This window comes from Mixophyes fleayi, chromosome 4 (genome assembly GCF_038048845.1).
Source record: "Mixophyes fleayi isolate aMixFle1 chromosome 4, aMixFle1.hap1, whole genome shotgun sequence".
NCBI classification, from domain to species: Eukaryota; Metazoa; Chordata; class Amphibia; order Anura; family Limnodynastidae; genus Mixophyes; species Mixophyes fleayi.
Window position 1 is genome coordinate 313713408 of NC_134405.1, and position 70003 is coordinate 313783410.

General features: G+C 41.7%; 2 protein-coding genes across 2 annotated transcripts in view; one reads left to right on the forward strand and one right to left on the reverse strand.

Moving 5' to 3' along the window:
• Nucleotides 1-62, forward strand: part of LOC142150183 (platelet-derived growth factor receptor-like protein) — a 14393-nt gene extending 14331 nt beyond the window's left edge. The window contains exon 6 of the mRNA XM_075205387.1: nt 1-62. This exon is cut by the window's left edge and continues 683 nt beyond it. The gene's annotated coding sequence lies outside the window, so the exon portion shown is untranslated.
• Nucleotides 63-8729: 8667 nt separating this feature from the next.
• On the reverse strand, nt 8730-47747 carry CCDC69 (coiled-coil domain containing 69). Its single transcript, XM_075210090.1, has 9 exons — nt 47520-47747; nt 33441-33498; nt 30566-30714; nt 26284-26371; nt 19764-19837; nt 17905-18006; nt 14880-14999; nt 11883-11980; nt 8730-10064 (listed from the first exon to the last, which is right to left on the reverse strand). The coding sequence occupies exons 1-9, from the start codon at nt 47565-47567 to the stop codon at nt 9890-9892; spliced, it is 912 nt and encodes a 303-aa protein (XP_075066191.1). The 5' UTR covers nt 47568-47747; the 3' UTR covers nt 8730-9889.
• Between the last annotated feature and the right edge of the window lie 22256 nt (nt 47748-70003).

Sequence of the window (70003 nt, forward strand, 5' to 3'; positions counted from 1 at the left end):
TAGTTTTGAGGGGAGGGTTAAAAGTTCTAAAGTATATTAGAAGTGATGTTGATATATGTATAAACACCTGTAAATATCTATATAAATGGTAATTTCTTATATCATCACGTATAATCACTGAGAGTTCTTATGTCATCACGTATAACCACTGAGTTCTTATGTCACCACGTATAACCACTGAGGTCTTATGTCATCACGTATACCCACTGAGGTCTTATGTCATCACCGAGAAACACTGAGTTCTTATGTCACCACGTATAACCACTGAGTTCTTATGTCATCACGTATAACCACTGAGTTCTTATGTCATCAGGTATAGCCACTGAGTTCTTGTGTCATCACGTATAACCACTGAGTTCTTGTGTCATCACGTATAACCACTGAGTTCTTGTGTCATCACGTATAACCACTGAGTTCTTATGTCATCAAGTATAACCACTGAGTTCTTGTGTCATCACGTATAACCACTGAGTTCTTGTGTCATCACGTATAACCACTGAGTTCTTGTGTCATCATGTATAACCACTGAGTTCTTGTGTCATCACGTATAACCACTGAGTTCTTGTGTCATCAAGTATAACCAATGAGTTCTTGTGTCATCACGTATAACCACTGAGTTCTTATGTCATCAAGTATAACCACTGAGTTCTTGTGTCATCACGTATAACCACTGAGTTCTTGTGTCATCACGTATAACCACTGAGTTCATATGTCATCACGTATAACCACTGAGTTCTTATGTCATCACGTATAACCACTGAGTTCTTATGGCATCAGGTATAACCACTGAGTTCTTATGTCATCAGGTATAACCACTGAGTTCTTATGTCATCACATAGAAACACTGAGTTCTTATGGCATCACGTATAACCGCTGAGTCATTATGTCATCAGGATTAACCACTGAGTTCTTTTGTCATCAGGTATAACCACTGAGTTTTTATGTCATCAGGTATAACCATTGAGTTCTTATGTCATCACTTAGAAACACTGAGTTCTTATGTCATCAGAATTAACCACTGAGTTCTTATGGCATCAGAATTAACCACTGAGTTCTTATGGCATCACGTATAACCACTGAGTTCTTATGTCATCAGAATTAACCACTGAGTTCTTATGGCATCACATAGAAACACTGAGTTCTTATGGCATCACGTATAACCACTGAGTTCTTATGGCATCAGAATTAACCACTGAGTTCTTATGGCATCAGCTATAACCACTGAGTTCTTATGTCATCAGATATAACCACTGAGTACTTATGTCATCAGGTATAACCACTGAGTTCTTATGTCATCAGGTATAACCACTGAGTTCTTTTGGCATCAGGTATATCCACTGAGTTCTTATGTCATCAGAATTAACCACTGAGTTCTTATGGCATCAGAATTAACTACTGAGTTCTTATGGCATCAGGTATAACCACTGAGTTCTTATGGCATCAGGTATAACCACTGAGTTCTTTTGGCATCAGGTATAACCACTGAGTTCTTATGTCATCACGTATAACCACTGAGTTCTTTTGGCATCAGGTATAACCACTGAGTTCTTATGTCATCAGAATTAACTACTGAGTTCTTTTGGCATCAGGTATAACCACTGAGTTCTTATGTCATCACGTATAACCACTGAGTTCTTTTGGCATCAGGTATAACCACTGAGTTCTTATGGCATCAGAATTAACTACTGAGTTCTTATGGCATCAGGTATAACCACTGAGTTCTTATGGCATCAGGTATAACCACTGAGTTCTTTTGGCATCAGGTATAACCACTGAGTTCTTATGTCATCACGTATAACCACTGAGTTCTTATGTCATCAGAATTAACCACTGAGTTCTTATGGCGTCAGACTTAACCACTGAGTTCTTATGGCATCAGGTATAACCACTGAGTTCTTTGGGCATCAGGTATAACCACTGAGTTCTTTGGGCATCAGGTATAACCACTGAGTTCTTATGTCATCACGTATAACCACTGAGTTCTTATGTCATCAGAATTAACCACTGAGTTCTTATGGCATCAGAATTAACCACTGAGTTCTTATGGCATCAGGTATAACCACTGAGTTCTTATGTCATCAGGTATAACCACTGAGTTCTTATTTCATCACGTATAACCACTGAGTTCTTATGTCATCAGGTATAACCACTGAGTTCTTATGTCATCAGGTATAACCACTGAGTTCTTATGTCATCAGGTATAACCACTGAGTTCTTATGTCATCAGGTATAACCACTGAGTTTTAATGTCATCACTTCAGTGTCCATCAGGACAATGTATGTATTATAAGGAATAATAATACATATCAAGCTGCTTACTTACTACAATACTCAGAAATAAAGAATGACTTCAAAATTGTATACTAATAACGACTTATATATGAAATAATGCACTCCCTACTGTAAATTATTATGGATATTAGAAGTCACCTCTGATTTCTGTGATCTGTATAAGAAAACTACAGTTTTGTGCTTTTATATGGTGACAGAGTTCCTTGGGGACCTACAATATCCATATAATTTACAGTAGGGGGTTCATTATTCCATATATAAGTAGTTTATATAATACAAGTTTGAATTCATTCTTTATTTCTGCCATTGTAGTAATTAAGCAGCTTGTTTCGTAAGGCAGACTCCTCTTATTATTACAGTGTGTCAGGAATGTGTAGGTGGTAAAGATGTCCATATTTTGTAGGGTGGCTGTGTAGCTTGTATGGTAGCACTGAATGGGAGTAAGGACTGTGTCAGGTGTTAGTACGTGAAGTTCAGTGATGGGAAACATGATAAAGTACTGGGGCCGCATTGCAGGGTGCTGCCCTCTAACCTTCAAAAAAAGGGCCCACACATCACCCTTAATGTCAGTACCAAGTTAAAACAATACATTTAATCAAAGAAAGAGACACCTATCTGAAGGCTTGTTAAGCAAGTGTTACAAGCTACGACAAAGAGATCTGACAATAAAGCAGGAAGGAGCCGAGGGCCGTCTGTTGCCCATCACTGGTGTAGATAATAAGCAGCATAATGTATGGTGGCAGTATTAGGAAGGGTGGCAGTGTAGTGAAGGTGCCCAATGATCATTAACTGGTTTGAGTCTAAAACGGGGTGGACTTATATATTAAATTCCACTACAAAAGAATACACTACAAGACATCATTTAATATCTAGAATTGATCTCATATTAGGTAAAACTGCCTCATGTCCACCAAACATCATCCATATGGTGCAGATGTAACTCGTTTTTTGCTCTCCATTTTTTTTTTTTTTAATGTTTATTGTCAGCAGGTAAATAATGCGTACAGTATACAAAATGTTCATAGTACAGGAGTAGATGTCTCAACAGCAAGAGGGATATTCCATTGAGCGTTACTGATCTCTAGATTTTAGATCTAGGGGGATGGGAGCAAAGTTATTTAGGAGGAGATGTAGCAGACCTCTAGGGGAAGGAGGGGGGGATGCTAGAGGACTTGTGAGGAAAACGCACACCGGGCCATCACACCGCGCCGTCATCCAGAAACTGGAGATGAGCATCAATGTATCAGCCCAAGGTTCCCAAATGTTGGTGAATAATTCAGAGAAATTGTGCAGAACCAAGGGCTGATTATCCAATAGGCTGACTAGGCTGCATCCTAGGGTGCTTGGCTTTCGGGGGGCGGGTGAAAAATTGTGACAGGGAGAGGTATACATTGAAATGAATTTGAGAATATCTGTTCTTTAAAGAAAAAAAATACATTAAAGAAAAATGTAGTAGTTTAAATCTTGATGTCTGCGCATGGTAAAGACTGAAGACAGGGAGTCATCCTTGGTGCGGGCACTTTAGTAGCAAGCAAGACAAGAATGGCAACAGACACAGCCCTTCCCCCATCACATCTTCACCCTCAACAGCGCTCATTCATATCTCCATTCTGCTATACAGTTCTGATTTTAATAAAATCGAAATGAGTGCCAAAGATTACAGAGACCCTTTATAAGGACATGTGGATCGGCGTTTCAAAAACACTGGAAAATAAACATTGGTAGGGGGGGAGGTGGTGAAGAAATTCATATTTGAAAGTAAGGATGGGTTCATTTTTACCTACCGCATATTGGCATATGGTGGCCTCAATAGCCTACATCAGATTCTATTAATAATGGATGTCTCACTTAAGCTGTGGGAAACTTCCACAGTACATGTGGCATTTGCTCCAAGCCATAAAGGGGCCCATTTATTTGAATGGAGTTCAATGAGTTAATAGAATTTAACGGGGAAAAAAAATTGTACTTGAAATGGATGTGCCATTTTCCATATACATCTGGGTTCTCGATGACTGTAATGGTCTCACCCTGCAGTTATTTCTCCTCTCACCACTCAGCCTATTTGAAACAGGCCAGAGAGGGCATTGATTTCCTTCCTCCTGGAATTTCCCATTCATGCAGATGGTACAACGGGGAGAGGCATTGACTCCCACCCTGCTTCAAACAGGCTGAGTGATAAGATGTGAGAGAAGAACCTTTTTGGATTGTTACAGACCTTGGCGACCGATCTAATGAATGACACAATCACAGTACTATAGTAATACCAAATGTGTGTGCTTTGTACAACGCCCAACAAAATTGTAGTGTCCGAAAAGACAATAAATGGGGATAGGGCTGGTTGTGGGTAAACAAAAGCTATGGAAATGTCATCTTTACTTATGGAATTGGCACAGATGCAATCTACATGACATTCATGTCTTCCAGATTCCTGTCCCCTCTACATCTGTGCAGATATAGATGAATAGTAATAGTGATGCAACACTAGCTGACATTTCATGTTATCTAACAATGCAGAATTGCCAGGTAAGAACTAGATCAGCTTTCCCAAGGCTGGAGGAAGTCCCAGTAATGACCCAATGACGTGACATTGGTTCCCGCATTGGGATACTGAGTGTTCATATTAAACTCTCTGTATGCAGTGATCAGGACCCAAATTAAACAGGTCCTGGAAAACAGACATTATCTAGTTACACAAGCATATTAGGAAACATCATCATCACCATTTATTTATATAGCGCCACTAATTCTGCAGCGCTGTACAGAGAACTCATTCACATCAGTCCCTGCCCCATTGGAGCTTACAGTCTAAATTCCCTAATACACACACACACACACAGATAGAGAGATTAGGGTCAATTTTGATAGCAGCCAATTAACCTACCAGTATGTTTTTGGAGTGTGGGTGGAAACCGGACCACCCGGAGGAAACCCACGCAAACACGGGGAGAACATACAAACTCCTCACAGACAAGGCCATGGTCGGGAATTGAACTCATGACCCCAGTGCTGTAAGGCAGAAGTGCCAACCACTTTATACATTTTGTTTGAGTTAAGAACACAGTCCATATACTGTCCCGAAACTGGTGATAAAACCCCACAAATATCTCTGAATGTTTCCCATGCTCTAAGTAATATCCTCTGTGTATGTCATCGGCCTCAGTGAATGGATAGTGTATGAATAAAGAAGTGACCAGCAAGAGCTCATCACCATATAACACAGCTGCAGAAGTTATAGGTGAGGCCACAATCTATTTTTAGGGTTCATTGATTGTCAGGTACATATAATATTTCAGGAACAGTGCTCAGTACAATAACACAGGATGAGCATCACCGAGCTATAATATTGTACTATTATTTCTGCAGGAAAAGCCAGAAAAATAAAGACTAGGGGCTAGATTTACTAAGCTGCGGGTTTGAAAAAGTGGGGATGTTGCCTATAGCAACCAATCAGATTCTAGCTGTCATTTATTTAGTACTTTCTACAAAATGAGAGCTAGAATCTGATTGGTTGCTATAGGCAACATCCCCACTTTTTCAAACCCGCAGCTTAGTAAATCTAGCCCTAGATATCTGCCAAAAACCACTTTTAGATTAGAAAGATCAGTAATATATACAGTACAATATAATATAATATATATATGAAGTTTAGAGTCAGAAAACACACAGGCAGTAAGTGATAGGCATCTGCCTGCATTCATTGTAACTTTTCCCTAATTACTCTCTTTCTCTTTACAGAGCAACATAACATAATATGTGTGATAATATGGTATCACTTAGGTGTCTTCAAGACCACACAGTAACCCAGACAAAATACAAGATTATTCTGGGTTTTATTTGTAATTGCAGAGCCGGATTTATTATAGGCCCATAAAGATCAGTGCAAAATATATAGATTATACATATTTGTTGCTGTTTAGCTTATGGAGCCTTCTTCTGCATCAATATTATACTTATAGCTGCCAGCCTTCATTACACAGAGGTAACCCCAGCTCCCTGACTGGCCCAGCCCTGTCACATGAGGGGAGGAGTCTAGTCCAGGGCTGGTGGTTGCTCCGCCCCCTTCCCCAAACTGCCTGTTGGCTGCTTCCTCATGTTTCATTGCAGACTCTCCTCACCTCCCATTGGCTGCCTCCTTCCTTCTCCTTGTTGGCTATCTCCACTGCCCCATAATGGCTGCCTCCTTCCTCCTCCTTGGTGGCTATCTCCACTGCTCCATAATGGCTGTCTCCTTCCTTCTCCTTGGTGGCTATCTCCACTGCTCCATAATGGCTGCCTCCTTCCTCCTCCTTGTTGGCTATCTCCACTGCTTCATAATGGCTGCCTCCTCCTTGTTGGCTATCTCCGCTCCTCCATAATGGCTGCCTCCTCCTTGTTGGCTATCTCCGCTCCTCCATAATGGCTGCCTCCTCCTTGTTGGCCATCTCCGCTCCTCCATAATGGCTGCCTCCTTCCTCCTCCTTGTTGGCCATCTCCGCTCCTCCATAATGGCTGCCTCCTTCCTCCTCCTTGTTGGCTATCTCAGCCAAAATTGGGGGGGAATTTTTCTCTCGCCCAGGGCTCTAAATGGTCTAATTACGGCTCTGCGTCACACACATCTTGTAGCCACTCACTGAGAAACGCACCCTTTTCACTTTCTTTCTATCTATATTTGTATGATTATTGCACAGCAATTTGGATAAACATATAGAAGAATGGGAGCCTGGGACCAGTTAAAACAAAATAATCTTGACTCTATCGGTTTATATTCAGATATTATCACTGAGACGTGAGGTGGAAGTTTCAGCATCACGGGGTTCCCTTTCTTGTCAGCAGAATTGATGCAATGCCAGATTAATACAAACAAACATATACACAGCTTTACAACATGAGCAGGTTACATACAAATATCAGCTGACATTGGTATGTGGTTTCTCCGTGAGGTCCACTCGTATGCTCTGATTGGCCAAATAAGCACTCTCTTCCTCTTGATGCTGGATGCTGCTATTCAGAGATTGGCGACAGATTTGGCAGAGATATACCTCAGACACTGAAAAAATGGAGAGACATGGAGAAATGTTCCTCAGACACAGATGTAACTTAGACACAGAGAAAGAGGGGCTGACTACGAAGGGGGGCATCTGCAAAAGTTTTCCTTTAAAATATTCTTAATTGGCTGTTGAGCCAAGTCTCACTCCTAAAGGCTAAAATTTGCCAACCAGCCCTGCTGAGAAATATACCTCAGACATGAAGGGATATACCTCAGACACAGTGACACAGAAGGGATATACCTCAGACACCGAAGGGTTATACCTCAGACACCGAAGGGATATACCTCAGACACCGAGACACAGAAGGGATATACCTCAGACACCGAGACACAGAAGGGATATACCTCAGACACTGATAGACAGAAGTCATATACCGCAGAGGAGAGGGGGAATGTAATGTATGCGGCCCAATATGGAGTTGGAAGAGTCTGCATCCTAGCTTAGCTCTACATCAGTGTACAAATAAAGATGCACAGTACTTGTGCTGCTTGTAATAGTATACAGTATTTGCCAATAGTTTGGATAGTCCCAATTTTAGAGATCTGTCCTGCTCAGCCAGGAACGCGAGGAACAGTTGGGAGGTTTTTGCCACTCTCCTTAATTGCTGCACAAGCCAGTAAGTGGTAGTTGCCTCATAGAACAGAGAGGTGGATAAAGGTGCTACCCATGCCCTCCATGACGCTGGCCACCTCACCTCCGTCGGCACGGTGCTATTCACAATAGGCTGTCCATAATGTTCAACTCCAGGCCCATGTGGATCTTAATCTGGGCCTGTGTTTCTTGTTATCTTACATTTAGGGGGGTATTCAATTGACGGCGGGATCGCCGAAAATCCCGCGCTCAAAGAATATTACCGTTAATACAGTAATTACTCGCTGAATTTCAGCTCGCAGCTGAGCTGCGAGCTGAAATCCAGCGAGTAAATTACCGCATTAACGCGCAGGATTACCGTATTAACAGTAATATTCTTTGAGCACGGAATTTTCGGCGATCCCGCCGTCAAATGAATACCCCCCCTTAGAATGTTCTGTTTTGCAGAACATTTCTCCCTCTGCTTCCAAACTCCCCTTTATAAATTCCCAGAATACAGTGGGTTTCTTCAAATGTATCTGTCACCCACACACAGTAAATGAAGCCACTGTGTAGGAAGATACCAACAAGACCTATCATTCTGTGTGCTTCAGAGATGTCACTGTTCCTAATGGATGCATAGGCTGCATTCTGTGGAATATTCGATCAGGCCACAAAATGGCTGCCCCCACTCTCGTGTAGTTGACATGTATAGGTTAACATATTTACATCTATGTCAGAAATTGCTGGGTTAATAGAAATACAATATGGGGAACGGTGGTGTGAGTAAAATCATGTTGGAAATCACAATGAACAACAAAAATATAAGAACCATTGAGATTGTTTGAGGATAAAAGTCATTTATTATCGGTACTTAAGAAACCGAGTTGAAACTGTACATTAGAAGAGCAGAAGTCAAAGTGGCGCTGTAAAATCTATATATAGCAAGGATATTTCTGATAAAAAAACAAGGTTACACAGATTGCCAAGAAAGTATTGCAAATAAAAAAAAAATTATGTCAGTAGGTACTGCACCCCATCAAAGAAAACGCTTGCAGTTTCACTAAAGGGATCTCCCACCTTCACGTGATTTTAATTTGTTTGTTTCTACATACTGCCCTGCAACTTTTACTAAATACTTTGATTTATCTTGCTGACTTCCTTCTGTGCTTTTTAGCCATGTATATAAATCAGATCAGATATACGCTGCTCTCTGAATACAACTGTATCAAAAGCAGAAAGAACAGGACTGTATCATAAGTCAATAAATTAAATAAATTAAATATCTGAAAGGTGGAAAACCCCACTAATACTAATTAAAGTAATTTCCATTGTACCACTAATCAGTTTACTAAAATGCTGTCAGTTTATGCCAATTACAATATCTACAGGTTCATATTATTGTACATGCATATTAATGTCTGTGATCACGGTTTCCATTGAAGAGACTTATACCCTGCATAAAGTCGGATCAGTAAGGTTCATGCTTAACTAGGGGTCAGAGGCTCAAAGAGCATGCTGGGAGTTGTAGTTCAGTGGTGACACAAGAAGCAATAGATGTTTTAGACTGCAATACAGGAAAAACTTCACCATACAGAAATCTGGTGTTCCTAATATAGCGAAAATATAAATATATACATATGTGAGTTTTAGACAATTGCGTGTTGTTGAAAATATAACTATATACATATGTGAATTATAGACAGTTTTTGTGACGTTTTTTTTCCAGTGAATAGTTAACATTTAAAATGTATAACTCCGTGTGGAGAAAGTGATTCACTGTTGTCAGTCATTGATACCGGTGACAAGAAACAGATATACTGGCTTAATAATTAAAGATAATAAATAGAATGCAGCTTCAGGTTGTTTCCATGAGAGGAAGTCTTTTACTCTCTTGTTATATTCTGACAGTATTGTTTATTTCCTCAGTATAAAATGGTATCTGAATCAATTGTCCATAATGAGGTCCTCAGAATAAAGCAGGATTAAAATCCTTTGGCCTAGGTTACCATTATGGACACTTCCTGATTGGCAATGGGCAGTGAGAATGGCGGAGGTCCATCTCCATTCACTGCCCGGTACAAATGCTGCTCCTTGTCATGTTGAAGCTGTTCCCTGAGCTGTTTCTCCTTCTCTAGAGCAACTTGTGTGCTCAGCAGTTCCTCCGTCAAACGGCTACAACAAAATGGAAGGAGAGTTTAATATGAATACATACAGTATGTATGTATATACATACCCACACATTTACTTACACAATCATACCTCCCAACTGTCCCGATTTCAGCGGGACAGTCCCAATTTTAGGGCTCCGTCCTGCTGTCCCACCCGGGGACATATTTGCTCCCTGGGTCGGAATGTAGGGGGAAGTGAGGTATGTAATGGGCAGCCTCGCTATACAGTGATAGGCAGCCCTCTGGGGGTGTGGTCATCTGACCACGCCCCCATTCGATGATGACCACACCCCCTACCCCAATGGTGTGGACAGATATGTGGGGAGGAATGCAAAATACATAATCAGAAAAAAGTCAGTTACTTTCTAAACATATTTACTCCAGTATAAAAAGAAGCTAAGCAAATAAATCACTTACTGAGTAATCAGATCTGTTCTGCCAAACACAAGTTATGACGGTGTTGTTGTCTCTCCACAAATAAACAACATCCAGGAATTTAAATTTAATTCCATTTAAAAAGATCAACATTGGCATGGAATCCATGTTAAAGAGACGGAGACCTCAAAACTCTGCATACTTAGTGGCATCTGTTAGAAATAGTTTTATGTGATCTCTCTATGCAGACTATGTGCCAACTCAGGAGGTTGTTTCTGACAATTTTTTGTCATGTTTTCGGTTATTTCCCAACCCACATCTCATGATCAAAGCTGTTGTAGTGGGAGATTATTACACCTCTATAAAACTGACACAATAGGTTTGAGAGCAGATAAAAGGACTATGGGGAAGAGAAGAGAAGCAATGGTATCTTTACCGAATGTTGAGCTCTACAAGTTTCTACTGGCACAATCATACAAACTATGTAAAGCTGTGTAATAGGAACATTTTATATATTCATCCCTTAATATTTACATTAGAGGAAGTATAAGGATACAGCTATGGGACATTTTATCCCGAAACCTGTAAATCAAGAAAGTTGAGAAAACTAGAAAGAAATAAAAGTAATTGCTGATGCTCTGTGATGTCACACACAAGATCTAATCATAAAATACCTGTTCTTATAGTCACTGTGAGGAGCACTGCTACACAAGGTAATGAGGCAAATGTGTGGAAAGACAATATGTACTTTAAGTGTCATTTAGTACATTTTAGGCATAGTGCTCCAAATTACATCAAAACCACTGAAAACCTTTAGGCCAAAGCAGTATAGATCTCACACCTACACCTGGGTTAGGGTCCTTTTAATGATATATAAACAACTTGTTTCTGTAAGGCATACTTATAAACGTACCTATAGATAATATTTTGTCGCAATCCTACCTATATGATGACTTATTAGTTAGTGGGGCTCATACCATATGACCATAACTATTTAAAGCAGCAATCCCACATATAACATTTATTTTGCTTTATTTAAATAGCAAGTTAAGCAACTTTTAAGCATGCAGAATTTTTCTGAGCTATTACTTAATCATTCAAAAGCTCTCTGGCTGGCAAACAAAAATGGCTGCCAAACACAAACACAGGCTCACAGCAGGTCATGTGATGGGGGAAAGGAGGATGTCACAGTGCAGTCAGAGGGACGTTCCAAAACCTCTCTGCTCACTACATCATGTGCAACGTGTGGAGCTATATTAGTCAAGAATCATAAATCAGCAATAGCAGCCTGGAGAACAAAATCGAGGGAACATGTTAAATATCAACAATCATCTTATAACCTGCCACTATTTTTTTCATGGGATTGCGGCTTTAAGTGATATCTTGCTGTCACACACACTTCTGTGGTCTCCCTTCCATGGGAGAGACTTTGCACCCATAAACTTACATGGTCATCATTGCCTGGTTCTGTGTCTGCACTCGCAAAGCTTCACTCTCCCGCTGTAGGGTCTTCACTTTCTCCTCCAATATAAGGTTTCTGTCCATCTGCCATAAGAAATAATGAAATGATGATGTTAATATATTGGGATTACACACAGTAAGAGTAAATGTGTATAAAACAACAATCAGCTCTACATCAGCACAAGGACTTTACAGTCTCTTCCATATATAGAACATTTTCTGCATACAGTTTAATTCATAAGGAAAGACATCACAAATATGTTTACCAAATATTTATAGCACAGCAGAATGACTGGTGTCTGGCAGCTATTGTGGTACGGTATTTAACGGATTGGGACTTATTGAAAAACATAGAGCACGTGTATGTACAACCGTGCTGTAACCTGTCAGGTCGGCCTGATCACCAATGACTGAGCTTCATGTGCACCAGTTGTCTATTACCAATGTCCATGATCATACAATCTCAATATCATTCCATAATGAGCCATAGAATACCTCAGTGAGTGATGTCACTGGCTCCTAATAAATACTCATTCCTCAAAGTACCTCAGTGAGTGATGTCACTGGCTCCTAATAAATACTCATTCCTCAAAGTACCTCAGTGATGTCACTGGTTCCTAATAAATACTCCTTCCTCAAAGTACCTCAGTGATGTCACTGGTTCCTAATAAATACTCATTCCTCAAAGTACCTAAGTGATGTCACTGGTTCCTAATAAATACTCCTTCCTCAAAGTACCTCAGTGAGTGATGTCACTGGCTCCTAATAAATACTCATTCCTCAAAGTACCACAGTGATGTCACTGGCTCCTAATAAATACTCATTCCTCAAAGTACCTCAGTGATGCCACTGGTTCCTAATAAATACTCATTCCTCAAAGTACCTCAGTGATGTCACTGGTTCCTAATAAATACTCATTCCTCAAAGTACCTAAGTGATGTCACTGGTTCCTAATAAATACTCCTTCCTCAAAGTACCTCAGTGAGTGAGGTCACTGGCTCCTAATAAATACTCATTCCTCAAAGTACCTCAGTGATGTCACTGGTTCCTAATAAATACTCCTTCCTCAAAGTACCTCAGTGATGTCACTGGTTCCTAATAAATACTCATTCCCCAAAGTACCTCAGTGATGTCACTGGCTCCTAATAAATACTCCTTCCCCAAAGTACCTCAGTGATGTCACTGGCTCCAAATAAATACTCATTCCCCAAAGTACCTCAGTGATGTCACTGGCTCCTAATAAATACTCCTTCCAGAAAGCCATATTACTGGCAACAAAACATCTGCTTGCAGGCTTATATTAACATATTCGGAAACTACAATTCATTGTCAGTATATTTAAAAGCAATGTAGCAAACATATTTTTAAACAATCAACGTATGAGGAATAAAGGAATGACTGAATGCAGTTACTAAAGTCCCCTGGTGGATAACTTTACTGCAGAACGGCTGTACCATTCCTGAACAGAAACGCTCAATCAACAACTAAAACAGATGGAACAATTTTATACTGAAAATTTGCAGCCGAGTGAAATCCTATTTGAAATTTGCAGAGATGTCAGAAAATCCCTGAATGTAAGATCTTTGTATTTTGAGGAACCACAGAGCAAATCTGAAATCTACTTTTAAATAATAATTTTTCCCCAAAAAAGCAAATGGTGATTTCAAAAAGTCTCATGTTAGAAGAAATCATAGAGCAAAACTCCAGAAAAGTCAGCACTTGACACATAATACTGTATAACAAACCGCGCACGGCACCTTATTTTTACATATAAAAGAAACAATTGCTATTGTCAGCATGATAAATGACACATGGATGCATAGCTCCCAACATTTAGAATCCAGACAGGGGGATAATATAAGCCCCACCCCGTTCCGTCCAACCTCCGCCCTGTTCGGACCAAACCCCGCCCAAAAATGGGCATATTGTCCAAAACTCTCCCCACTTTTCCCATAAGCCTCAACCCCTTTTGTGGGCCGTGAAGTGGGACAGTCCAGCCCAAATAGGGACCGTTGGGAGGTGTGTGGATGGAACTCGGTAAACATTCTTCTCTAGCTTTGTAACTTTGTAATGCAGGGGCAATAGCAGGACTTGTAGAGGGGGATTTCCACACCACGCCACAAGTGGGAGTGACCAGCATGCATGGGGGCGTGGCTATAATATTAGACAGTGCTTGGCTGCTCTCCTACTCTTTCCATCCCTATAATATACATGGGCAATGCTATATGCACTACTGTTAGGTGCACGCAGCTCTCCCTTTTCAAGTAGAGCCGTGTGAAGCGGGGGCAGGGTCCAGCCACCTCAATTATACAGTGCTCCAGGCTTGGAGGGGGGTTTCCAGGCACTAGTAACCCCCCCCCCCCCCTCGGTTTGCTTATATAATGGGCGGTTGTTAAAGATTGTATATACTGGTTTTGTAATAATTGCCTTCCAAATGGGGATTTTGACATTGATCACTAAGAAACAAGTGTAAAAGGGGAAAGAGGTGGTCAGTGCCGAAGAGGGCGGCATATTATTAGCTGTGAACCACTTACTGCTCTATATACGTCACTGACAGTCCCCTCTTCCTTTAAAACTTCTCCTGTCTGATCACCATCCTAAGCAGCAGTCAGTATTTAATTCAAAGGACGTGTCATTAAATGTTGAACTGAGAGATAAAAGAACAACTATTGCGAAATGAAAAACCAGCAATAGTTTTTTTTTAAAAAATAACTCACCTTTGAATGTGGTCATTATATAAACACGTTATTCTGACTTTGCTATTAAGTTCAGTACTCACAGCATTCATGAGATCTAAACTCAGGTATTTTGAACAACCCTTTGGTTAATATGTATCTTCTATTTGAGATATTATAGAAAAACTAAATTGGATCATTTTGCTACAATAAAGAGGCTGTTCGTTTTTACATGTTTGTGACCGCTGTCTTTTAAATGTTGTTGGATTACAGCACACAATGTCCATTTAATATAACCCAGTCCTCACCGTTGCTTCCAGGTTAAGCAGCCTCTTGTCTTGTTCCCGGATCAGCTCACTCTTCATTTCAATTACAAAGTGTAAACTCTGCAGCTCTTGTTCCCAGAACTGACCAGGGCTCCCATGATCCTTTGGATATATAACAAGTGAAGTTATAGCACTAATATACAATCAAATGAATAGGCATCATTGAGTAAAATATGCTGTCATCATTATAAACCAAGACGACCTAATGCAACTTAAATTAAATTATCTTTTTTTCTTCCTTCAGCACAAATGCCGTGCAATCTATATCCACAAATCATATTCAAGCTGTCATTTTTCCAGTGCAGTTTAGAAAATGTAAGCAAACATCTGATTGGTTCCTATGGCTTACAGCACATTTGTGCATAATGCATTATATTTTTAAGTAAATCCTAACGCCTTTGTGACAAAACACCCTAGAGAGAATTTTTTGGCTACGTTACTGTATTTCGATTTTAAGATCTTCCAGCAAACCACTTAAATAGCCATGTTATATATTTGTACTGTTCGATTGTCTGTTAGGGTGGATAGGTCTATTGTTAAACCCTCATACTAACTAAGCTGACATGGAAACTTGACATGGAAACACAATAAGCATTATATAGAGCAGAATGTACGCCCCTGATATTTATAGCTCTTTTTCTGCTAAGAATACAAGCCGTCCCCTTTAAACCTCTGCCAGCATGATTGCATGGCCTGGAATGCAGAAACACACCTAAGTGTAGACAGATTATCAAAGGAATAGGATTACAGCAATATGCAGTAATATAACTGTCTGACTAATGGTGAATAAAGCACAGTGTAAATAAATTAACAGGACCTAGATTTCGTTTAGCAATCTGAAAAGTTCAGATTCTGGAGCCAAGAACGAGTATTTAAATGTGCACATACAGGATAATGGTATATATGATTTTTTTTCATAATCTGTAAAGAAAACTCTGTGTTACTATCGTAATTGCAATTAGATAAATCTGAAGTTCATGGTTCAAATTTAAATGCACTCATCAAGTCTATAGTGGAAGCAGCCATTTTGGGGCCTGAACCAGTATACATTAGAATGCAGCCTATCAACTCACAAGATACATCACAGAGTTAGGTCACTACTTACGTGGGATCAATTATTCAGGATGCTTGTCATTGGGATATTCTAGACAAGAGCTTTTTTCCATACTTTGGAATAGTATACATAAAATCTATTAAGCCACATTTAAAATGATCCCTGTTTTTAATCCCACTCTTCTCCTTATTAAATTCTTTAGCAGAGCTCCTCATAGTGACATCCTTATGTCTATGTGTATGACACAATCACTGAACTGCAGCAATGTCATATATTTTTTCCTTTCTGAATTTCACTAACTTTTCGGATAATGAGATCTGGGTAAGAGGTAGTATACCTGTAAGTCCTAGTGAATTCAATGGGGAGAATTCAATTGGCGGCAATGTGGAGCGTGGTTATCACGCCGCGCACATTGCTGGTAATTACGGTAGAAATCTACGCTCATTTTATTTCCTGGCACCTCTATGGGATGCAAGGAAAAATGAGCAGAGATTTCTGTCAAATCTCCGGCGCAAATTGTCTGACAAACGTTCCGGAGATGCTTCGTGGCCAACTGAATTCCCCCTATAGGCTGAACATAAGCCCAGCCCACAAAATGGCTGCCTCCACAGTGTGTAGGTAACAGGTAAACTTTAAAAGTTTTACCAATATAATCTAGAAGTGGGATGCGCCACGATATACATGCACAAAATAAAAATACCCTTAGATGGCGGACTGTGTGTTATACCAATTTATTCTATAAATCTTCAAAAATATACATATAAATAAAATGGTAAATAAACAATATAATAAAATAAAATATATTAACCTAAAAAACAAAGCAATAGATAATATAAATATTCGTGTCTGGCCAGTACACTAAGGTTGAAATAAACTCATTATTTGGGTATAGCAATCTGACATCAATAGTCAAGAAGTAGATAAAAATCTATTGATTCTGGTCACAAATCTAAAAAATATATATATCTGTATGGATATCTGCGATAAGAGCTCAATAAAAAAAGTAAGAGATATGATTGAAAAAGGATAGACACATATGTGCCTCTTACTGCGGTGATCACATGTAGCCTTCTTTCTTTTGTTGGTTTTCAAAATACAATGTCTCCGTGTTAGTAGAAGCTATAGGATGTCAATTCACTCATTGTCTGTGTTGTAGTCTGTTATTTGGCAGTATCCTCTGCACAAAATAGTCCCGAATTCAAGAGGTTGAGTTGCTAAGAACTCTTATTTCAACAGCTGAGTGTGTCCAGTTTATATTGTAACGGCATATACTCCATATAGATATTAACAATGACACTGTGTGTCTGATAATCTGGTGCCTAATGTGGTAAACACACCTACCGATCTATGTAGGATTTGATGTCAGTCTTAATCGAAATCTATGCAGTCTATTAGGATAACAGAGTGCCGGCAGTGCTCGTGTGACGTACTGGACTAAATAGATTCAAATGATGTTGTCCATATATAGAACGGCTAGTGAAGACATGATCCACCGAATAGTGTTTCTCTCCAGTAAATCAATCCAAATCCATAGGTGATGAGAGAGTCTGCAGTTACCACTAACGCGTTTCGTCAGCTCCCAGGCTGACTTTCTTAAAGTTTCAATTTATCTGTTTGTACATACCCTGCTGCAACTTTTACTATATACATTGCTTTACCTTTATTACTTCCGTCTAAGTTTTTAGCTAAGGTATTATCTAGGACAGGTTGTTTATTTCTGTTGCCCTTGTATATAAAAAAACAAAAAACTGTAATAGCTGTCATTTTGAAGGGCAATATAAATTCCTAGGTTAAACACAGAAGGTAGCTAGAATGATAAAAAATAAATAATTAAAAATACATGTGGTCATTTACAAGCCACTAGATTAAAAGCCAAACCTGAAAACTCCATTGAAGTCAACTATGTGTTTACCATTATTCCTCATCTACGTAGAAAAAAAAACGAATCATTACCTGCACATGTCTTTTGTAGTCTTGATTCAGGATGGAGTCCTCAACGCGTTTCATTTTTTCTTGGAAAGAAGCCAACTGGCCATTTAATTCAGTCACATTTTCCTACAAAGAGAAGCAGAAACGGTTTCACAAGATCTCTCTCATTTCATGCTATCTAGGGGAGCAGAATGACAATAATTGATTAAAACAAATTTAATCTGATTAAGGGATTTTCTATTTTAAAAATAAGTTTTACTAAATTAGGCTAGGTACATACTAGAGTATTTTCATTGAATAATCGGGCAAATCAGCCGATATACGACCGGTCGGAAGTTGGGTTAGTGTGTATAGTGACACAATGTTCTAAAGTCGTTCTAAAGTGTCGATTGTCGGCTCGTTTGGTTGGTCGTACTTTTTAATATTTTCCGACCAATCACTGACCGATCGTGTAGTGTGTATGCCCTCATGCTCACGATCTTCATAGAGTTTACAGAGTCGTGCTCTTTTCAGCCGATGCTAGCGATGAATGTCCTGGTGAATAAATGTAGAGAGTGCTGTAGAAGGAATAATTCATTTGTTCGTTCTGAGACAGAATGTTTCGTTTCCGAGTCACAGACACTAACAAAATTCGTTAAGACATGTGGATAGCTATAACATGGCGGTTTTAATCAGTGTGACAATTTGACAATAATGTATGAATGAATATTGTGCTGTCATTCTCTGAAGACTAGAGGACCAGATGAAGGACCAGATGAAGAGCACAGATCTGAAGGTAAATCGTGTCAGTGTTTATGGATGAATCATCAGACTAATCGGACCTTCAGTCGTAGGTACAATCGTTTGATATAACACGTCAGTCGGAAATTTCTTCAGTGTGTACCTAGCCTAACTTCTGTTACCATTAGTAGTCTTTGGTTTTGGATCCCTCCACATGGATCTCCACCATTCGCCGCATGTAGCAGGGTCCTGGCACTTACATATAGCCAGAACCACTGCACTAGGCTGCACAAGTCTCTCCATAGCGGAAGATGCTACACAACGGCTCTAAGGATTTCAAGACCCCCAGTTAGCATAGTTCACACTAGGACCTTCTCCAATCTCCAATATCTACCAGAACCTCCTGTTTCACAGAGTCTAGAACTATATAGAAGTTAAAATACACGTGAGGCCTATGTTGGCCTGATGGATGATGGTGACTGGGAGGAGGCACCCGACACCCCCAAAGTACTTTCCATATTACAAAGAATGCATGAGACACCTATATATCCCCCAGAGAGCATATTACACCTCCACTGACTGAGTTCAAACCAGTCCAAGATGACTTGTGCCTTAAATGTCACACCACTCCTGGTAGTTTTCATCACCTGCTCCCAAGTGCAAAGAGTAGGCATGTACTTTATTGGGTGCTGGGCGGTCCATTGAGAAGCACTGGGTGCCGTGTACATCACAACTAATGTGGATTGTGGTTTCGTTCTATATTTCTGTTGTGCTTTCTCAGCTATTGTTTTACCCTGGGATACCACACAAAGCTGTGCTCTGGATACAATGGTTTCTAACACAGAACACAGCAGAGCTCAGTTGTAACCCGAAAATATGGAGAAAGAGCACAGAAATATACTAGATAATGAATGCAATATATTTAGTAAATGCTGCAGGTGGACGTACCAATACGTTAAAGTGACCTGAAGGTGTATAACCCCTTTACAAAAAAAAAAAACAGAGCACTGTTTTTTGCATCAGCAGTTACCCACAAAGTCTCATAATTATTTGTCTACACAATAAACGAGAAGTTTAGAATGTTAAGTTGGTTAAAAACACCACCACTTGCAGATGAGAAAACATCTTAATTATGTTGCAAGATGTGTAAAACAGAAGCAGACCTGAAGGGAAGTGGTTAATGTTTGGTAGGTTTCTGTGAGAGAAGTCTTTTCCTGGTTGTGACTTTCCTGTAGCTCTGTGGAAAAAACAAAGTATTGTCAGATAGTAGACCTGAGGCCAAAGCACACACAGACACATACACACACACACACAGACGCATGCATACACACAGACGCATACACACACACACACACAGATGCATACACACACACACACACAGATGCATACACACACACACACACACACACACAGACGCATACACACACACGCATACACAGACGCATACACACACAGACGCATACACACAGACACGCATACACAGACGCATACACACAGACACGCATACACAGACGCATACACACACACAGACGCATACACACACACACACGCATACACACACGCATACATACACACACACACACACACACGCATACACACAGACACGCATACACAGACGCATGCATACACACAGACGCATGCATACACACAGACGCATACACACAGACGCATACACACAGACGCATACACACACACACACAGACGCATACACACACACACAGACGCATACACACACACACAGACGCATACACACACACACACAGACGCATACACACACACACACAGACGCATACACACACACACACACAGACGCATACACACACAGACATACGCACACATAGAGACATACACACACAGACTGCCCCTGTTGCATCCCTCTATTTATATACTAAGGCTATAGAACTTTGTTCTTACTTAGCACTATACAATAATTTCAGTGTAGTTGTGTTTTGGCAGCAAAAACCATATACAAATTACAACTATTGGGAGTAAATATTGCAATGTGTATTAGGGCTTGTACACAAGTCTGGCAAAAGACAAACCCTTGTATTTGTCCGCGCTTTCAACGGAGTGTTCAAAGAATGTTCTCCAAACCTCCAAGCATAGAGTTCCGTGTACTTAATGAGCGTTCCTGTGTCACTCTATTATATGGTACATTCTATTGTTTGGTTTTCATTATGTTATTTATAACAATCTTCTGCTACATTGTTTTTTATTTTAATCAGCTGGTGATTTTGACAGCCACCTAACCTTATACTATACATGTCTTCCTTTGCCCTTTTTAGGGAGGCCCTGCATGCTTTCTATTGTATGCTCCAAATAGTTTTTTCAATATTCATGGTCTTGTTTGTTATATTTAATATAATACATCTTATTATAATATATTATGGACTTGTGTTGTAATTTTCGGCTGTGCCAATTAATATTTAGTACCAAAGGACGATGCCCATTATGTTCTTTTTATGTTCTGGTGAATCGGGCACACTACTCTCCATTAGCGATATTTATCTAAGGAGAGACCGTGGCACCACCAAAGAGGCAAATAGACAAAAACAATGGTTTTTGGCACCCAAAACAGAATGCGGCCCCTGTCCTGGCCACGTGGTGCCTCTGGCCCCGATGAAGAGAAATCCCCGCTGTTGTAATTTTCAGGTGACATAGGCCACTGATGGACATTATATTGGTATACCAGTCGAGTCTTAGCCCTACAATACTGGAGGTCATGGCAAATGTCTACTTACTGAGCCAGGACGTGTAGCTAAACCGGGGGTAAGAGGTTGAATTGTATGAGCACAATGGAGGGATCTCCACAGATGTTCACCAGATCAATCAGCTGCAGATACAAACGGACGGCCAAGAAAATAGGACAAGAATACCAATACCATATGTTTTTACACTGCTTCTGGTGGAGTACATGTGCACAGACTGGGTCTACATGAACTGTGAGTTCAACACTGAGATATGTTCACTTCTCAGATGCTTGTTAACATGTGTTCTTCATTCCAACATTTTTACAGGTCAGTTTAACAGACATATGCTAATGCAGACTGGCCTCCTAATCGGCTATTAGTTCCACATGTGAGTATTTTAACCACTCGACTTTCAAGATTAAATGAGTTCCTCACTTTGACATTATTAGATAGCAAATCTGCTAAGATGTATATTGTATACACCTACTAATAATGGGTCTGTCATTCACTTACATGTGAAAGTCTGTTTTTATGCCTTGATAGGACCGGATATTAGTGTGCTGAACTACTGGTTGTAATATCCTGCATCTGTTAACACTGCGCTGCCTTCCTAAGTCCTGGCGGGTGAGGAGTAATACACAGGAAACGCTCTCTTTTTCTTTTTTTTGTGAATTGCAATTCACTATAGAGCTGTCTGCAGAGTAGTTAGTGTTATTTTGTGGGGGGTGGGTCATCTCCCACTTCAATTAGGCTGTGCTATTGTTTTGATTATATTTAGGTATAAGGTTATGTGTTTCAAATCACATAGCAGGGTGGAGGGGATGGGATGGTTTGCATTACCATTCATGTTCTGTGCCTATGTAGTGTCATATATCAGTCACAGTTCTCACCTTTTTTACTATATATAACACATCTGTAGGGCCCATGAACTCGTATTGCTAGTAGGTTATTAACCCCTCAGCTGGAATGTCAGGAAACATAATAATTCAATCAAAAGAGCCTTCGGGCTAGATTTACTAAACTGCGGGTTTGAAGAAGTGGAGATGTTGCCTATAGCAACCAATCAGATTCTAGCTGTTATTTTGTTGAATGCACTAAATAAATGACAGCTAGAATCTGATTGGTTGCTATAGGCAACATCTCCACTTTTTCAAACCCGGTGTTTAGTAAATATACCCCTTAGTGCACTCTCTAAAGAGTCATTGTAGGTTTATAGACCCACAGTATGGATAGGATGATGCCCTGATTGCAAAGAGCCTGGGTTGGTTGGACTTACGCTTCCTTTTCTCAATAATCTAGAGGCGTATGAATTTGGGTTAAACATGCTGTACATTTTGGTTTGCCGTCCCTTATGCTGGAAGCTGAGCTAAAATATAGGTTTGTAAACTTCACCATAGATACACACAGACTACTTCATTTTCTTTGTCCTTTTTCTCATTGGCCCTACACACAGGTGCAGAATTTATGGTCCAATACCATGTTGTTTCCTCTATATGTCAGGAAGAGGTTAGTAACGTCAGACATATTCCTAGATAAATGTGCGCCCCCAGGAAGCAATCTTCCAGTCATTTAGCCGCTCGTACCTCTCTTCTGCATGGATTAGGATTTTATCACTATGCACCTCCTTCTCGTTACTGGTCCAGCAGAATCTCTTCTCAGTGAAGTCTGTGTGTACCTCTCCACTCACTACTATAACCATTGTTAATGCTGAGGTTGATCTAGTCACCATATCTAATAACACTGCAAATCTCCACTACTATTGTTACCATTACTCCTCAACATTTCACCTCAGCAGTAGGACTCAGCTGACTCTTTGTGCGTTATATTCCTCTGATGAAATCGCCAAATGGCGAAGAAACGCGTCAAGACTATTTTTAATAACCTGTTAATCTCCTATTGGAAGATGTTGGTCATCATTTCATTTGTATCATTTTTAGATTTTTTTTCTGCTCTGCTGTAAGCACCCTCAAACAGATTGGATCCTCAGTCCAGGACTTGCACTTACTACTATACGTTGGCTACTGAATGTCCCAGGATTGAGACGTGACCATCACTGCTGGAGAACTCGCACTACTAACTGCTGTCCACCTGGAAGGGTAAGCAGTTGGCTCTCGCCGTTTATACGGCGGACGCGCACCCTCCTCATCATTTTACGTGTGACGATTATATTGGTCTGCCTTGTGGTTGCCTTCGTGAAACAGTGCGATTATCATTATACATAAAAAATGCCTTGCAGGAATTTATGTGGCTGGTGTCTATTGTGAGATTCTACTTACAGGACTGGGGAAACAGTTCACGCACATTTAATTGGACTGAGTTCATATCCGAGTTGAGATCAGAATATTAAACACACTACTGGGTGCTGAACTGGGTGCTCATTGACTGCAATTTGATGCAGCTTTTCATTTCGGTTACATCTGACCCAACAGGAGGTCGTCTATGTGTTACTCCAACTAATGGTAGAGTTTATAATATCTAATGAACATTATTCAGAATGCTGAATATCATTTTATATGTTTTTATTTTAAGGTTAATTAATAAATGTACTCATTTTATTGCATTTATCTGCATTGGTGATTATTTGATTTTTAGACTGTTTTCAGCGCTTACCTTTATTCATGGTTTGTTTGACTGTCCCCAGATCAGCATGACATACTAGTACCCAATCGTAAAACACTACGGAATATGCTGGCGCTATATAAATAAATGTTGATGATGATGATACTAGACATCCCACTCTCACTAGAGGAGGTGAACACGGCGATTCCCTACATCTTCACTAATAAAGCCCCACGACTGGGTGGAAACCCATTGGAGTTCTATAATAAATGTATAGACTGTGTGGGTCCTCACTTGCAATCCCTATTCAGTGAGGCCTTCTCCAGGTACCATATTATACCCTCCATGACAGAGGCTCTATTAATAGTAGTACTCTAACCTGGTAAAGGACCCAACATCATGTAGTTCATGTAGGCCCATTTCATTACTTACAGTGTAAAATTCTTCATAAAAAAAACCTTTGCGAATAGATTGAACTTGGCAACTGCCTCTACCAAGAACGATTTTATGTTTGGGAAATTGATCCATTTAAATTTACATAGAGTTTTTGAGAAAATTCAGTGCCCACATGACAATTCAGGGGATAGAGTATTAGTATCATTGGACAATTAACCTACTAGTATGTTTTGGAGTGTGGGAGGAAACAGGAGCACCCGGTAACCCACGCAAAGATGGGAAGAATATACAAACTCCACACAGATAAGACCATGGTCGGGAATCAAACTCATGACCCCAGTGCTGTGAGGCAGAAGTGCTAACCACTGAGCCACTATTTGGTACATTTTAAAGGGAAAAAATGCAGGTGGTCCAGTGACCCAGCCCAAGGTAGTCCAGTAGGGGATCGGCAAATGCCCCACCTGCCCTCCAGCCCAGCCAGCCCCTGCTGCTAATGCATTTTATTCAGCTGAATGGTCTAAAAGTTGCCTTTGCCTTGGGAAAGGTTTCGTTCAGTGAATATCCATGCTCAATTTAAGATCCAAAACCAGATAGTTCACTAGTGAGTGGGTGTTGGAACGGTTCCTGCTGGCCAGTGGTACCAGAGTTGCCCACTATCCCTGCTTCAGTATGTAATTGCTACAGTACTCCTTGCTGCACAGGCTGCAGCAATTGCAATGTATACTCCCTCCCATTGCAGAATAATGTAGCACACTGACCTAGTGCTATGGGCCTGGATTGGTGGTATGGGACCTCTTGGTGATCTAGCTGGGAAGATGCCATATCTGTTCTCTCTGGAGGTCTCTTCTTGTTTGATAGACATATTAATACAACTCTATATTGTCCATAGGCCGTACATGATACCTATCCAGTTGGCTCACTTTGCAGAGAAGACATTGAAGAATGCCAAAAAAGTCACACCTCAGAGGCAACCCTCTGGTCTTCTACTCTGGAAATATCCTGTAGTTAAAGATGATTGAAAACAGGTCTCTAAATGAATTCATGATGTGATGGGGTGCTCAGTCCCTCAGGTCTGTCTGAAGAGGTGATCCTGCCCCACCATGGTTAACTGTGCTCCACAAACTGCTCTTCTTGGATAGAAAGACTATAGCTATGTGTGGCCTTCTCCTAACTCACCCATGTGGAAACAATGGCTAAAATTAGTAAATAACTCTTCCTCATAAGAAAGTATTGCAGCCATGGTTGGTTAAGAAGGAGATGACTGCACACTCTAAGTCTACCATCTAGGTGTTGTGCACAAGTCAGTTTAAATGGTTTCACCTTATTTACATATGTGGGATTTACGCTTTACTTATTCGAGGCTGAACAGCACTTTTGTGCTTCTGTCCGTCCTAGCTTGACTAGAATTTGTTACCTGCTTTACACGTACAAATGTATACTTCTGTAAAACATTCACCGTGTATAACGTGGTGCCAATAAAAATATTTAAATAAAAAATGAATAATATATATGAAGTACACCAGTCACTTCAACAAGTTGGTGGCAGCCATTTTGTTTATCACCTCACTAGGACCTAGTGACATCATAACCATTATACATGAGGCACTGATAAATTGGTGGGTTGCATTCTCATTCTCAAAACTCTTGTCCCACAGTGTGTAGACAACAACACTTAAATGTTACCAAGCCCTCAAATGGCTAAATTATTAAGAAAGTTAGTAGAATGCCATCTCACAAACATGGTGTTGTTTAAGTTTTGTAGAGTTCTCTGTACTGAATTAGTTTAATGTTAAAGAGAACCGTTAACATAAACACGGTCGAGGCATCCATTTGGGGGCTAATAATATTCATGACAATGCACTCAATCCAGTATCAATTTTCTGGGAACCAGTACCTAGTGAGCATAGGATGGGCCACTGTGATGTCACAGGTTCCCTGAAAAGTGATTGGACGGAATCCGCAAACCCCACATCACATGTCACCAATATCTGTCAGTTTCCATCTACAATACAACAGAAATATTAAGGTCTCACTTTACCTGCGTATTTCTTATCTATTTCTGTTTTCATGTTTGAGGCCTGTTCTGAAAGGCGCTTTTCTGTCTCCACTTCTGCATCTCGCCTAACCTGCAAAACACAATGGGCCTCGTTTTGAGTTTAGGAGCACAGCAAAAAGAAGCAGCAAATTTGCTCCTGCACAAACAAGGGGTGCAAATGCATTTATTTTTTCTGCTTTATTTTTATACAGTAAGGTAGAGTTGGGTTAGGACAAGCCCCCTCCCAACGTACACACATTTTAAATTTCCCTCCCCACTGCAGTGTAACATGGGTTTGTCAAGTTGCAAATTTTGCATACCTCTCAACATTTCGACAAGCGAAATCGTCAAAAATAAGCCCCTCGCTCCATTCCAAACAGAAACGCCCACTTTTTATTATAAAATAATATTTTTTTGCTTACATTATATCTTATTCGTTAAAAAACACTATCCAGAGGGCTCACACTTTCTTTTGTTGTAGCAGCATGGTGAATGCATGAATTCTACATCACAAACCAAAGATCTTTGTGGATCACTGATCCAGATGGAGGAAACCTGTATAACTCTCATCTCTTCTCACTTACCCTTCAGAAAAGACTCAATACTATAAAGACCTAATATGAGCTCTTGAGGCCTGATGCATCAGCAATAACTTAATTTATGTTTAACAGATGTCCCCGTATTCCACAGACAGATTATGTCCTGGCAAATTTCAATCCCTCTCACTAGCTATGTTATTAAAGAAAGTGGTTCTTGAGTCTATAACCGTCATTAACATTATGTATATAGTATACAATCTAAAATATTCCTTGCATAAAGAAAAGTGACACTTGTTATGTGGTTTTATTGTACTATACATATGCAAAACATTATTATATCTCTTTTCTGTATGCTCTTTATATTGTAACTACCAGGATATGTTTTATTTTTAAAACTTTTGTTTCCAATGAGTACAATATGCTGGTCAATGAAGAACGCAATAAGCCGGCCACCGAGGAGCACAACATGCTGGCCACCGAGGAGCACAACACGCTGGCCACCGAGGAGCACAACACGCTGGTCACCGAGGAGCACAACACGCTGGTCACCGAGGAGCACAACACGCTGGCCACCGAGGAGCACAACACGCTGGCCACCGAGGAGCACAACACGCTGGCCACCGAGGAGCACAACACGCTGGCCACCGAGGAGCACAACATGCTGGCCACCGAGGAGCACAACATGCTGGTCACCGAGGAGCACAACATGCTGGTCACCGAGGAGCACAACATGCTGGTCACCGAGGAGCACAACATGCTGGTCACCTTTAAGCTTACTGACAATAAAATAGGATTGGAATGTTTTGCAAACTTGACAATACTGAATAAACTAACATCAACAATATACGTCAGTGAACAGTGTATGAGCAGTATTTTATAATAAACAAAGTGAATTAAAGTGATAACGTCCTCACCACTGCCGTACACTGTTCCAGTGACAGCAGAATACAACAAAAGTACACCTGTACCCTATGTATATCTGCTACTCTCCATGAACTGATCTGAGAGTTCACAGTAAGGTAACAATGGAAAGGTTTTCTTTAAACAATCTTATTGCTCATAAAACAAACATTTAGTGGTTTCTTGTCTTCACTAGGAAGGCAATGCTGCGATGTTGGCAGGCGATGCTAAAGAACAGGTCAGTCCTGTTTTATACATCTTTTCTCCATCCGTTAATTCATATTCATAAAGAACGGCTACGTGTCATCATGATGCTGCACTGGTCTCCTTCAGGTAGGAAAAGGGTCCACTATCTAAAAGGAGACACCAGTTATCTCTGTATACAATGAAAGTACACAGAGCAGATACATATAGATGGTAACTCTCCCCAGATACTGTGGACAGCTTCATGAGCTTTTCAGTACAACAGCACAACTTTTTAATGACTGCTGATATACCCGAGAGTATAAATAGGCGGATCTGGGCTTCTAAATTCTTAAACTGGACGTCTTGGACCCTCAGCCTACTTTCTATAGTGTTGGACCATGGCTGGTGCATCCTCTGCTCCTGGATTCCATTGCAGTACTAGAGTTGTGATGGCACTAATAGACTCACACAAAAACAAGCTGACCATCAAATGATGGAGCCGTCTTTGGCCGGAGAAAAATCTTATATGGCTTGGGTTTGTTTGTCAGGGCTGCTTTTTAATCTCAGTGTTTAAAATACAGAAAAATTAGCTGGTAAGATTATGTACAGCAGTCATGATGGCATAATGCCCTATAATAATCACAGCTACTTCCAACAACAATAAAAATATAACACAAATATGCACAAGTAAAATACAGACAGAACAATTCCATTTGACACTAATATACCCGTCATCTACATACAGGGTAGGCAGCCATTTTGCTGGCTGAACCAAACCTCATGAGAATGCAGCCAATCGATTCCGTAGGAACTAGTGACATCACTAATTCCTAATCAATCCATTGGCTGCATCCTCATGAATGTTGGTTAAGCCCACAAAATATTTTTGCCTGTAAAAAAGAGCAAAGGACGTGGATTCAGAACTAGCATAAATTATTGTCATATTTAATATAAGTAAGTAAACACGCCCAATGTTTCATTTTCTCATAGTAAAGGCTATACACAACTCTACTAAACACCTGTTGATATAGTATATAAATCTTACTGTTGGTTTTATACAGAAGATTTTCATTCTTCAAGTGAAAGTGATACCATTTTTACAAACAGAAGGGGTAGACCACCACGTACAGTAGAAAATAGATTCAATGATTATACATGATCAGCATACCGCCTAACTGTCCCGATTTAGGTGGGTCAGTCCCGGTTTAAAGGCAGCTTTGTCCTATTCACTACGCTCCTGCCAATCGTGCACACAGCACTGAAGGGAAGCTTTTAGGGGAGGGAAAAGGGATTGGGGTGGACCAGCTCATATGAAGCTTTGGGCAAGCCCACATGATGCATGACCTCATCCCCCTTCCTGCGCATTGTGGACAAATTTGTCCCAATTCCCCAACTTAAAAAGTTGGAAGGTATAATACTGCTCTAGTGTAAACATCCGAGAAATAATGGCAACCAACCAATCAGATAATTCGCTTTCAGTGACCGTGTTGTTGAGTCTGATATGCAGGAGAGGGCTGGCAAATATTAGCCTGGGGGGCAAGACTTGACTCAGCAGCCTATTTAAAAAAAAAAAAAAAAAGCAGGTCGCCCAGTGACCCAGCCCAAGGTAGCCCACAACGGGACCGGCCCAGCCAGCCCCTGCTGATATGATGCTGTTAAATCCCATTAATAAACTCGTAATTTCAGCATAGTAGCTTACTGCCCACCACATATAATCCCATAGGTTTATGCCCTATATAATATCCTCATGTCCACGACTGCAGCCCAACACATACAGACCAACGCTTACCACATACAGCCCAGTGCTCATACAAATATCTCCATGCCCACAAACAGCCATATACCAGCCCACTATATCGGGAAAAGCGTATTGTAAGGCAGCAGCATTACAAGTCACCAATAATAACGCCGCCATAGGCGAGTGCCTTTTCTGTGCAGTTACCATTGGTGTGGTAAGGTTAAAATGAAGAGAGACAATGGAAGATAGAAACCAGAAACTTGAACCATTAAAACAGTTGGCAGCTGGCGACCATAACTGTCCTTCAGTCTGTATCTAATCTGAACCTCCTTCCACTACGGGTTCTGGAGAAGGCGTCATGTTCATGCTGCACGGGCACTCTTGTGTTTATCTGCTTCTCTCACTGGTGGCTAACAGGGATAAGATCCCCCTGTAGATAGCCAAAGGAGAGGAAGCTCTGCAACGTTATCCAATGACATTCTGCTGCTTCTGCCCTGTGACATCACAGGCAGCTAGTGAAGCAGTGATATCATACTGAAACCATGTAGTGTCTATTTACAGTGGCTCAATGAATGAACCGGTTTGTTGCTCTATAGTGAGCTGTCTTACTAACGGTTTCAGAGTGAAGGAAATGTCCCGAACGTGTCAGAGGTGGCTTTGCAGACTGCATTTGGTCCATGGGCCATCTGTTGGATAAGCCTGACTTACAAGAACACATAGGTATTGCTTATTATAAATCAGTACTGCTCAAATTATTCAGGAGGGGGTAGGCATGCAAATAAAATGACATGCTTGAGAGTTTAATTATATGACAAGCTATTAGAGAACCTAAAAGGCCTGCATGGCCAAATTTAGTGCAACATCTCCTAATCCTTATTCTACTGAAGAGCAAATATTACGTATAGATTAATCTGCACCTGACCTGTGCCCGCAGCTCCTGTTCCAGGTTTTCAATCTTGCCTTTATTGGCCTCTTCCAGGGCAATCTTCTCCTCCTGGTGTTGGTGAAGGAGGTTTCGTATTTCCTGCTCATGATTCTTGATCTTTTGCTGCAAATCCTGGGATCCAATATCTATGCATTAGGACAAGAGGAAATGAGATTGAGGCTGTCACACTTCATCTTACCCCGCCACCCTTACAGTTCTACGCCAGTGGATTCAATCAAGTTTTTTTGTTTTATTTCTTTAAATCAAATACTATAAGCTACATAGCGTTCACAAAACAGCTTTTAAGACACAATTAAGTTCTATATTTCACTTTACTCATATCAGTCAAAATACTGGTCACACATGGAGATTGGTGAGCCGATGAATTTGTGTTTTTATACTCTTTGTGGGAAGGGTATGAATGAGATAGAGGTTAATTGGTTCATAGATACATGAGCAGAGCAGGGGGGAGGGGAGACGTGATCTCCAACTCCATCCAGTTATCGATAAGCAGAGATATCAGGGTGATACAAAACAGAAACAAAACTTCTATTCCAGTCATCCCTAATTCTAAATAGGTAAAACTTGACCATACCACGGAAACAGGAATTATTGTATAGGTGCCATGGTTACCAGATTCTACATGGCTGAGTAGGTGCTTACCATTCTTTGGTAATTTACAAATATGTAAAATGAATTTATTGGTGGGTTTTTGCGATTGATTTTATGGACAGCACAAAAAGATGGTATAGGCAGGGCCGGTGCTAGGGTCCATGGCGCCCTAGGCATTATTACAAAATCAGCGCCCCGCCCCCGCAAAAATCGGCGCCCTCCTCCCTCCTCACCCCGTCTTTCTTTACCTTGTCTCACCACCACCGCCTCTCTGCTCCCCCTCCTCCCCTCCACTCACTGACACTAGTGAGTGGAGGGGAGGAGACGGAGCAGAGAGGCGGCGGTGGTGAGCAATAGCCTCTTCCGCATCTGAATGCTGTGCGGCGGCTGTGATAGGTATGGTCAGCAGTCGCCGCACAGTTTTAAAGTAATTTACCATTCTGTGGCGCCCTCCAGAGCCCGGCGCCCTAGGCAAGTGCCTAACCTTGCCTAATGGGAGCACCGGGCCTGGGTATAGGACTGTTGGCTATTTGTCTTATTAGATCACGGATATTAGTCCAGAACCAGGAAACATGGAGGTACTCCCAACAAATGTGCGCAAATGTTCCAATGTTTCCCCAACACATGGTAGATGACGGAGGAAAGATCTTATGCAATTAGTGAGGACCTTCTGCCATATAATGTATATTTTAAAGGTGTTTTCTTTTATACCCACATTGATTGATGAACTATATGTTGTCTGATAAGCAACCATTCCTATTCATCCAATGATCTCCCAAAGTCTTTTTCCCAAGTGACTTCAAATGATTCCAAAGGATGATGATCAGAGGAGAGAACAGTGTGATACAAAAGAGAGATGGCGCCAAACCTTCCTGCCATGTACATGTGCGTTCAAATTGTGTTATACATCATAATTTAGTGGATTCTACATATTATTTGTCTTACAAACTCTACCCAGATCGTCCTTTATAATCAAATGTTTCTTAAAGGGGCTGTCCATCATTGCACAACAGGAAGGATCCTTTCTTCAGATGGCGACCGTTACCAGGATGTCAGACAGAATTTTCTTAGAGAGACTCAAATTTTCCTAACTGGTCAAGCAGCTAGGACAGGGCTTGTTGTAAATACAGGCTCTGGTTTGGGTGTTACCAAATTCGGGAGCAGATTCATTATATACAGGGCCAGATTAAGGGAATGGAGGCCCCTGGGCTAAGGGGGCCTCCATTCCCCCGTGAGGGCCCCCCCGTGATCCGAGCTGCCCGACCCACGGCACTTACCTCCTTCTCCGGCGCGCTGTGCTCTCTTTACTGAGGAGATCTCGTGAGAGTGAGACTCACAAGATCTCCTCAGTAAGGAGACTACAGCTCGCCGGGGAAGGACCGCATTGAAAGTGCTCAGCAGCACTGATCGCGCCGGGGGCGCCCCCGTCCCCGACCGATCAATACTGCTGCTGAGCACTTTCAAGGGCCCCCTGGATGCCATAGGCCCCTGGGCTGTAGCCCAGTTAGCCCTATGGTTAATCCGGCCCTGATTATATACATAATGAAGGCATGAGGTAGATGGCTAGACATTCATTTGGTTGACATTCAGACAGTCGACAATATTAGGTCAACAATTGAAATGTAGACAACATTATTAGGTTGACAATTCAAATGTAGACAGTATTAGATGGTTATGGATAGGGTTAGCGATATTATTGTCAACTTAATTATACTGTCGACCTAATAATACTGTCAATGTCATTATTGTCAACTTTTCAACCCTGTCTATATTATGGAGACGATCACATAAATGTCGATCATGTAAAGGTCGAACATATGTATAACAACCATAATGAACGGGGGTTTGAAGCTCCATACGGTCTTCCTTGCCACTTTGGAATGGCTGCTATATGATAACATTAGGTGATCTGTCTAGGGAATTGACCAAAATGTGTATATGGAGAAGGTCCTTATATAGCACTGGTTGTTCAGAGGTGGACATCTCCTCCACACATACAATGACATATAAATCTTTATGTGATATTTTATAGATTCTAAGTATGGCAGCAATTATCTTTTTCGATCCTCTCACCATATTTAACGCACCTATGTTTTTTAATCTACTAGAATGCTGATGAACCTGCCTCTTCTAGTTAGCCAGGAAATACCAGCCAGAATGGTAAAAAGCAACTGTTACTACTACAGCAACACACACATCTCTGTCCTACTAAACCTCTCTTGTTCCTTGTACGACAAAGAAGTAAAGATAATCTTCTTACCAGTCAATTCATTAAACTCTTGAGACGTCTGTTCTTTTTGCTTTGCTTTTTTTCGACTCTAAGGAGAGAGAATAATATATTTATGTAACAAGGTTATTACAATGGACCACGTTCCATTTTGAACTATGGACAGTATGGTACAGAATGTGCCAATGAGCCATGACTGTTACTCTCTTCATTCTAAATGTGTCATGAACATCTCATATGTATGTATACTGAGTGTATATAGAATGGATATATACAGGTTGTCCATAAATGTGGAAAACAGAAATGAGCAAGTAAATATTAATCCAGTGTCTACACCTATGATCTGGGGTGTGGTGGAAAACTTTTTAGGGTATGAGGCCAGTATTATCCAGATCATATGTGTAGACACTGGATTCATGTTTCTTTACTCGTTTCCGTTTTAAAAGGGTGTTTCCACACTTATGGACAACCCTGTAGAATATAGGATACCATAAAAGTTACTCACCCTCACCAACACCTCCACATCAAACTTCTCTGACCTTGTCACAAGATATTCCTCCTAACTCCCTCTTACATATGTCTCTGACCTCAGCCTCATTTCTCTGATTATTAATTCTCACTCCTACCTCCAAGACTTCTCCCATGCTGTTCCCCTGCTTCGGAACTCCCTACCCTAACTGACCAGACTCTTCCCCAACATTCAATCTTTCAAGTGATCTCTCAAAACCGACCACTTTACTATAACCTATCCCTCACCCGCCTGATACTACTCCCTCTGTTCACTACTAGCTACAATACATCCTTTTAGCTCCTATTGTCTAAGCCAGTGGTTCCCAAACTTTGCACCTAGGCTCCTTGGGGTGCCTCGGCGATCTCACAGGAGTGCTTCGGCCAGGGCCAGGTGTGAGCAAGGCGGGGGACATCTTGGTAATTATTTTGGCTTACAGGTGCCTTGAAAAAATTATGGAAACCCTAAGGGTGCCTCTAACTGAAAAAGTTTGGGATCCACTGGTCTAATCATTACCATCTCCCTCTAGAGTGGAAGCTTTCACAAGCAGAGTACTCTTTTCCCTCTGTCTCATGCCCGCACCTATTCCATCAACCTTGCATGCCCTAGTTCTGTTCCTCTGTATGGTTTGTTTTCTGTATGATTTCTTGTGCCGACTATCTGGTACTGCAGAGTTTTTGTGATGCCTTATAAATAAACGATGATGACTAGAATTAAACTTAATTTATATAGCGCCAACATATTCAACAAATAATTTTATTTAAGAAAAGCAGTTCCTTTCCTGCTATAGCAGGCCTGGCCAACCTGTGGCTCTCCAGATGTTGTGAAACTACAAGTCCTATCATGTCCTGCAAGATATCATCTGGCTATCTACTAGCAAAGCATTCTGGGGCTTGTAGTTCTGCAACACCTGGAGAGCCACAGGTTGGCCAGGCCTGTGCTATAGCAATCTAATTTCTGTACCATAGGCACAAAAATATACACACCAGCGCCAATTTATTTAGAAGACAATTAGTCTTGGCCTAGAATGCCCATCGTGACGTGTTTTCCGAAACTGGTTAGAATTTTGTTGCGATTTTAAATATTCTTCTTCAATAAATATTTATAAAGCCCAAATAGTAAAAAATAACTAGTGAAAGTGTTATTGAATACACAGAATAAGAGGAATTTGACTGTGCAGATGGAAAATATTGGAAAATAAGGACATTTCCAGGGGCAAACCTGTAAATCCTAGTAATGTAATTATGGACAATTAGCTACTATGACTAAATAGAATGTTTGCAAACAATGGAACAAATAGAGGGGATATAAACCAGGACACCACTCCTCACCCACCCAGATAGTAGTTATGTAGCAGTTTTAAACACTTTGCACTATTGGATTATGTTTCTCAGAGATAGCAATTGATGCGTTTAAACACAATATGTACATTTGTGGATTCTGATAATTGAGTTTAAAAAAATAACATAACATTCATAAATACTTCATAACATAAACCCCACAGTGAATCTAAACTTCGCTAAATAGCTGCAGAAACTGTACTTGTATAATCGCCTAAATAAAATGAAAATTGTCTGTAGAACAGGATTTAATATTAATTTTACACTGTTGCTGTAATTGCATGGATCTAAGCTGTGATTGCTATTACCCATACCAGTGTTCTCCCCAGAAAAGTTTGCCAGCTGGGTGGCATTAAGAAGTAGCCGGGTGGGGGCAGTTGTAATACTTTGCAATAATATTGAAAAATGTTGGAGGTTATTGCCCACACCTGCCAGGACTGGTCAGACTGGTGGTCAGTGATCTAACACACACTGCTGGCTGTAGTGCTCACATAGTGCCTGTTCTAATAGGAGAAACAATGGTTTATTCTATTATACTAGGACTCTGTTGGGCTCCAAGAGCCGGGTGACAAGTAAAAATAGCTGGGTGAAGCACCCGGGGAAATAGGTGCTGGGGAGAACACTGCATACACCCAATCAGGATTCGGCTTCTGGGTTGTATCATGATAACGTGCTTTCATATTACTAGGTGAATAATCAGTTATGAATCAACAATTAATATAAGTACACTCATGTTGCAAGACTATATACTTTTCCAAAGTAAGTGTATTCAATTTGGATGGCCTTCACTGATCAAGTCACATATCACTTCTCTAATATCAGAGGTTAAGAGGAAATAAAAATATGCTAAACTAAAACATGCTACAAACATTTAAATGATTGCTTTGACACACTAATATGTTTGTCATTCATTTTATGTGCAGTCTTGAAGCAGAAAATTCCCCCCCAAAAAATGCATCACCAACAACCTATGTTCACCTGTCCACCTATGTCACTAACCTGTGCTCTTCTGAATCGGCCGTCCAGCAATGCCTCTAACTAGACCAGAGATGCCTCTTACAACTAGCAGTGTCAAAATAGCCTACCCGAGTAAGAGAGATAATCTCCTGTGTCGAGCAGGTTTCTCTTAGAATACTAGTAACGGTGTCAACGCTTGTCCTATAATATATATATATATATATATTTGGAATTATTTTTTAAAGTTTGCCTGTGGCAGTAAAGGACGTTCAGGGCCGGCGGCACATGGTATGTCAAGTAAGAGCAGCAAGAGAGCACCCCGCCAGCCCACCGAAACTATTTTTTGCCGGCACGGGCTACGTGCCCCCTTAAGTTCTGCACTGAATAGAGCAGGTATCGGAATGAGTTTGGGGTATGAGGGAACAGCACATGCCCCAACTCTGGGCACAGATCCCAGCTCCAGCCCTGACCACGTTGTACACTTTAAGCACTCACCTGTGCAAATTATTATTACAATAATTATTTTATGTGTTTTTTGAGTCACCATTGACTTTTTAATTCCTTTTGGTCCAGTCTGGTATAAGAAATAAATGTTTAAAAAATAAACCTAGACACAGCCTTGTTTCTGAAGACGCCTTTCCCTCCAGAGGCGTTTAAATGCTGGATTTGCAACAGACCGCAGAACACATTGCATAATTACAGACGTGCAGTAATGTTAGGGACTATAATAAAGTCAACTGTCGGTCATCAATTTATTTGTACCCTACCAAACCTTTCATTACAAAATATAAAACAGTAAAGACATAAGAACTCCTAAACATTTCAATGTTCAAGACCTGTAAAGTGAAGTCACATAGCACATGTGTGTAAACATGTACAAACACACGTTAGGACAGTAAGTTTAGTCTAACACGGTCTGCATACAGCGCCATTGCCATAAGGTTTACTGGCTACCCTGTGTTGATGGTTAGCACTCAGGAATGTTGGGTGTCATGAGGGAATTTGGGCCACCCCCTGACTTTATATACCTTATAATGACAGACTCCTAGTGGGAAAAAAATTGTGCCTGTTTCTGTGCAATCAACTGCTGACTCTTTAACTTGTTGTGTTTATGTTTTACTATGTTAGTTTTATGTTCCATCACAGTTTTCCCTGTTGCATTCTTATAAAATTCATAAACCTATGCTGACATTTGTCACATTGGGGTGGTATTTTTTTTATAATATCACTGCTGGGCAGCATGGTGGCTAAGTGGTTAGCACTTCTGCCTCACAGCACTGGGGTCATGAGTTCAATTCCCGACCATGGCCTTATCTGTGTGGAGTTTGTATGTTCTCCCTGTGTTTGCGTGGGTTTCCTCCTCACGCTCCAAAAACATACTGGTAGGTTAATTGGCTGCTATCAAAAAAATTGACCCTAGTGTCTGTCTGTCTGTGTGTGTGTGTGTATGTTAGGGAAGTTAGGCTGTAAGCTCCAATGGGGCAGGGACTGATGTGAATGAGTTCTCTGTACAGCGTTGCAGAATCAGTGGCGCTATATAAATAAATGGTGATGATGATGATAATTAAAAAAAAATGCATAAAGACAAAACTAAGGCATTCCTCTGAAAGTAATACAGTACTGACTGCCTCAACCTCTGTCATGATGTAAAAAGAAAATTGGTCTGTTCTGCATCACACAACATTTTCTGCAAATATCCCGCATTCCACATGGAACGCCCTGATCTCCTCTGTCCAGGTAGGTCTACCCATTACCCTGGGAAAGTGTTTACTCAATCTGCAATATATACCATCTTGTGGGGGCTAATACATGCTTAATATGTAATAAACATCTGTAACAGTGAATAAATAGGGAGTATGACATATTACTAGAAATGGTTTATGTGCTGTTGAACTTCTTTCACCTCATAAATGGTCCATATTAAAGCTTGTTTTTAAACATTGCATTCAGTAGCAAAATGTTATCTACTGTGACCAAATAGATTTTTTTCTAGACTTGCCTACTCTCCCAGAATGTCCAGAATTTCGGGTAGGTCTCCCGGGCACCCAGGAAAACATGATACCCTCTCACATCCTGCCCACTTACTAGTGCGGCATTGCGCATTTGGTGCCAAAATGCTGCAAACCGTGGGGCCACATCCCCCCTTACTTGTCATTTGACCTCGTCTCCAGGATCTCCTATATGGGAGTTTTATAAAGTTGTCAAGTATCATCATTTATTTATATAGCGCCACTGATTCTGCAGCGCTGTACAGAGAACTCATTCACATCAGTCCCTGCCCCATTGGAGCTTACAGTCTAAATTCCCTAACATACACATACAGAGGGAGAGAGACTAGGGCCAATTTTGATAGCAGCCAATTAACCTACTAGTATGTTTTTGGAGTGGGAGGAAACCAGAGCACCCGGAGGAAACCCACGCACACACGGGGAGAACATACAAACTCCACACAGATAAGACCATGGTCAGGAAGTGCTAACCACTTAGCTACCGTGCTTTTTTTGTCAAGTTACATACAAGTCTCTGATTGGATGCATATACTTTTGTAACTATTTTGCACCAAACATATTTGGTAATTACTCTTTGGAATGTCTTTTAACATGCAGAGTGAAATTATCACAAGTACACAAATTGTAAGGGCGTCTCTCACGGGTGACATACTTTTATTCCTACGCCAGCAGTTTTCTGTCGAGTTTGATACAAGAGATATGTTTAATGTGGGTTTCAGATGGAAAACAGGAAGGTTGTGTGGAAAAAAAAAAAAAAATAGGATTGATGACACAGAAGATACAAAGCATGTGTGAAACTCAGTGAGCCAGGTCTCTGTACAGGGTGTAAATTTATATCTGTGGTTAGTTTATACTAATTATAATGGGCTGACATTGACATGGTTTGGCGAGAGCTTCCATCATTATTCATTTTCAAAAGAACAGCAGATGTCTATGTTTAAACTTTAGCTTTAAACCCAAACATAAAATCATAAAAAGGAAAAATATTTAGCACAAATATTGTTCAGTTGTGTAAATAACAAGGATGTATAGCAATAATCTCTGTAAGCAGATAAATATCCAGATAATATAGTTAGAAACTGAACTTATTATTTTAAAAATTATTTGCAGAGGATTGCACTAAAACAACAGATTCTCAATGTAACCCTTTAGATCGTTATTAAACTCTTATTTCCACAGCAAACTGCTTAGAAGCAATAGCGATGTGCTGATGGGGCAAACTTGGTTGCATCCATTACTGAGCCCATCAGAGACCCCGGAAGTGGTTAGATTCTTGTCTAGCAACCAGAAGTTTACATTTTGATGATGATGATGAAGCTAGACAGGCTAGGGGATAGTCTGCTAGAACGAGGGAGATCATTCCAGTGGTGGGGGGCAGCACAGGAGAAATGTTGGATACGGGACATAATGACTAAGTACTGGCAGACCCTTTCAGAAAGCCCTGTGCTCAGTGGCAAACGCAGGATTTGTAGAGGGGGGGTTTCCACACCACGCCGCCAGTGGGCGTGACCAGCATACATGGGGGCGTGGCTATAAGGCTTGGAGGGGGGTTTACAGGCACTAGGAACCCCCCTCGGTTTGCCTATGGTGCTCTCCATACTTTTGCTTTTGGGGGTGGGGTTTTTACAGGTATGAAGTGTTGCAGGCGTCCTGGAAAGTTGTAAGCAAGTTAAACAATAAAGGTTATTGGTGATAGGAGGGATAGTAGTGAAGCAAAGGAAGGAGCGTGATTTCAGGCTGTTTGGACCTTATAGATTTTATTGTACGAGGGCTCATTCGCTTATATCGCTTGAAGTTCGCCGAGCGCGTAAACGGCACAATGAGAATCAGAAAACCATCGACATCATTAAAATTGACACCCCAGATACAGAGATTTTAGTCAAATAATAAATGGTTCCATGACTCGCAGGCCCCTGTTGCTCACTGTATTTGCAAATCTATATTATGTCTCTGAGAACAAGCGCCAGAGAAAGATTTGTTTGTTGAATAACATACCTCTGTATATATGGGTCTGGATGGTTTGTGCTGTAGTTTTTGTGGATAAAAAAGCCAAGAGTATCAAAGCAGAGAGAGTAAATAACTTTAAACCTGATCCAACACTGCACATTCCCCTTGCTCAGTGTCTCATGACAGTGACCCTGCCGACAGCCATTATACACCGAAAGATACACAGACTATCGCTGTTAAACACTTACTGACTGAATTAACCCAGATTACATATTTATCCCCAGCTTTTGTATAGTTAATCGCCTACTTTGTCAGACCGTGGGGATTGTTTACTAATAAAATGAGGTAACCCATAGCAACGAATTGACTTTGATAGATTTAGTACAAGTTAAACCAGTGATGGGCAATAGATGGCCCCAGAGCCACATTCAGCCCTCTGGGCCTTCACCTGTGGCACCCAGCTCCTTCCTGCTTTATCGACAGATTTGTTTGTTACAGTTTCCTGTATTTCAGTATGAATCGACGCAGGAGGAGGAGCCTGCGTGTTCTATTTATATGGATGTTTTTCATAATTAACATGGCAGAGTTAGTGCATAATATTTAATAAGGGGTGAGTAATTTATGTAGACTAAATTTCAGGACCTGAATAAAGGCATACTTGCCTACTTTCAGTAGGCGACATCCGGGAAAGAGGTGTGACTAGAGGGCGGGAGGGGGCGGGGTAACTTGAATTGCGTCATTTTGGCCCCGCCCCTACAAGTAAAGTGCCGTTTTGTCGCGGGGCCAAAATGGCGTGATTCTCGGCGAATCACGTCATTTTGCCAGGGAATCGCGGGATGCGGGAGAAATGCCACCCGAATTTCGGGAGTCTCCCGGAAAGTCCAGGAGAGTTGGCAAATACGCTTAAAGGTTCAGGCCGCCCTAGGCTAATACGCTAATAGCGCCTTCTCACCTTCCACACCAGACTAATACATGGTAGCTAAAAACAAGCTCATCCTTAATTTAAAATCCAGTTCCTGCCCCCCTCCCCACCACGGTTTATGTTCCCTTGTTTTCTTGGCTCCAATAGGCTTTTTTTTAAAAGGATCACAGCAGCCCCTGTCACTCATTTTGTTTTCATTAAAATCAGAACTGTATAGTAGAACTGAGGTTGAAGATGTGAAGGGGGAGGGAGCTGTCACACTTGTACCTGTCGCCAATCCTCGTCTCTCCTACTCTCTTATCTGCAAGCGCTCGCCGTCAAGATAAAACGGTGGTGCAAGCTTACGTTTGGATGATGATGATGACGACTTGCCATATGTTTAGTTTAATAGAAAAGAGACGTTAAAAAAAGGAAAAAAATGACATCTACATTCTGGAAGCATTTTTGAGTCCAACTATAAATCAGACCCAGTGGGCCTGAGTCACTAAGGAGAGAAAGGCAAAAAAAAGGAGTACATTTGATTCTGGACAAACCATGTTACAATGCAAGGGGTGCAAATTAGTTTATTATTTTGCATGTAAGAAAGATATTGGCTGTTTTTTCATGTAGCACACAAATACTTGATAGCTTTATTTTTATACTGAAATTTAAAATTGATCAAGGACAAGCCTTACCCCACCTATAAATCTGTCCCCACATTTTATATTTACTTCCTCCTCCAATGTAACATGGTTTTGCCCAGGTGCAAAGTTACTCCTATTTTTTGCTTTACTCTCCTTAATGACTCAGGCCCAGTATGTATAATTCCTGCAATTAAGTCATCACTTGTTCCTGCATGATGCCAGCTGTCTAACACAGTGATACAGCCATTAATTAATAATAAAAAGATTAGTAGAAAAAAAATTGCTCATTTTATCAGAGTATGGACGTCAGTAATTGTAATAAGAAAATCCACTCTCTCCCTCTTACTGCAACAGGAGTACAGAGAGCCCTCCCTGAGCCAGACTTCATACCTCGGACAGATCCCTAGAAGGAATGTACAATCTGCTGCACTGGGAGACAGATTCACTGCTCATGCCAACCCCATTTGTAATGTCAAACAGTGTTTATGAGATTTGTGCCGTCTGGTAATAAAAAGGGAGCTGGGAGTGTCTGTGTACGTCCACACTGTGGTCGGGATGGCACAAAACCACTAATTGTACTGAATATTGTATGTGTGTATTCAAACAGTATTTACCACCTAATTGCTGCACTGGCCACAAAACCGGATCACAGAAATAATAGATGGTGTCAGGTGAACAGGCTTATAGGTGCCTCACAGCACTGGGGTCATGAGTTCAATTCCCGACCATGGCCTTATCTGTGTGGAGTTTGTATGTTATCCCCGTGCTTGCGTGGGTTTCCTCCGGGTGCTCCAGTTTCCTCCCACTCCAAAAAAGAACCAAACCATACTAGTAGGTTAATTGGCTGCTAACAAAATTGGTGGGTGTGTGTGTGTGTGTGTGTGTGTGTGTGTGTGTGTGTGTGTGTGTGTGTGTGTGTGTGTGTGTGTTAGGGAATTTAGACTGTTAGCCCCAATGGGGCACGGACTGATGTGAGCGAGTTCTCTGTACAGCGCTGCGGAATTAGTGGCGCTATATAAATAAATGGTAATAATATTGATAATAAAATGACCAACAATGTTGGCAGATCTCTAAAGAGTGAACAGAGTCACCATCTTTTAAGCAGATGGTTATGACAGATGAAGAGCACAGATCTGAGGGTAAATCGTGTAGGTGTGTACACATGAATCCGCATGCTCATCGGGACTTTCAGTGGTTGGTAAAATCGTTACAGAAACCGCATCTGCAGTAATTTTCTGTAGTGTGTACACAGCTTAACTCTCCTCAGCAGCATCCTTCACAGCGTTCTGATGACTAAAGCACTATATAAATGTTCCATGTGGCACGGCAACTATTCACTTCTATGGGAGCTTCTGAAAAGGGCACTTTTTGGTTTGGAAACCAGCAGCATTCTGGACCTTGTGGATAACCTCAGTTCCATTAAGAGCAGACTCAAAGGGGCATATTCAATTGTTGAGTATGCCCGCAGCGTTAAAAGTATTACCGTTATTACAGTAATACTAACCCGGACTTCAGCTCGCAGCTCCCTGAGCCACGACCTCAAATCCAGCGAGAAAGGTACTGTAATAACTGTATTTACGCGCACTATTACCGTAATGACGGTAATAGTGCGCGCCGCGTTACTTTAGGCACTAACGGCAACAACTGAATATGCCCCAAAGCATCTATCTTACCTGGTCACATCACTTTCATTCAATCTCTTCATTGTATGAGTTGTAAAATTATAAAAGTAGTATCAATTTTTCACTCATCTCATATTAGAATATGGATATAAAACACATTTGCAGTTATGTTCATTTCCATGGAGTTTAGACTGTTGTTTATTTTGCTCTATTTTAACGACCTTGCTGTTTGACACTATGAACAGAGATCCAAATAATCCAATTGCACTGTTAAGCCTCCTCTTCAATGCACTGACATTTCAACAACAACAACTGTATAGTCATGTGCTCCTTGCACTTCAGAACTGCAGCTGAACTGTAACCTCCAATGGTGCAGAGACTGATGTGAAGGATTCAATATTCTTTGCATACAATGGTGGTGCCATATAAATAATCGATAATAACAATAATAACCATGACAATGCAATCTATCCCATACTTGCCTATTCCCTATTTCCTACGGGTGCTCCGGTTTCCTCCCACACTCCAAAAACATACTGGTAAGTTAATTGGCTGTATAAAATTGACCATAATCTCTCTCTGTGTGTGTGTGTTAAGAAATTTAGACTGTAAGCCCCAATGGGGCAGGGACTGATGCGAGTGAGTTCTCTGTACAGCGCTGCGGAATTAGTGGCGCTATATAAATAAATGGCGATGATGATGATCCATACACAAGCAAGCAGTGACATTCCAAACATAACTGAGCAACAGGTGGGACCCGATTAAAAATATTAACAATACAACAAAGGTTGTGGAAAGAAGACCCCATGTAGCCCAATATAGAGCACTACATGGATAACTTCTTTTAGATGTGATAACATGAGCAGAAAAATGTGGGGATTGTTCATGGTATGTATGATTGTACATTATTTGAAATATCATCATTTTCTTTGAATTCAGAGGACAAAGACAGATTTTAAGAATTTTCTAAGTATAGTGCCACTTCTTTTCTATATGTGGGTGCAATCAGAGAAGGATCCAAAGGGGGGGTGAGCAGACACCCCCTCACCCCAAGCCCCCCCCTCCTGCTGGCAGCAGCACACTACGTAAATGTGTCTGGTGGATGAAAGGCAAGTAGAATATGCTGTCCGATATGTTTAAAACACATTCAGAGCGGCTGGACTCTCTGCCTCTCGGCCAGAGTGGTAAAGGGGGCGGAGCCTCACAATCACAGTGTCAGTGTCCCCCCTAAGAAAATGTCTAGATCTGCCCCTGGGAGTAATTCTCTGGGGCATATTCAATTAGGATTCGCGGCCGCACGGGTTTCGGTACCGCAACATCGTGGATTTCTGTGCGCACCCCTATGTTGCGGTACCATAATGGCACTTTACAAGCGCAGCCGCGAATCCTATTTGAATACCTCCCTCTGTGTCAATGTGTATACTGTAGATTGTACGGAAGAAGAGTATTTAATATAACATAGGAATATATGGTCATTTCCAGTGGCTGTGTATGGGTATAGTGTACTATGTCCATCTACAATGCAATGGTGTGATATCATAATCACCATCTATTTATATAGCGCCACTAATTACGCAGCGCTGTACAGAGAACTCACTCACATCAGTCCGTGCCCCACTGGGGCTTACAGTCTAAATTCTCTAACACATACAGACAGACAGACAGAGACTAGGGTGAATTTGTTTACAGCCAATTAACCTACCAGTATGTTTTTGGAGTGTGGGAGGCAACCGGAGCACCCAGAGGAAACCCACGCAAGCACAGGGAGAACATACAAACTCCTCACAGATAAGGCCGTGGTCAGCAATTGAACTCATGACCCCAGCGCTGTGAGGCAGAAGTGCTAACCACTACACCACCGTGTTGCCCCCATATGTACCAATGTCAGGGCTGGTTTACGGGCAGGGCAACCTCGCCCCGGTGTCCCCATAAATTCTACCCATCTGCTGCGGCAGCGCGCATGCAATATATTTGTATGAAGGGGAAGTCACACCACCACTGCTCTTACTCTGGTTCTCCATCCCCAATTTCCTGTTCAGCATAAAACGTAATGGAGCCCTTCTACTGCATGTATGTATGTATGTATGTATGTATGTATGCATGTATGTATGTATGCAGCACTTGCAGGGAATGCAAACTTACACTGTTTAGGAGAGGGATAGAAATAAGAATATCCTTATAAAGAATAATGGATCAAATAAGGTTTAAGGTTACCATAGGTTAAGAAAACAATGGACAGACTAGATGGGCCAAGCGGTTCTTCTCTGCCGTCATATTCTATGTTCCAGTGAGGAGAGCGAGTGGCTGACTGAGCGCTTCAGCAGTCAGATCACCCGTCACCCTCTAGCGACATCTAATGCGTGACCGGCTGCGTGTCCTGGACATGACTTGATTTTATTGGCAGGAGCAATAAGTTAGTTGCCCTTGAGCCTCCACAACCTTAATCCGACTAATGTACCTAAACTATACTTGTAAAATGTGTTTTAGCTTATCTTTGATGTTAATTAAATGCAGGGCCTGATTAAGGGTTCAGACCACCCTAGACTAATAGGCTTGTAGCGCCCCCTCGCTTGCCACGCAAGGTTAACACGTAGTATGTAAAAATAACTTGTCCTTAATTTAAAATCTGGCTTTCTTCACCCCTCCTTCCCTTGTTTTCTAAACTCAGCCCCTCCCCAAAGCCTTGCACCCTAGGCTGCTCAGGCCCTGATAAATGCTTTTTAAGTGCAACTTTTGCTAAGTACATTGCTCTATTTTCCACCTCCCTGTGTTTTCTCCGGAGCCTTTAGCCGAGTGCCATCTTTAAATACTGTACGGACCTCCACAGAGGATGACTGTACATGTCAACGGGCCATGGAACACTACAATCCCCATCATGTTTCTAACTTGGTGAATTTAATTCTAACATACTTTTGGTATCATAAATACTCTACTGCAATAAACATCAACTTACGGAGACCAGAAAACAAATAGAACAGAGGGTAAGGATTGCATCAAATCAGCAGAATTAAACAATCAGAAATGTATTGTGCAATACTGAACAAATAGTGACAAACCATTCAAGGCTAGGGCTGACCCTGGAAATTAGGGATATGTGGCAACTGTGTCATAAATATAAACCCTCTACTACTTTGCACAAACCTCCTTGGCACTGACAGAGAGCGTGTGGGTGTGCTAAGAGCAAAGTAAGCATCAATTGGTAGTGTGTATATATATGTGTCAGAATGTGAGGGAGCAGAGACGGTCACTGCTGCAATGACTGAATCGCTTAAAACAGCCAATGCACATTCCTGCCCATCAACACTGCCATGACAGGAGATGCTTGGAGTAAGGGGACTGGGTTACAATGACCCAGCTGCTAGGAAGGGCAAAACAGTAACACCAAGTTGGCACCAAATCTCAACTAGTATTGCTATTCCTATGAGCACCCTGCTTCTGTGAGTCCCTTCTGTCACCAACAAGCGATAAAGATTTATTTCAAAATGAAAACTTGACAAAATATAAGCAATTACTGTACTGTAATTTCCCTCATTTTTCTAAATGCTAAATGGATTAAAATACCTGAAACTGTATTTTGTACCAAGTAAATAAATGGGATAATTACCTGCCCTAAAACTTTAACCTATAAACAAAAATACTATTTAACATTTAAATACTAGCAATTGGTTTGCTTTTATAATTCATATGTAGAAATGAGCGGTGATACTAACCTAGACAATTACCAGATTAGTTGAATACACCTGATGCATGACAGTGCAGGTCAGAAGATCACATCAGACTTTTAACTAATGGTAACTGAGATTGACCTCTGTCACTTTCTGCAATGATGCTACTCACCCAGCTCACTAAAACGTGACCCCCCTGCAGATGGTGACCTTTCCAAACCAGCACACTCTTCCTGTACACTGCAACTCCACTGTGCGGCACTACGGACTATGTTGGCGTCTCATGAACAATTGCAACACAAAGTCCAGTTATGGCATCCACATAAGCAGTTAGAAGCCATCACTTAACCCCCTCGTTAACCAAAGTGGTGGAAAGCCTAGAGTTAATCAAACTCCTGCAATGTTAACCCCTTAACTGTCAGACTCGGAGACAGCTACAGAGAAGTCAGTTTCTGCCCCTAACTTCCTCTAATTGTGCAAACACAAAAGTACAATCAATGCACATAACAGGGCACTTACCTTGTTCCTGGATCTGGGGCAGCAGAGTTTGCTCCCTGGGCAGCCCATAACTGCACCCCGATGTACAGCCTACAGCCACCGGTGTAGTGTATAGGTCACATCTCGCCCCCTTTCCTTCTCTCTACTTTGGCTGGCTGCCTCTATCTTACACACACCCCTCTCACTCACTAACTAAACCTACTAGCTCTAAACTTTCAGCAACACAAAACTATTGTAGCCGTAAATACCGGTATAGCGGGGAATGCTGCTCTATTGCTAGTAGTTAGAATAACCCCATCTAGCTGTTGTATTTAGAGCCTGGTACAAAATGCACTGGGACTGGCAGTGCTCTTTTTTTTTTTTTTTAAACAGATTTAGCTGCTGCTATAGTCTGGATGCATTGGGCACCTTCTAGAAAATAAGCCCAAACAGAAGGATCAACCCTATTGTATTACGTTGGCTTCAATCATTATACAATAATGGAATGTTTATTACTTAATCGGATAAACGTTCTGAGCAGTCATACATGGAAAAAAAAGTTGTGTGAAAGAAAGTTTCAGTATGTTTAGGGGTTAGTTAAGTAAATCTGCAATAAGGCTTTAGTGTTTGAAGGAAATATTTAACCTGGGCACATTATACTTCCTGCCCATTGTGTTGAAGCCACAGAGGGCAAGTGTTTGTAATATAATTGGGATGGGACACCTATACACACTTCTGCTTTATGTAAACAAAGTAATCAATACAGATGGTTATAAAAAAAAATCCATTATATGGCAATAAGTAAACTATATAATAGTCCTGGATAACTTAGAAACATGGGAGATTCAATTCGCCGTGATGTTTACAGGAACATCGCAGTTGCGCATTTTTACCGGTAGTATGGTAAAAATTAGAGATGCGCAGGATCGGTTTTTAGGAAACTGAGCCCCCCCCCCCCCCCCCCCCTTAACTTCGTAAATTCGAGTCGAGCTGGTTCGGTACTTTCCCGTTTCCTCGGATCTGACGATGAGGCAAAACATCATTGTCACGTCGACAGAGCTCGCGGGTTTTGGATTACCTATAAGTCCCTCCCTCCCCAGGAGATCTGGCGCCATTGCTTACACAGACACAGGAGGGGTAGCATCATTCTTGTCACTCTCCACCCTCAAAGCTCATTATTTCTATCCTGCAACACAACACATAAATCACTGACTCACAGTGGCATATTCAATTGTCGGTGGAAACGCCGAAAATCTCACGGCACACGCACTATTACCATTATTACGGTAATAGTGCACGTAAAAACCGTTATTACTGTAGTTTTCTCGCTGGATTTCAGCTCCCAGCTCCCTGAGCCGCGGAAAATTGGCGTGGAAAAAAACCAGGCAGTAGAACAAACTGTATGTTCGGAAACGTCACAAATCCCTGAGGAGAGTCTATCCACCAGTGCTATGTGTGAGCCTGACCTTTCTGATACTCTACTTATAAAGAAGCCTCAATTCACCATTTCTGCAAATGTGTGGATGAGCAGCACAAGTATAACTAGTGATATAGAAATTGAGGATGCCACTTTGGATTTGCAACAGGATGAGGGGATATTTGTATAGCTGACGACATTGCTAATGAGGATGTTGATGATGAGTATATTGTTTGTGTAAGTCATGCACCAGTGGAAGCAGTTCTTGCCAGTGATAAGACGAATGTCATTGTCATGCCTGGGCATAAGACCAAAAAATCCTCTTATGTGTGGAATTATTTTTACCCAAATCATGACAACGTCTAGCCATTTGTAGTGTTTGTAAAGCCACAGTCAGTAGAGGTAGGGACCTTAACCATCTAGGAACCTCATCCATGTTACAGCGTTTGAAGCGAGTTCATGGCAAGCTTTTGGGAAAATCAGAAACTTATGCTCAAAAAATGACAACAAGCAGTCAATCATCAGCTAGGTCCATTCTCTCAGCTAGATCCTGACACCTACAATCTACACCAAAAACACCTTCATCGTCAATATCCTCAGTAGTGATCGGAGGTAGTCCTGCATCCAAGTTGCTAAGGCTTGATGAATCCTTGAGCGTTAGGCCCGCTGCTGGGATGAAGATCCCAGCAGTGGGCCTAACCCCCAGTTGCTGCTGGGGGTGGATCTTCATCACAGAAGCAGACCAAGAAGAAGACTACTAGTAGTTTAAAACAACAATTGACTGTGTAAGAGGTAGGAAGAATGACAGCTGTCTCCCAGTCGCACAGCAGATCACATGGCGACTATGTTGGTATTATATCTGCGTCCAATATTGTTACGGACTTACCTTATCCCCGCCGCTCCGTCCAGCCGCACTTCCGCATTCAGGACCATGTGACCGCACCCGGAGGCGGTCACATGACCACAACCTAGAGGCGGGGATTTTGAATCCCCTTCAGTATAAAAACCTCACTCTGACACTCGCTTAGTATCAGAGCAACACTTACCTGTTCCTGGCTCCTGCTCTTCGTGGATTGCAGTGTCTTCCTGTTTCCAGTGTCTCCTGTGTGCTGATCTCTGCCTGTTTGACTTCCCTGGCTCTCTAATCCCTGTGTACCGACCCGGCTTGCTGACCATTCTCCTATTCTTGTGACCCGTGTACCGAACCTGGCTTGTTGACTCCGAGTTGCCTTCTGATTCTGCCTGACTCCATTCCTGTGTACCGAACCGGCTTGTTGACTCCGCTACCACCGCTTCACTCCGCTGTACTACATCTTGAGGCGAACCTGGGGACCGCGACCTGCGACTCCTGGCAGCGAAGCCCACCCCGCCTTGCGGCGGTTCTTGGTGAACACCGGGGAGATCGTTAGACTCCGCACCTCAGGTAAGCCAGCGCTAATCAAGATTAGTAATATAGTATCCAGAATCTGTTACAAATATCCACTATTAATGCAGCAGCTTTTTTACAGTTAATTGAGGTCCTGTGTCCCCGTTACCAAATTCCATCTTGACACTATTTATACAAGTAATTCTTCACCTGTACCAGGAGGTAAGAAGAAACCTAATTATTGGGCTACAAAATGCCATTCTACCCACTGTATACTTAACCACAGATATGTGGAAAAGCGGAACTGGGCAAACCAAAGATTACATGACTGTGACAACCCACTGGGTTAGTGAATCGCCTTTAGCAGGAGGAACAGCAGCAGCATCTAACAAACAATGCCAGATCTTTCAGAGGCAGGTTACTCTGTGTATCACCAGCTTCACTATGAGGCATACTGCTGACAACCTGTTAGAAAAACTCAGGGATGTCTTTACAACGTGGCTTATCCCGCTTGGACTCTCCACAGATAACGCCACCAATATGATGAGAGTATTACAGTGGAGGGAATTCCATCACATTCCCTGTTTTTAAAAATTTAAAGCGGCGATGGCTTGTAAAGGCAAACTTGCCTTTACAAGCCATCGCCGCTTTAAATTTTACCTGCAAAGTCTCCCATTTCCGGCGAGTTGAAAAAATCGGACGTTCATACATTTACCCCTTGGCGGTACAGAGCTTTTTAAAAAATGACAGGGACGTGCAAGAGATGATGTATGTGTCCCAAAATATTTCAGGCATTCAACAGCGTGTAGGAGATTGCAGCAGCTGCAAGAAGAATTGAATTTGCTCTTACACAAACTTAAGCAAGAGGTGGTAACAAGGTGGAATTCCACCCTTTATATGCTTCAGAGAATGGAGGAACAGCGAAAAGCCATCCTCACTTACTCCACAAGCCATGACATTTGGAAAGGAGGGGGAATGTACTTTAGTCCAGCGCAGTGGAGAATACTTTCCGTGTTGTGCAAGGTGCTGAAACCATTTGAAGTAGTCACCTGTGATGTGAGTTCAGACACGGCTAGCTTGAGTCAAGTGACTCCCCTAATTAGACTTTTGGAAAAGCAGCTTGAGAAATTGAAGGTGGAAATAAAACAAAGCAATTTTGCTAAGTATGTTGGACTTGTAGATTAAGTACTTTATTTGCTTCGCCAGGATCCAAAAGTTATCAAGATCTTGAAATCGGATCACTACATTTTGGTGACTATGCTTGATCCTAGGTTTAAGTGCTATGTCTTCTCTTTCTTTCCAAATGACCCAGATCTCAAGAGATACAATGAGCTCCTGGTAAGCCAGTTGACAGCTTAAGTGGTACATGACACAACAACGTCTCCTCCTGTAGTTTCTCAGGCAACTGCTGCTAGGAAAAAAACTTAGCTTTCCCAAGACACCCAGTGGTGGTGCAAATGAGTCAGCACAACATTTTGACATCTGGTCTGGTCTAAAAGAATTAGCCAAAATTCGTGACACCTCTGCTCTCACCTCCTACTATTAACATCCAAAGAATGGTGGAGGAGTATTTTAATGACAGTGTACAAATAGACACGTCAGACCATTTACATATTGGGAGAAAAAAGGGAATTTGTAGACCCATGTACAAACTCGCTTTGCAATACCTAAGCTGCCCAACCTCCAATGAATACTCAGAAAGAGTTTTCAGAACAACCGGGAACCTTGAAAGTGATCGGCGTAGGAGGAACCTTGTCAGATATCGGCGTAGGAGGCTACTTCCTAAAAATGTGGAAAAGATGATCTACAAATTCCATGAGGAAGGCCTTTACTGGCAATTACATCAAAGCGCAGAGACTTCTGTGATGGTGGATTCCAGCAGGGGATGAACTTATATTGTGTGAGGATTATGTACACACTGATGAGGGTGAGGATGAGTTCATTGACAACACTGTTAGCTTAGCTACCTTAAGCCCATTGGTAGCTTGTTTTGTGAGGGTCCAAACAAACCAAGAAATTCTACCACAAAAGTGTCAGTCCCTGTCTCTTAAGTGCTTGGTTAGTTAAACTGTAAAAGTCCTATTTAACATCCAACATAAGGATGAGTGGAAGGGCCCAAGGACAATTCCATCTTGCACTACTTTTCTTTTCTGCCACTGCTGTGTGGAAATGTATCATAGATGTGCTATAAACTGCTGTGTGTTTGTGCCGTTGCTCTGTCGCTTAGTAACCAGCCAGCTCGCTGCAGTCTTTGGCCTAAACTGGATTAAAATAATATTGTGACCTGTGAGGTGGTCAAAATTGACTGAAAATGACAGGAAATTAATGTTATTGAGGTTAATAATAATGTAGGAACAAAAAAAAGAGCCAAATTATGTGATTTTAGTATTTTTTAGCAATTTTTGCAAAAAACATACAGATCCAAAACCTAAACCAAAACACGAAGTTAGTACAGATCCAAAGCCAAAACCAATACAAACGGGGTCAGTGAACATTCTATACATATCTGTATTGAATTTATTAAAGTTAAGTTATAAAAACAACCCTCATATCAACTAATTCATCCCAGGTAATTTCACTAGTAAATTATGCGGGAAGTTGTGGAGCAGAACATTTTGTACCGGTTGGAAGGGATCATGGGAATGGAGACATTTACCTTTATTTTAGGACTATTTGGGGGGAGTTGGGAGAGCCAGGCAATTTGGCCAAGATTAGCCAAAGCAGGAATAAAGTTTACTCTACTGTGAAGGGCTCACTGGGAACTCCGGCGCCCGGTGAGCTCCTTCCAGTCGCAGCGGATGCCCCCCTATTGGCCAGGTCAGTGAGCCAATCAGTAAATATAGGGGCACCAGGCCCGTTAGTTAAGTTGGGCGACTGGCCCTAGCAGTGGGGCACAAAGCCCTTGTTTGTTAGAAGGGCAGTAGGCCCTTAGTTTAGGAGGGCGCTAGGCCCTGGACAGTTGCTTAATGGGTGCTAGGTGCTTGTTAGGAGGGCAGTAGGCCCTGCATAGTTAGAGGGGTGCTAGGCTCTAGTTAGAGAAGAGGATACTAGGTGCCGATAGTGCAGGAGGGCACTCGGTCTTTGTGACAGTGGGACATTGGGTCCCTTTTGAGTACTGTAGTTGTAGGCTGAGTGGCATACGAGGCCCTTCTATCTGGTACGGAAGGGTACCACAAAGACCTGAGTTCTCGAAATACAGGCTGAGAGGCCGAGGTTCCAGGCCAGCCACAGGCGGAGGCCGGCGATGCAGCTAAAGGCGGACAGGAGCAGGTGATCATTTGTGAGGTGATCGTGGCAGGTAAGATACCGAATCAAGTGCATGTTGTTTTCTATGCCCCTTGTCTGTCTCCTTTAGTGTATTCCCCAGGGGTCAGACCCTCACTGAAGACGGTGCTGAGATGGAGAGAGGTTAGGGTGTATCCAAAGCGGATGGTAGGTGGTCCATCGCGAACAAGGTAAGACATCTGTGTGCGTCTGTTCCGTTTCCCCACAGGCATTACACCACTATACCTGGAGAGGTTATTTTTAGTGATAAAGATTATAAGGACTTTTTGACAGAGGAGAGGGGAAGAGGATAAAGGAGATAAGGACAAGAATTTCCCTTTTTTCCTGATAAGATCACTAGTGGAATTCAACACAAGCTGGTATCATTGGAAGATTCCGATCTGCTGGCAAACACTACATGGTTTTGCATATTTCTGGAGTAACAGTGGAAATGTTATGTGGGAAAGTGTTATTACAAAATAAAGATAGCCAGTGGAGATGTATTGAAGGGAGGGATAGGGTTATACGTTCAGTCCCCGATTGTAGTATATCCTTCTTATGGAGCTGGGAGTGATCATACAGCAGGCGGTAATAGAGGCTCTCTATCGTTAGTCATTAATCCAAATTAAGATAATAGACCTTATTTACAAACACTACAAAGGCCTGGGGGTAAATGTATCAATGTCCGGATTCTTCAACTCCGGCGAGATCGGCGTCTTCAGCGCTTAAATTTAAAGCGGCGCTGCCTTGTAAAGGGAAGTTTCCCTTTACAAGGCAGCGCCGCTTTAAATTTAAGCGCTGAAGACACCGATCTCGCCGGAGTTGAAGAATCCGGACATTGATACATTTACCCCCTGGGGTTTTTCAGTTATACACTAGGCAGCATATTGAAGAAATATTTTCATTTTATACTTATTTTTGTATTAAAACGTAATAAAAAATATCCTTTCTGTGGTTGCATAAGGTAGAAGGATAAACAAGGGTATGATTGTGCCTGATATGTAATAGGGAAAATGCTAATTTTATCACAACGTCTGAGAATGCAGGAAAATTAGATTAGATGTTTGTGAACACAATTTTATGCTCAGACTAGGGAAAGACCAAACACATATACTTTGCTGTAATTTTTAGAACTGGGAATCAAGTTTGCCAATTAAAGATATTGACCTAATACTCTGAGTAATATTAACTATTGCCACTCAGATAACAGTGTGTTATTTTAATCAGTGTTTGTAGCAGGCGTCAAAGTAGTTGAAAATTTATGTTTATCTTTATGGGAGGGCACTGCAAACACAATGAGAAGCTGTTAAAAGTGTTTACATATTCTTTTTCACTTTTTTGTCATGCATGTTTAAAAAATACACTCGTAAACATATATCAACTGCATACATAAATGCAATGCTTGGTTCTGACCCGGGATGCTCCCAGTATTTTCTTTCTATGTTTCTGTGAGTCTCCTCTGAGTTCTCTGGTTTCCTTAATATTGCAAATGGAGAAAAAGGGGTATAAATCAGACTTTGTGATATACTTTAATCACTGCATACCTATCTTCAGAATTCTGGCCCCTTGCTGGTTTAACTACTTAGAGGTAAATTTATCAAGCTGCAAGTTTCAGACTGGTTTGAGAAGTGGAGATGTTGCCAATAGCAACCAGTCAGATTCTAGCTATCATGTTGTAGAATGTAGTAAATAAATGATCTGTGGAATCTGATTGGTTGCTATAGGCAACAGCTCCACTTTTCAAACCCGCCAGAAACTTGCAACTTGATACATTTACACCGTATCTCAAATGCTAACGTTTAAGTGTGTGTGCTGATTGTGTATAATTGTTTACCAGCAAAGTCTGATTTATACTAGGGATGTGCACCGGCGACTTTTGAGGTCTCGTGTTTTGTGTTTTGGATCCGGATTTTCGTTATTTTTGAGGTTCGGATTTGTCTCGCAAAACACTTGACGAAAGGTCTCGGTTCGGATTTAAGGTATTGGATTCGGATTTTTTTTGAAAAAAACATAAAAAGTTTAAAAATCAAGTTTTTGGGCTTATTTTCACTCCTAGGCTATTATTAACCTCAATAACATTCAATAACAAGCATTTCCACTAATTTACAGTGTATTCTGAACACCTCACAATATAGTTATTAGTCCAAAACGTTGCAACAAGGTATCTTTCTGGACTGCGTAGAGGAGTGGGTCACCACAATATATATTAAAAACCCTGAACTTTTATGATTCGCACCAATAATTGTACCTGGACTGCGTAGAGGAGTGGGTCACCACAATATATTAAAAACCCTGAACTTTTATGAATCGCACCAATAAATGTACCTGGACTGCGTAGAGGAGTGGGTCACCACAATATATATAATAAGAAAACCATCAACTTGTTTGATTCGCACCAATAAATGTACCTGGACTGCGTAGAGGAGTGGGTCACCACAATATCTTAAAAACCCTGAACTTTTATGAATCGCACCAATAAATGTACCTGGACTGCGTAGAGGAGTGGGTCACCACAATATATATAATAAGAAAACCATCAACTTGTTTGATTCGCACCAATAAATGTACCTGGACTGCGTAGAGGAGTGGGTCACCACAATATATTAAAAACCCTGAACTTTTATGATTCGCACCAATAAATGTACCTGGACTGCGTAGAGGAGTGGGTCACCACAATATATATAATAAGAAAACCATCAACTTGTTTGATTCGCACCAATAAATGTACCTGGACTGCGTAGAGGAGTGGGTCACCACAATATATTAAAAACCCTGAACTTTTATGAATCGCACCAATAAATGTACCTGGACTGCGTAGAGGAGTGGGTCACCACAATATCTTAAAAACCCTGAACTTTTATGAATCGCACCAATAAATGTACCTGGACTGCGTAGAGGAGTGGGTCACCACAATATATATAATAAGAAAACCATCAACTTGTTTGATTCGCACCAATAAATGTACCTGGACTGCGTAGAGGAGTGGGTCACCACAATATATATAATAAGAAAACCATCAACTTGTTTGATTCGCACCAATAAATGTACCTGGACTGCGTAGAGGAGTGGGCACTGGGCACCACAATAAAATATATAAAAAACCTTCAACAGGTCTGCATTACACTACACATACGGCTGCTCCTCCATCCTCTCCATCATATACATGTTGGAGTTTTAGCGTGTGACAACCTCTTGTTTTTGATAATGTCAGTGCATTTTGAATATTTTTCAATTTGCCCCACACCACTGAATGTACTTTATCTATGATACGCATCTATCTATCTTGACTGCGTAGTGTGGTGGCCCCGGTACACAATTTGGTACCGGGGCCACAATAAAATAAATACACCCTCCACGTGTCAGAATTCCACCAAACAAGTATCTGGACTGCGTAGTGGGGTGGCCCCGGTACCCAACTTGATACCGGGGCCACAATAAAATAAATACACCCTCCACGTGTCAGAATTCCACCAAACAAGTATCTGGACTGCGTAGTGGGGTGGCCCCGGTACCCAACTTGATACCGGGGCCACAATAAAATAAATACACCCTCCACGTGTCAGAATTCCACCAAACAAGTATCTGGACTGCGTAGTGGGGTGGCCCCGGTACCCAACTTGATACCGGGGCCACAATAAAATAAATACACCCTCCACGTGTCAGAATTCCACCAAACAAGTATCTGGACTGCGTAGTGGGGTGGCCCCGGTACCCAACTTGATACCGGGGCCACAATAAAATAAATACACCCTCCACGTGTCAGAATTCCACCAAACAAGTATCTGGACTGCGTAGTGGGGTGGCCCCGGTACCCAACTTGATACCGGGGCCACAATAAAATAAATACACCCTCCACGTGTCAGAATTCCACCAAACAAGTATCTGGACTGCGTAGTGGGGTGGCCCCGGTACCCAACTTGATACCGGGGCCACAATACCTCCTCCAAACATGCTACAGACAATTCGTCATTGAGATCCCATTAAGTATGTTAAAGACAGACAGGGTCCAAGTGTTATTAGTTGACTTTGTAAAGAAAAAAACTGTCCCTGTTGCACATAGTCGTGCAATGAAGACTTACTTTTTCATTTAAAGGCACGATCTTTCAAGTGTAGTGTTTGTAAGTCTAAGTCATATTATACTTTTGGTAAAATTGGTTTTTTTGGTTCCTCTTTATGTTAATTAATTAGTAATAGAATTAAAGTAGGAAATAGAATTAAATAGAATTAAAGTAGGAAATAGAGTGGTATAGAGTTGTAGTGTGGTATAGATAGAGTGGTCCACACAATATAATAATAAAACCCTCAACTGGTCTGAATTCCACCAAACAAGTATCTTGACTGCGTAGTGTGGTGGCCCCGGTACACAATTTGGTACCGAGGCCACAATATAATTAAAAAACCCTCCACGTGTCGGAATTCCACCAAACAAGTATCTGGACTGCATAGTGGGGTGGCCCCGGTACCCAATTTGATACCGGGGCCACAATACCTCCTCAAAACATGCTCCAGACAATTCGTCATTGACAGACCCCAGACAGACAGGGTCGTAGTGTTACTGTTTGACTTTGTAAACCCAAAAAAATGTCCCTGTTGCACTTGCACATAGTCGTGCAATCAAGACTGACTTTTTCATTTAAAGGCACGATCTTTCAAGTGTCAGAAAGAGAGAGAAGACACAGGAGAGGAGAGTTGTAGCTGGGGACCTGGGGTGGAAGCTCCCAGGCTCCCCCAGCATTGCCTGGAAGTCTGAGCGTGGTGACTGAGCCAGGGCAAGGAATGTGTGCCCTGGATGAGGGGGAGAACTCCATGCCACTATAGTGAACCCAAGAGAGAGGGGGACACTGCACATGGAAGAGGCCCTGGAGTGAGGGCTGCTACAAGAGGCATGGTAGCTGTAGTGTCAGATCCTGAGGCTGAGAGTACACAGAGTGACGTGTCAGAGCACAGGAGACATTATCCCCGCAGAGGAGGGATGAGCTGCAGTTGAGAGGTCTGCTGTTGAAATAGGACATGCACACTTTAACAAACCAATCATTTCAGCGACAGGGCCTACCAAACAACTTTGACTGAAATGATTGGTTTGTTTGGGCCCCCACACCAAAAAAGCTATTCATCTCTCCCTGTACAGACTAAACAGGCTCTACTGAGGCAAGATGTCGTCCTCATCCTCAACCTCTGATTCCTCTCCCCCTACAGTGTGTACTTCCTCCTCATCACACATTATCAATTCGTCCCCGCTGGACTCCACAACCACAGGTCCCTCTGTAGTATCTGGAGGGCAGTGCTGTACTTCATTGAGGAATTGATTATTCATTTTTATAAACATCATTTTTTCAACGTTGTGAGGAAGCAACCTCCTTCGCCGCTCACTTACCAGGTTCCCCGCTGCACTAAAAACTCTTTCCGAGTACACACTGGAGGGGGGACAACTCAGGTAAAATAGAGCCAGTTTGTACAGGGGCTTCCAAACTGCCTTTTTTTCCTGCCAGTAACAATATGGACTGTCTGACATGTCTACTTGGATGGTGTCAGCAAAGTAATCATCCACAATTTTTTCTATTGTGACAGCATCCAATGCAGCGAGAGTAGACATGTCTGCAATGGTTGGCAGGTCCTTCAGTCCGGACCAGATGTTATCAGCATCCCCGCCAGTGCCTCTTTTGGGAAAACTGAGCTTTTTCCTCGCAGCCATAGATGTGGAAGAAAATGAGGGTGGAGCTGTTGGCATGTCACGGTCCTCTTCAGAGGACAATCTCCTGACCAGCAGGTCTTTGCACCGCTGTAGATTTGTGTCCGCCGGAAACAGAGACACAACATACGCTTTAAACCGAGGATCGAGCACGGTGGCCAGAATGTATTCCTCTGACTTTAAAAGAGTGACCACCCTCGGATCCTGGCAAAGCGTACGAAGGGCTACATCCACAAGAGCTACATGCTTGCTGTAATCGCAATGGCTTACCAGCTCCTCCCTCACTTTCTCCAGCTGCTTCTGCAACAGCCTGATCAGGGGAATGACCTGACTCAAGCTGGCAGTGTCGGAACTGACTTCTCGTGTGGCAAGTTCAAATGGCTGCAGAACCTTGCACAACACGGAAATCAGTCTCCACTGCGCTTGACTCAGGCGCATCCCCACTCCTTTGCCTATGTCGTAGGTGGCTGTGTAGGCCTGAATGGCCTTTTGCTGCTCCTCCATCCTCTGCAGCATATAGAGGGTGGAGTTCCAGCGCGTCACAACCTCTTGTTTGAGGTGATGGCAGGGCAGGTTCAAGCTTTTCTGATGTGCCTCTAGTCTGCGGTAGGCACTGGCTGAATGCCGAAAGTGTCCAGCAATTTTGCGGGCCACCGCAAGCATCTCCTGCACACCCCTGTCACTCTTGAGGTAATGCTGCACCACCAAATTAATGGTGTGGGCAAAACATGGGACGTGCTGGAAATTGCCCATATTTAATGCCCGCACAATGTTACTGGCATTGTCTGACACCACAAATCCCCATGAGAGTCTAAGTGGGGTAAGCCACTGGGAGATAATTTCCCTCATTTTCTCTAATATGTTGGCAGCGTTGTGCCTCTTATTAAAGCCTGTAATGCACAATGTTGCCTGCCTTTGCATGAGCAGCCATTTTGTAGATGCTGCTACTGATGCAGCTGTTGCTGTTGCTGCGGAAGGGGATGCATCTACCCAGTGGGCTGTCACAGTCATATAGTCCTTCGTTTGCCCAGAACCACTTGTCCACATGTCCGTGGTTAAGTGGACAGTGGGTACAACCGCATTTTTAAGAGCACTGAGGACACTTGATCGTACTTCTCTGTACATTTTTGGTATCGCCTGCCTAGTGAAGTGGAATCTCGAGGGGATTTGGTACCGGGGACACAATACCTCCATCAACCCTCTAAATCCCACTCCACTGATGGCGGACACCGGGCGCACGTCTAACACCAACATTGCAGTTACAGCCGCAGTTATACGCTTTGCAATAGGGTGACTACTATCGTATTTGGTGGTCATGGCAAACGACTGTTGGACGGTCAATTGTTTGGTGAAAGACTTAGCGGTCTTACGACTTCCCCTCTGGGAAGATGACCGACTAACAGCAGCAACAGCAGCAGTGGCAGTAGTAGGCGTACCGCTGCAGGATTCCTCGGATGAATCCCGTATTGAGGAGGACTCAGTCTGGCTGGTGACTTGGGCTGCAGGACTGAATCTGATGGAGATTGTGGAGGAAGTTGACGAGGAGGGTGTTGCTGGTGTGTATCCAACTGGACCACGGGATTTAGGTGTCCCTGTACCGATGAGGGTCCTAGCCCCAGTTCCTGAACTAACCACTGAACTATGAAGGTTATTCAGGTGACGTATAAGGGAGGATGTTCCTAGGTGGGCAAGATCCTTACCCCTGCTTATTTGAGCTTTACATAAGCTACATATTGCCATACATTGGTTGTCTGGATTTGGATAAAAATAACTCCAGACCGAAGAGGTGCATTTTTTGGTCTTCTGACCAGGCATGACGATGGGCTTTTTCATCCCATGGACATCAGCTGTTTCCCCCCCTGGTGCCTCATTTACAATAACCACATCACCATCCTCATCATCAAGTTCCTCCACAGCGCCAGCTACATCATCAATAGCCTCCTCCCGAGCCACCTCTTCCCGTACAGTGATGGGAAGGTCAGGCTTGACAACCACCAACACGCTTGGACTCGCCTTGGGGATTTGTGATAATTTCTCTTTAGAAGGCAGAGTTGTTTGCTGTTTTGTTGCTGACAGCATAACTCTCTTCAATTTTTTGTAGGGGGGGGGAGGAGGAGGAGGGCTAAGATCCGTGGGTGAAGCTGAACCACTAGTCATGAACACGGGCCAGGGCCTAAGCCGTTCCTTGCCACTCCGTGTCGTAAATGGCATATTGGCAACTTTACGTTTCTCCTCAGATGATTTTAAGTTTCTCTTTTTGCTACTTTTTCTTAACTTGGGCTTTTTGGATTTTACATGCCCGGTACTACGAGATTGGGCATCGGGCTTGGAAGACGACGTTGATGGCATTTCATCGTCTATGTCATGACTAGTGGCAGCAGCTTCAGCATTAGGAGGAAGTGGGTCTTGATCTTTCCCTACTTTATCCTCCAAATTTTTGGTCTCCATTATATGTAGCACAAGATACTGCAGAATGTGTGAACTTGGTAATATTGCAGTACCAATGGACTTATAATGCTGGATTGGTTTTGCAAATTTGGTTATAATTATTATATATATTTTTTTTTTTTTAAATTTTTTATTTTTTTTTACTTTTTTTTTATTTTTTACAAACTTGGGAATAATGGGGAAATAACTATGGCCTTAGAAGCACAGAGCACAGGACACAGCACCACTGGACTGAACAGGACACGGCACAGGACCCAGCAGCACTACGGAACTCAGCAGGACAGAGCACAGGACACAGCACCACTGGACTGATACTGCAGAATGTGTAAACTTTGTAATATTGCAGTACCACTGGACTTTTACTGCTGAATGTGTGAACTTGGTAATATTGCAGTACCAATGGACTTATAATGCTGGATTGGTTTTGCAAATTTGGTTATAATTATTATATATTTTTTTTTTTTTTTAATTTTTTTTTTTTTTTACTTTTTTTTTATTTTTTACAAACTTGGGAATAATGGGGAAATAACTATGCCCTTAGAAGCACAGAGCACAGGACACAGCACCACTGGACTGAACAGGACACGGCACAGGACCCAGCAGCACTACGGAACTCAGCAGGACAGAGCACAGGACACAGCACCACTGGACTGATACTGCAGAATGTGTAAACTTTGTAATATTGCAGTACCACTGGACTTTTACTGCTGAATGTGTGAACTTGGTAATATTGCAGTACCAATGGACTTATAATGCTGGATTGGTTTTGCAAATTTGGTTATAATTATTATATATTTTTTTTTTTTTTTAATTTTTTATTTTTTTTTACTTTTTTTTTATTTTTTACAAACTTGGGAATAATGGGGAAATAACTATGCCCTTAGAAGCACAGAGCACAGGACACAGCACCACTGGACTGAACAGGACACGGCACAGGACCCAGCAGCACTACGGAACTCAGCAGGACAGAGCACAGGACACAGCACCACTGGACTGATACTGCAGAATGTGTAAACTTTGTAATATTGCAGTACCACTGGACTTTTACTGCTGAATGTGTGAACTTGGTAATATTGCAGTACCAATGGGCTTATACTGCAGGATTGGTTGTGAAAATTTTGTGGTAATTAAAAAATATTAAAGTAGTTTTTGGTATTTTATAAAAAAAACTTTTTTTTATTTTTTTAAACACAGGGGAATATTGGGGAAATAACTATGCCCTTAGAAGCACAGAGCACAGGACACAGCACCACTGGACTGAACAGGACACAGCACAGGACCCAGCAGCACCACTGACCTCAGAAGGACAGAGCACAGCACACAGCACCACTGGACTGATACTGCAGAACACAGCACAGCACAGCACAGCACTAAACAGCACAGCACTAAACAGCACAGAACTAAACAGCACAGAACTAAACAGCACAGAACTAAACAGCACAGAGGACCACCTAACACACCCTCCCTCTACCCTGATCAATGCCCGAGTGAAGATGGCGGCGACTAGCGGGGAATTTATAGGATCCGAGTATCGCGAGATCCGACAACGGGATTATGAGTCAGAGCCTCAGTTTCACTTTTGAATTTGGCGCCAATACCCGGATCTGTCTCGGATCCGACTCGGATCCGCAACGTTCGGGTGGGCTCGGATTTCAGAAATCCGAGCGCGCTCATCCCTAATTTATACACGTCTTTCATTTGTTGTAATAAATAATGGCAATTAAAAAAAAATGTTTATTTTGCTGTAAGAAATCTATTATTAGTTTCTTCATCTGTGTGATAGTTACCTCTAGTCCCACTCCATCCAATTCTCTTTGTCTCTGTTTCCCAATCTTCTTTCCAGCGAATTAGACAATACAGCTTGGCTTTCGCCATGGTTTTGACTTGGAAAATTAACTATGTACATGTAAGATTGCTGAGACTATCTCAAAATTGAGAAAAGAGTCAGCTAGCAACACTTATACCAAGCACGGACTACTTCCATAAGCCTGATAGTAGGTATACCACCTTCAATAGTTTAGAATATATTTATCATGTTACAATTGATGGGTGTACTTCAGGGCCGTAACTAGGACTGTGCAACAGGGGCGACCGCCCAGGGTGCAACGCTGAAGGGGGGCGCAATTTAGGAATATTTTAGGTTAATTTGGTTAAAATTAAGGGGTAGGGGGGTGGCATTTGTCTTTCTCGCTCCAGGCGCTAGAATCCTAAGTTATGGCTTTGGTGTACTTTAACCACAGTCTAAAATTGTTCATGAAAGTAGTAACAATATATATTTAACTAATTATAAGCAGTCTGTAAAGGTATTCATTGTACTTCAATAACTTTTCTTTCCGTGAACTCTGATTGGCTACTGGATTTCCCTGATGGAAAAGCAACCAGTGCATAACCAATACCCCTGCAGCTTGTTTGTATGTGGTTGCACGATAGGGGGATGTAGTGGGGTGATAATTAATGTTAGACATGGGTTTCTATAGGGATGGGTCTCTATAGGTATGGAACAGTGCATTTCAGGTCCCTATAGCAAAAATTTGGATAGAGGTCCAGCGACGTCATTCTAGGTCAGAAGAGGTCTGAGAGCAAAGTGGGGATAGCGGGAGTCTCACCTCCGGGCCCCGTAATGGGCACAGGCCCTGTATTGTCAGTAGTTCTGCCATTGGTTCTCTATTAACTGGCAATATGGCTGTATTCATTGACCACAGGTCTAGTGACCATAGCGCTACATCACTCCTGTGCTATATATACCTCTTTTATAGATATATAGTGATCATATGGCTGCGAGGGGGCCACGTTTATCATTTTTGCATTGGGGACCTCATTTGTCTTGGTCTGCCACTAAGCACCATCACTGCAATGGTAGTGTCAGCTAGTGGGCACCACTTTTCTGCTAGTCCTCTATCACCTTTTACCAACCAATGCTGTATTGCATTGGCAAGGTGAGGAGTCTGAACTTCTCCAAATGTACTCTGTGCCTACCAGCAGTGGAAACGGCCATTGTGTAGCCTTAATACTACCGAGAATGCAGCCAGTCACTTCACTCAGACCTACTAACATCTCTGAGGCTCAGTAATGTCACCAGTTCCTAGTAAACTGAGCCCAAAGTAGATGTAGATTATGTGTGTAGGCAACAGGCTAAAGATAACAATTTATCCCTATGAAGAATGCTCCCGGACTAAAATAAACTGTCATTCAGCGTGCATACTTGTCACTTTATGTTGAGTGGAAAATATAATGTAACATCATGTCATGTTTGCCGACTGTCCCTAACTTCAGGGACGGTCGCAGTTTTTCAAGTATACCTGGAAATTACTCTATTTTTCACCTTTCAGCACAGTTAGGGGGAGATTTAATCCAGAGCAAGGTGCCTCTAGAACATCCGTGGAGACACTTTGCGCCAATGTTCTGACAGGAATCTCTGCTCATTTTTCCTTGCATCTCATAGAAGTTTGAGAACAAATGAGCGGAGATTCATAGCGGAATTGCCGGCAATGTGCAAAGCGCGATGTCCGCACACCACATACCCCGCAATTGAATCTCCCCCAAAAAATTCTCTTATTCTGTGCGCTGCATTCAGTTTTTATCATATATTCTTATTCTATTGGCCTTCTAAGTTAATATTTCTTAAAGAGAAGTATGTGAAATGCAAAACAGTTCAGTGTAATTAGAGCCTCTAAGCATGACATGATGGAGATTGTGGTGTTTCAAGGTCTGCCAAGACTGTGTTAGATGCACTGGGTCAGTGGTATACTATCCCTAGAAATTATTTTCAAATGTTGGCAGCTATCCACAGTGAATTTGTGAGTAAGCAGTTTAAGCTCAATACAAGCCGTGATCTAATTTTATACCATCTCTCCTATTAACAATATTACGGTATTTACATGCACTGTAGCTGGGATGGGCTTCCTCCCTTGTGAGTGAATGGGGCAGTAGTGTGTTGTGGTTACTGATTTCTATCACAGTTGTATCTGTTATAGCATTCTACTTGTAGCATCTTAGTGTTATCACCAATATATTATGTAAAAAGTGCGTCTTTTTTGTCCGCTGCAATATAGTAAATAACAGATAATGGTCTCTGCATCAGAAAACAAGCTCACGTTATAATCTAGTTTAAAGAGAAATTATATACTTTGTACCCAGACTTGCTGCTGTTCATTTTAGTGGCTCTATGACATTTAATACTAATGCCAAAATAATGAAGGGGTGAGCCCTTAAAGCACAATGGGCTTGTCACTTACAGCTGATATAGTAGATAGCTGGATAGCATATACATACTTGCATAATCTCCTGGAATTTTCCGGGAAGCTCTAAAATTTCGGGGAGTCCTCCCAGAAGTGAAGGCAAACCTCCTGGATCCTTGTTCCGGGGGGGCGCGTTGATGTGTCATTGTGTCACCATAGCCCCGCCCCTACTATACTATAGCATTGAACAGAGGAGGGCGGGCTTGATGGTGCAATTGCATCATTAAGCACCACCCCCTCTATTCAATACCATTATTTTTGGCAATTTATAGTGGGGGCAGGGCTATGGTGACCCGACAACTTCATCTCTGCCCACTGCTACCCCCTGTCACATGACCTGTCCTATTGAGGGGGCATGGTGATGTCGTCATATAACTTTTCAACGTTTAGTTTTGTCCTGTTGCGCCAAAAGGAGGTGTGGTCATATGTCTATGTTGTGGGCGTGTCATCCCGCCATGGGCATGCTAGGTTGTTCCCAACCTCCCTGCCCTGCAGTCTTAATCCACCGAAACTGAACACTGTGGGCCTGATTCATTAAGGAACGTAAATGGCAATACATGCTGTATTTTGCGTTAAATTACTCTGCGCATACCCAGAAACGAACTATACGCCAGTGAAGGCAAGTTTATGCAATTCATCTTCAAGCGCAAAGGACCCTTACTACAGCCTACACTGTCATGGGTGGAACAGGGTGGGGAAGAGGCGTATGCAATAGGTAGTCAAAATACAGTAATGGTGTGCCAAGCTTAAGTGCACACAGCAGCGTCCGATTCAAGGGGATCTCTAAAGTACGCGTGTTTCACTAATATCACTAGCACCATCTACAGGTAAGGAGTGATAGTGATGATGGCTGTGTTTGCATGCTAGAACATGTGTTTGCAATCAAGAGCAATAGTAAAAATGCATTTTATGTACAGTAGACATTAATAACATCGTTAAAAATGTATTTCATGGAAAGAAAGAAAAAAACTTGTTTTTTTTTAATGTTTTCCATTATTGACTATATTATTAACAAGTCACAATAATTGAATACTTTTTTCCTGTGCATTCTGCTGGGGTTTTATATTCCACATATGTATCGCATGCATCCAGCAGTGTGTTTTGTCTGTCTCAATACGGCCAATGCTGTATATATAGAGCATACCTAGACCGTGTACAACATGAGATATTTCTTATGAGCCACTTCTAGCACCGGAAACTTCTGAGCACTGGACAGCTTCCATATTGTCATTAGGCCTGGATTTGTGCAAAGAACACATATTTATTTTTAATTTGTGTATTATTAAGTTATTATTTACATATTATACACATTTAAACATTAGTTCACAGTTAGAGAGTTATCATTTAGATTCAGTTATCATAACTTATAATAGTCACAATTTTTGTGGAGACCGGAGGAGACAGGTCTTACAAAAAAAGCATTTGGAGCTCATCACAAAGTATATGTGGATAGGCCGATTAGGTCTGGGTTTATGTGAAATGGGGCTGGTTTATGCAGACTGGGGGCTGGGCTTATTTTGTGTTGATTTTACCTGGATAAACGTTGGGTGATATAAATTATAGATTGGCTATAATGAGGATTGGAACCAAACATACACACAGGCACGGGCTGGCAGGTTTCAGCTCGGGGGGCTGCCCCCCTGCCCCCCGGTCCGGCCCGTCCCTGCATAACCATTAGGTATTCCATACTTGATAACTCTCCCGGTATGTCCGGGAGACTCCCGAAATCAAGGTCGGTCTTCCAGACTCCCGGGAGAGCAGGCAAGTCTCGCGCATCCCCTAATTCCCTGGCCATAATAACGTGATTCGCGGTTAATCACGTCATTTTGGCCCAGCCCCCCACAACAAAACAGCATTTCCGTTGCAGGGACGTGGCTAAAATGACGCGATTGACCGAGCCCCGCCCCCTCCCGACCTCTAGTCACGCCCCTCTCCCGGACTACACTGCCTGAAAGTAGGCAAGTATGAGGTATTCCTAGATTGTAGAACTAGACAAATATAGGGTCTTGTTCTAGATTAGCTCTGACTATGTAAATGTAACTCTGGGTAAATGTAAAGAAAAAATATATTTCTGTAATTTATGTTTTTCTCTAGATATTAATTAGTTAAAATTGTATTCACTACAATTTTCAGCTATTCAATCTTCAGCTATTATAAGTATGCCGTCTAACTAGCCCTCGTTGGGACCAAAACCTTTCTGCCCGTCATTTAGGTCTGATATAGATCTTATAAATAACTCCAATATTAACTCCCAAAAGTGTTAATTTTTGCCTGGCCACAAATGCATTGTTCATCAGTTTTTGAAACACAGAAAAAACCCAGGAAAGAGCAATGTGGCAATAACACACTTAATATAGGTGTCTATTTATTATAGGTTAGTGGTAACCATCATTAGGTATCGCTGCAAATTGCATAATAAAGTACTCTGTAAAGAGAGCCCCGGTGAAGACCCCCCCTCCTCAACAAACATTTCTTGCTATTCACCAGCAGCCTGTAGCGCAATATTCACTTGTGGGTTTTTTGTGGTTTTTTTGTATTGTGTGTGTGTGCTTTTATCAGTGTCTGTAATTGTATAATAAGCTACAATATATACAGTTTGTATCAGGAAGTGTCTGCAAAATTCATGAAAAGTGCTCTTAATAAATAACCCATTTAGGAAGCCACTATAATGGCATTTGATGAACACTGGGGGAATTTTTATAATTTACACTTAGTACAGCAAAGTAAATAAAATAAAATGATCAATGGTTGGTATTCGACCATGACATAGCTCCACAAACAACAGTTAAAACATTATAATTAAATAAAGGACACAGAAACCAAAATTAAAGGTCAAGTTTATTCACATGAGAAAACATATGGTGGAAGAGAAATCATAAGCAGCTCAGTTAGAGCCAATTCCCATCATATCATCATCATCGTCGTCATCACCATTTATTTATATAGCGCCACTGATTCTGCAGCGCTGTACAGAGAATTCACTTACATCAGTCCCTGCTCCATTGGGGCTTACAGTCTAAATTCCCTAACACACACACAGACATAGAGAGAGAAGGAGAGAGACTAGGGTTAATTTTGATAGCAGCCAATTAACCTACTAGTATGTTTTTGGAGTGTGGGAGGAAACCCACACAAACATGGGGAGAACATGCAAACTCCTCACAGATAAGGCCATGGTCGGGAATTGAACTCATGACCCCAGTGCTGTGAGGCAGAAGTGCTAACCACTGAGCCACCGTGCTGCCCTAGCATGCGATTCATATCACAATAAGGGTCATTTACCCTCTCAATATAAACCAAATGGGGGACATTTTCCCCCCAGGGCACACCCTTACAACAACTGGGTATCTGTAACCCCCTAAGCTTTACATGACCCGCATCCCCAAGAAATGGGCTCTGCAATTATCATCATTGATGTCATTGTTTATTGGAAGGTGCCACAAAGCTGCTCAGCACCAGATATTTGGTATAACAAATCATATATAAAAACAAATCATAACTAAAAAAAGAACAAGTACAGATGTGGTTAAAATTTGGGTTTGGGCACTAAATAATAAGTGACTAAAGGGATACAGTAAGCAGCGGTCTAGTGACAGATCTTTCCACCTCCCTCCATCAGGAAAAAACACAGAAAAAAAAATACCAGAGGACGGTTCTAGAACCACCAATAAATAACTAAGGCCTAATAAATACCTTAAAAATACTAGCGCCAGAATTTAAATGCTCCTAGAATTGGCTTAAATATTCACGTATTTTATTAAACAAAAACTATAAAATTCGAAAACATATTTCCATAAAACATATTAATTCCGCTATATACAATATACTCCAGTATATATCAATAGAATAAAAAGACAAGATGGTACCCTTACACAAGATAAGCAGGTTGAATCGTAAAACCGATGCAAAATTAGTAAAGCATATAGGGTCCAACTAGGAACTACAAGTTCAATTAGCTCACATAGGTATATACCAGATACCGAATATTCACAATAAAGTCCACTTATCAGCAACCTCCAAACATACAAAGTTCCTCCACATCCAGATAACAGGAATAGGTGTTACAAGTATGTCCTGCATGCATAAGTTGCGGGTAAAAGTTGT

What these genes read in the sequence shown, in the direction of transcription:
- CCDC69 (XM_075210090.1), bottom strand. Translation starts at nt 47,567, where the DNA reads ATGGGCTGCCCAGGGAGCAAACTCTGCTGCCCCAGATCCAGGAACAAG. An exon ending in AACAGGAGCTGCGGGCACAG is followed by an intron (nt 26,372 to 30,565) that starts GTCAGGTGCAGA and finishes TGTGTTTTGCAG; the next exon opens with GTTAGGCGAGATGCAGAAGT. An exon ending in CATTAACCACTTCCCTTCAG is followed by an intron (nt 18,007 to 19,763) that starts GTCTGCTTCTGT and finishes TTCTCTTTGTAG; the next exon opens with GAAAATGTGACTGAATTAAA.